This window comes from Leptosomus discolor, chromosome 7, assembly GCF_034619465.1.
Source record: "Leptosomus discolor isolate bLepDis1 chromosome 7, bLepDis1.hap2, whole genome shotgun sequence".
NCBI lineage: Eukaryota > Metazoa > Chordata > Aves > Leptosomiformes > Leptosomidae > Leptosomus > Leptosomus discolor.
In genome coordinates, this window is record NC_141397.1 from 43,465,778 (window position 1) to 43,537,866 (window position 72,089).

Consider the following 72,089-nt stretch of genomic DNA (forward strand, 5'->3'; position numbering starts at 1 on the left):
GTATTTTTCACCTGTTTAGCACATGGGAATGCTTATGTTTTCATGGATAATATTTTCTGTGTACTTTCAGATGTAAAGTAAAAACCACGACTTTACAAAATTGAATTAGATATCCATTAGAGTACATCTGGTGTTATGCTCACATTATATATAGTATAGTTGAAATACCATTGTTCAAAAAGTTTTATCATTCCTGCTGTACTAATTTTAGAGTTTACAATGACTGTTTCTGAACCTCCATTTTTTCATATTAGGTCAGGCTGCTAGCTTTTTGAAACAGGCTTAATAATAGTGCATATTTTAAAACTGTCTCTGGTTAGCAGAGAATGGCAGCATTTGTTCCCATTTACATGTCTAAAATTTCTCTTGGTCTCAGCATTGGGTTCCCAAAGAAGGCAAAAGCAATGCTAAGCACAGGAGTTGCAGCAGAGTAGGGAAAGGTATGTTCCCACTTTTAGAACACCTCAGACTCTGCCATAGCAACTTCCTCACTGATTAAGTCCCTGAGAATTGCTAATAACATTTGTTACAGCAGATGCTTGTAATACTGTGTCATGTGCTGAAGGCCTGATCCAACCAGGCACCCTGCATCCCTGTGTCTTTTTGAACTTAATGTGAAGTGGTGGTGCTAATTGTATATCCGGTGTGTTGACAGATTAAGAATATGACAGTTTGGTTTGCATAGTACTATTACCATAACTAGTGATTAAATTAGCATTGAAAACTGCTAGGCCAATTCCTTGTTCTGCACTCAGTCTGCATGAGAACATGAGGACTACGATGGGTCATAAAAAATTCTGCAAATGACATTGTACAAAGCAATGCTAGTAATACCTTTTCTGTGGTATGTGTACAAGTATATACAGTTTCTAGCCATGATCTTATTATGAGTTTCTCCAGAATAAGAAAAAAAGAAAAGAAAGGATCTGCCCTTTGCTAAAGAGTTTAGAAAAGAATTGCCCCTTGGCCATACTTCTGTAAGAACTGTTTTTCCAGACTATTGATCCATACCTTTACTTATTTTGAGAAAACAGATTTTTATTTTTGGTGGAATACTTTCAGCAAAGTACTGCTGCATTGGAGCTGATGGTAAAATTCTCACTGGTTTCAGCGAAATCAGGATTTAAGTGTAAGCCATATACTACAGCTCTCCTTCACTTCCCTACAACTGCAATTCAACATCTGAAAACAAGACTACATGAAGGCTCCTTGCTAAGGCTATGGAAGAGTGATTTCCTTTGTAAGTAAAAAAATAGCTTACAAGGTCATAAACTCCAGTGTCTTGTTTTATACCAAACAGTCCTATTTTGATGTAGTCAAGAATTATGGTACACACACATTTATAGTGTTTAATATCTTTAATTGGCATTTCTTTGCAGTTATTTCTTTAAAATGATTTGTTAAAAATATTTTATTCTAATTATACAGTTCTAATGTGATCTTCATTTTTGTGTTTGCTCTTGTCACTGATGATGTTCATTACTAGCACTTGGAGATTTGGTGGTAAATCTGTAAATTCTACTGTTCTTCACTTCTGTATCAGCAGTAGGCTCACTGTACCTTCTTAAAGACCTGCTTACACTTGACTCCACACACTCTTATTTCCTAGGAAGAGAAAATAATTAAAAATCACAACTTTTACATAGGATGCATGCATTATACATTCATGTGTATGTCCAGCTTAATTTGAATCCAAAATTTTCTATCCAATTACATTGGGTAGCTTGTACATATTTTAGCCTATTTTTAATCCTTAAAGAAACCAGCTGGTTTGAGTTTGTTTTCTGGTGAAAGATGAAGTAAGAGAAGTTACTTTGGGATCTCAGATCTTAAAGGGCCAAGTATGTTCCTGGTGCATTATTCTTGATTCACAGTGTGTGCAACTGCTTAGGTCTTTGAAATAGGCATTCTCTATTTTGGACACATAAAATAGTTATTTGGGGATGGATTTGAATAACCTGTTCTGAATCTGTATGTTGATGCCTGGTAGTTCAGACCTACAAAACCAGGAATCAGCTGAAAGCCCACTTTAGCAACAGAATGATCATGGCTAGAAAAGGACAGGTAGTTGTGTACAGAAGATTTGATCTAGGTTTATAAATCACAGCACTAAGTTTTGGTTGAACTTGACCATACTGGATGCCTACTGCTGTTTACTGTCCCTTTCTGTTCCATAAGAGCTTTTCAAAAATCCCTACTGGCTACTCATTGGATCCTTGTGAACTGTGCATAAGCAGCTGCAATGATGTTTACATCTTGTGTACTGATTTGTGAGGCCTACTGGTGTTTACGTAATCTCACTGAAGATGCAGTTTAATCTTCTACATTACTGAAACTATTTAAGTTAGACTTGAGAAGTGCACACAGTATGTGTGTGGATGTGTGGAGGTGTTGACTGGTTTTGGTGGACAACAAAAAGGGGTGGAGCTTTTTAAGGGGCATAAAGACAAAAGTTATGTATGACCTAGAAGAAAGGATGTACTTCCTATTTCAAGATAAGACTTTTAATAAAGCTGTCAGAATATTTTTAGGAAACAGCAGGCAGTATTTCCTGGGAAGTTGTGCAAATTTTCTTATGGGGGACTTTGTTAAGATGACATATTAAAAACACCTTACACTGAGTCAATAATCTTATTGGCATACATTGCTAGGCCATAGTAAGAGAAAGTGCTTCATAATGAATTGATGAAACAAGCAGACTGATACAGTGATTTTTAGTTAGGACCTGTTTTGTTCACTTCTATGTAAGTAACCTGGAAGAAGCAGTGTGCAGCAGGGGCTAAGAGATCTGCTGACAGTGACAAAACCCTACAGAACAGAAGCAATCAATACAGTAGAAAAGGGTAGTAGAACTCAAAAGGAAATGGAGAATAGTCAAATAAGTCACTCACATAAAATAGAATCTAAGGAGGAAAAAGAAATACAAAGTACAGACCATAGAATGAAATGGAGAAAATAGGAGGCGATAAACTACTAAATGATGTGGTACTACTCTCTACAGAACTGTGGAAAGAATTAAATTAACACTTGGCTCATTGTGTAAAGTTCAATAGGATAATAAAGCTATTGAAGTATCAATTTTTTAGAGGTAACTGCCCATTGTATCAAAGGACTTTCAAGAGTACAGGACCTAGTAATCTTAGCTGGTCAAAAATAGGATACTAAATGGAACACTTTATGTCTATATTTATATATATACATATATGAATGTATATAAAACACATATATATAGTTATATGTAACTCTTTCCATGAAACCTAAATGTGTTAGGTGTTAATGGAGAGAGTTACATTAACAAGGATTCAGAGAAATAAAGAGGATATCTTTTGAAGTTCATGAAATATAAAAAAGTGATAAAACTGAAATATTGGTAACTGGTCTCCAGAAAACTTGGTTACTTCCTTTGCATGAAGTAATTTGGTACTGGCTGTTGTGTATATGAGAGACAGATTGTGATAAGTTGTACAAGTGCCAATGACTGCATGGATGCCTGCATGAGCTGGCAGGTATGATACAGAACTCTTCACAACCTCCTGAAAAAGCAACCTCTGATCAGCCAGGTTACCTTGGAGTACCTAAAGTAGCACTAGACACATATGTTGGAGCAATTGAATCCAACTTCCATAATCAAGCTCCTGACAGGGGTCCAGTATTGGAAGTGGTCTGGCCTGGAGGTCCATGGCTAGGTTGTATGGCTAGAGCATGAATCAGAGTAAGGATAGCGGAAATCAAGGATAAAGAAATTGGTGTTGGTGACAGGAAACGGGAAGCGATAATGACTGCGGAGCTGGCAAGGGACAGGAACCAGGATGCCAATACAGAGAAATCCAAGAGCAACTACTGCTGTTACTTCATATGTGTGCAGATGGGTGCACATGTGTATGACTGAGTGCAGCAAGGTATAAACTGAACTTCTAGGCCACTGATTGTAGGGGTAATTGCAACCTGTTTGCCAGCAGAGAATCTGAAAGGGCTGATGCTTGGTGTCAAGGCACCGACTGTTGTGAAGCTGGGAGGTAGTGTGGAAATACTGTAGTGTGTTCCTGTATAGATAGAGGGAATATGTATATACAGGAAATTCTGGAGTCTCTTTTTTATTGCTTCCCCCTATTTTCAATGAGCCCATGACCTCAGCTATAAGGTGATCACTTACACAGTAACTTTCTCCCTACCTGCATTATATATTGTATCTAGTAGTCCAGATGGTAAGATGTCATATACACTCCTTTCCTGAACTGGTTTCTAGGACTTCAGTACTTCCTGAAAATTGTTTTTAGTAATAAGAGGTTTGAGGTACTTTTGCAAAGATTTCATAACTCTGCTACTGATTTGAATATTTAAAGAACATCCATTTAGACTGCTGAATGCTAATAGTACTGAACAGTGAACAGAAATGGGTGTTGGATTTTACTATCTCAGCAGGAAGACTGACTTTTACCCACACTGATGAGAGAGTGAGGATGCTATAGAGCTACGTGAGAAAAGAACAGGCATCTTCTTTCAGGTCCTGTTAACTTAGAAAGGTAAAAATGATGATCTGAAAGAACATGACATTTCAAAAACTTAATTGCTGTTTTAGTTCTCTAGGCTATAACACAGTCTAGCCTGTAATTATTTTAAAAGAACAATGGTGTTTTTTCCCCTTACAGCTTATTGTTGGATGCATAATTTCACGAGCTCCCATACTGCATATTTCACAGACTGGATGAAGGACATTCTGTTAAATGTCTTCCTCGGTGTAAACATTTTGAACTGGTATGTCTGGACAGACAGTTAACACAGCGAGAGTAGTGCTTTGAAATCAGGCAGTTTTTGTAAGGGACATGAAAGCATAATGGCTCTGAATGAAATCGTTGCTTTAGAAACAAGTCAAATGCCGCACCGATACGCAATTATGTCAGAGTAAGCAAGGTAACATAGCACACAGCCTGCTGCATTACATCTAACCACTTTAATACATTGGTGTTTAAAACCTGTTACATGATCTTACCAGGTGCATTTCATCTCCTTCAATCCACTGGGTCCAACCACGACCTTCTTTTTCTCCATTCTGTACACAAAGAAGCTTATCTCCATCCCAAGATACGGTGGTCTAACAAAACAGACATGTTCAGTGTTACTGTAGTATTAGTGTTATATTCTATAATATTATTAGATTCCTTAAAGCAAAACTTCTAATATAATGATTCATGTATCTCATAAGAAGAATAATTGTAACACTTGTAACAGGATAATTACAAAAGAAATTAGCTTAAATAGAAAGTTGCGCCCAACTGCCTGACAAAACTTGGCAGATGAGATAAAGCTGTTTAAATGCAAGAAAAAAAATAGAAATCATTGTATAAGAGTGCACTCCTCTCTCCCTGCTGACAAACACAGCAGCAGAAGGGATGTGCAGCACTGTATTTGCAAAAGGAGACGAAAACTTGAGATTGTTTGGATTTTTTTCCACCACAAGAAAGATACTCCAGCTGCTCTCCCTGAAAAAAATACCTACCTACTGGCAGGTTTGGATGAAAAGGCTTTTAAATCCTGAGCTGTTTTTACCCCATGTCTTAAACTGCCTTCCATCATTGAGCAGAGTGGTTTGGATATATCAGCGAATTGGTGACTTTGCCAGCATCCTGCTTTCTGTAACTGTAGCTGGAGAACTACTCGAGCCAGGACTGGCAGGATAAGAGTGTGAGTAAGGTGTTGCAGGTTTCAACATAGCACTTTTGTGAATATTGGTCCTGTCCTGAGTAGTTCAGTAGAACTCAGTTCATAAAACTACTTAAATGTATGAGGGTGCATCCTACAGCTTGTTACTCAATTACAATATGCCTTTCACATCTCCCTAAGACAAAGAGAAGTAATGCTCTGTGAAATATTTAAAGAGGGAAGGGGAAGTACAGTGACAGTTTGTGCTCCATGAGGATAGTTTAACATCAATATTAGCATATGGCTTTTAAACCAGCTTGTCTGAAGTGTATCTGAGGACTAAATATGGAATTACAGTCTACCTTGTAAAAGTCTTCAGCCACGGCCTGTATGAGTAGTCAAATATGGAGAGAAGATGAATTCTCATCTGTCATTAAAGAAAAACTTACTGCATCCATCATCTGTAGTTTCTAAGAAGTCAGTCTACATTTATCATTCTGGGAACTAAAAACAGTTCAACATTCAAGAACTACACAGCCCTATTTATTTAATTTGTGTATGTCACAAACAATTAATTCTTAAATGATAACCATGATAGCCACGATCTTTAATTGAGTACAGCCAGCAGTCTCCACCCCTGGGAAGCTTTAGACTAAACAAGCATGTAAAATGAATCACTGAAAAGAGGGCCAACATAGATAACCACAGGCAAGGCATTGTTATTGATCCCATAATAGTCTGTTTGCACCATATGGGGTCTCTGAAAGACAAACTCATGAGTCCTTGCTAAAAATCTGATTTGGGAAATGCATTCACAAAGTCTTCTGTTCACTCTTGTAAATGACGTATTTAAACCAAGTAGTAGATCACATTTTAAATAAGCCATATCCTTTTAATGTATAAAATACTAATGCAGGAAGGAACAATGCATTTGGGTAAAGCTGTAGTTAATGTGGTCATCATAATTTAAATCCTTTTCCACATCTGTTTTGAATCTGTAGACATCCAGTTGGAGATACATGACAAATAATACTAGTCAAAGTGAAAAATGTTTAATTTTATGTGAGGGATACTGTGGAATGAAGCATTTGTATATGCAACTTCGCTTAGTAATCACACTTTTATCCATTGAGTATTAGCTCAGCATACCTTAATCATTAGGCTAGCTTAATAGTTAAATTTTGTGCATTTATATGTGAATTCAAAGGCAATATACCATGATACCATGATAAAGTAAGATCCAACTTTATTAGTACTACTAATGTTCAAAGTTGGGGAAGGTGTTAGTCTTGATAATATTTACTAGCTTAGTTCACTTGGGGGCAACTGGGAAATGTTTGTAGCAGTGCAAGGAAACGTTAACTTTTTCAGCCTCCAAGGGTGATTGAAATTGCTTCATCTCAGAAAAAACATACTTTTTTCTTTGGCTTTCTTTTTCCCAGTCTAGATTAGATATTGCTTTTGGCAATTTGGTGATAACCACAAAGAGTATAATACCACAGACTGTTAACCAAGCTGTTTTATTAGCCAATATTCTCGGTTATCATTCTCTGCCTTCCCTTTGAGAAATATAAATACTGAAGGGCTATGAGTAAACCATACACTTACTGATTTTTGTATGTGGCTATTTTGCTATGAAGGTTGTAAAGGACAGAATACATTGCAGGAGAACATAATGTCCTCTTCTTTTTTAGCAGGAACAACCACTTACGACAGTAAGATTAATCAGTTGCATTTTTATCTTTTCTTTCTTTATGTCAAACTGTAATGTCTCATATAATAAAAGACACAACTAATAGAGAAGATAGAACCTTCTCCTTTAACTCAGATTGAAATGAGTTCTTCCATTCCAAATGTCTCTATTGAGACACACGCTGAGTATTAGTTGAGGCTGGAGTTGCTACGGCTGTTATATACGCACTGGCCGCTGCTAATAGTCCACCCTTCACTAACAGCTAAGATACAGCAATGCTTGCCTTCAAACATTTCCAAATATTGGAGTCAGAACATAATAATAATAATATTCCAAAAATACCACTGTAGGGCAAATGTTGGTAAATATAATCTCTTGTGTTGTATTTAAGAGCAAAGATTTGTTTGTAAAGATTGAATCAGGGTATCGCCATTGTGTCTTAGGAGCCATACTTTCCACTCCTGGTACACGCTTACTAGCAAGATAAAGAAATGCTTTACCTTTTATGTAAAGCAACTTTTCTTAGAAATGTAGGCTTTTGTATTTAACCTTGTTTGCCACCATTTTGATAACAGCATTACCTAAGGTTTGCCTGATTACAGAGACTGAGCTACTGTCTCCTATCTGGAATTACTGAAAATCTTTGCCAGGATTTGGTGAGCACAGCATCCCCAGACAGACAGTTCCTATTCTCCATCTTCCTCTGCAGGCAAAAGGAGGAGAAATAGAGAAACTCGGAGGAAACTGGAAAACTGCAGTTTACTGATGGTAGCAGAACCGACGAGATAAATATGTAGTATTTCTCTAAAACTGAAGGCTCCTGCCTTTTTGAGCATCTTGTACTACTTGTGGGATAAATGGAAGACTTCATTTATTCCTTTCAACTAGGTAGTACATTATCTAGTTCATCATAAGCAAGGTTAAGTTTTGTTTCCTTACTACGTGATTGTACTTAAACCTAAGAAGAATACTTCTTAGGTCAAATGCATATAATTCTCTAGGAAATTTCATTAGAAAATAGTGATTGTGATTAGTCAATAGTGTGATTAAAAATACTGAAGGAGCACAAGAAAAGTTAATAGAGTGAAATAAATACAAGTGAGTCTCGCTTCAATTTAACTTTTCTCAGAAATTCTAACGACCAATATTGCACATCTTTTGGATTATATACTCTTTGTTCTCGAGGTGTAATAATAGAGAATGGAGCTCCTCTGGGAGGTGAAGAAGCCTTTGAAGCCTGACAACACAAAAAATGTTAAAATTTTCTTTAGTTTTATGATATTATTTCTGTAGTGTTACACTTTTTTTTTGTGTACTTATTTTCCTTTTATTACTTGGCGATTCACATACTTTTGTCAGTGATTTAATCTCTTTGTGTTATGAAGATTTAAATACATGTGCATAGCAAAATCATCTTCCTGAATATTAAAGCCAGATGAAACAATAATTAAAATATTCTCATTACTGCCTCCAGTTATGAGACAAGGTAGATTTATTAAATGAAACATCTAGTAAAAACAAATCTATTGACTATATATTTGCATTTTCTGTAGTAGCAGTAACAGTAGCGAAGTCTTGCAGAATCACAGTAGATATTACTTTCAGCTTCAAGGGGCAAGTCATACTGACCCACAGCCAGAGACACTGACCTTTGTAATTTACTGAAATAGTCATCAAACTATTTTGTCAGAGAACTTTGCCTTTCCTGGTGAGGTCTAAGTGCAAAAACATTCGATGCTGGTTCTACACAATGTTTCTCATTCCCATGTTGGCTATTCCTAGTGTGCTTGCTTGTGTCATGTGCTCTGCAGTTGAAGATACATAATGTATTTCACAGGTGAATGAAAGAAAATAACTTTTTTTTTTTTAAAGTAGTCCATGAATATTTTTTGTTAATGCTACACAAATTTTCAACACATTGCATTTACAAATATGAATTACAGCAACCACCTTTCATCAAAAACATGTTACTGATTTCCCATCTGTAGGAGAAACATAGTAGTACCAATTCTGTTTTTCTTCTCTTCAGTGTCATCTCTACATTATGGTGCAGCAAATGACTGCAATGCTCTAAAACTGCACGACACGCTCCATGCTCCATCTCAGTCCAGTAATTCTCTGCTTATGAGAATGATCAGTCATTTTACAACTGTAATTATGATTTAAGAAGAATTAAACAATTAAAAGGGATTGTTTAGGTCAGGACACAGGAAAATCCAATTTGGGCTGTATTGTGTTTACAAATAACATCAAAGAAAATATCCTAGAACTTCTTGTCAAATATGGCAATATATCCAACAAGATATTTAATAGCTTCTCAAGATAAAGCATTTTCATTTGTACTCAGTATCAGTGATCTAAAAACCATCCGGTACACAGTCTGCAGGGGAAGTTTTCATCAAATGCTGATCGAATAAACTAATGTTGATATCACAGACAAAATCTAATGTAACTATAATGTTGTAGTCACTACCTATGACCTTCTGTGTAGGAGGCATGCTGCACAACTGCTAACAGGAGGGCTACAACCACATTCAGGGTTTGTCATCTCTCTAACTTTCTGTATCATCAAATGTACATCTAGCAGGTTGGTGACAGAAAAACTACTGAGAAAACAACAAACCCAACAGAAAAATTAGTGGTAGGATTCCTGGATATTATCTCAAGCCACTATTGCTGGACAAAGACTATACCTATTTAGCCATCCTGTAGCTAGGTCGAGTGATAAAGTCTATACTAACTTTTCCTTTTCTTACTAACTTCAGGTCAATCCTGTAGAAGCACTTATAAATCTAACCTCCCATGTAATCATTCCTGTTTTTAGCCATGCACCAACAGAACTCCCAAAGTTAACTCATAGGAAATGGTTGGTAGTACAATACAACTCATTTCTCAGCTGCTTGTGGGGCTGGCAGATGTTTTGTCTCATAGTTAGTATCTATAGCGACAGGACTGAAATGTGTTCATGCCATTAGAAACTTGCTCAGATTGTTAGTGAAAGGACAAGCTGGTTATAATGCGGGCATTCTGTACCTGACTGATAATCTTACTGAAGTTCACTGTGTTCAAAAGATGAGACACTTGTAGAAGCAGTATTTTGTTTCTATGATTGTCAGCATCTCTATTGCTAGCAAAGGGACTTCAGATTGGATTGACAAATTTTAGATCAAAGGGTAAGCTGCTGTCAGATACGATCAGATCTTAAATGTTCAAATGCCTTATTTTGAATCCTTGCTCGTAAGAGCAATGAAGGAAAGCAGTGACTAGAGGTGTGTTCCATGGAGTAGGAAAGTGAATGTGCCAGAGCTCCAGGCTATGCAGGTGACAATATGTGGGAGCAGCAGTAGAATCGATATTTTGGGCAGTGCATAATGTTTTATTTCTTAGGAATGGTGGATTTTTTTTTTTTTCTTACTGAAATAAAATTGTATACAAAGAATACAAAAATAAGAAGACTTGTGTATATCCTATGCCAGAAAAAAAAAAGTACAAAACAGCACATCCAGTTCACTTTCTGCAAGTACCAGAATTGATTCTAAGACACTTACTGTTTAAATTAATGTGTATAATTGATTTATCCTCTGTGTAATTTTAGCAAGATGCAATTGTACATACCACTAATGGTTTCTTATTCAAAATTAGATTTGGTAAGTCTGGTTCTCAGGTTTTCAGCTTTCTGATGCACTTTCTGCATTCAAAACTCTCGGAGCTTTTCAGGATTCACAAAAAGCTGAAATGCTAAGCCCATCCAAACCCACCTCCAATACAAAGCTTCAGTATATTAGCAGTGGTTTTGTGAATAACTATCTCAAAGCTTCTGATCAGTCTTGGGTTTTAGATATGAATCCAGCACTGCAAAATTTGAAGTTAATGACATCTTAAATTATATGGCAAAAGATTCTAGAGATCTTATTTGATATCACTGTGCAAATGTGCTGAGCATATCACTTACTGGTAATAAGCAGTAATGCCAAAAAGCATGCAGTGTGAAACAAGGAAGAAAAAAGGAAACAGCTTCTCTTTACTGAGGCACAGAGATGGAATGAACCAGAGTTTTAGAGAGCCTGAGGCAGATCCAAGAGTAAGCCTCTGTTCCCTGGAGACTCAGAGGGGTTTACTGAAGGACTGTTCTTCCTCACTTGTGGACAGCAGTTTGTAAAAGGTCAGAAGTATCAACAGAAAAGTACAGGAATCACAGAATCACAGAATGGCAGACGTTGGAAGAGACCACTACCTCCTTTAAATTAACCCCCCTGAAAAGTCAGAGACTATTCCAGTGAAGAGCTGGGGAATTCACAGTACTGCAGAGAGAAAAGGCAATAGATTTGAGAAAAGACTAGTATATACACACAGGTAACGACATAAAAACACCTCCCAGCCACAGTCATTCTAGAACAATGCTTGTTCCAATGAAGTATATGAGAAAATACTTACAAGCCAAAAAGAAAAGGACAGCATATGAAGAGGTAAAGAAACAAAATAGTTGAATCAGAGGGCTCAAATAAAGGCATATTGCTGATCTCTAATCTTACTAGACATGCAATTTCTCTGGGGCCTCCAACATAATAAGGACACGGACCTGCTTGAGTGGGTCCAGAGGAGGCCATGAAGATGATGAGGGGGCTGGAGCACCTCCCCTATGAGGATAGGGTGAGAGAGCTGGAGTTGTTCAGCCTGGAGAGGAGAAGGGTCCGGGGAGACCTTATAGTGGCCTTCCAGTACTTAAAGGGGGCCTGTGGGAAAGGTGGGGAGGGACTCTTGATCAGGGAGGGCAGTGATAGGGTACAAGGGGTAACGGTTTCAAACTGGAAGAGGGCAGATGGAGATTAGATATTAAGAAGAAATTCTTTACTGTGAGGGTGGTGAGACACTGGATCAGGATGCCCAGGGAAGCTGTGGGTGCCCCCTCCCTGGCAGTGTTCAAGGTCAGGTTGGATTTGGGCTTTGAGCAACCTGGTCTAGCGGAAGGTGTCCCTGCCCATGGCAGGAGGGTTGGAACTGGATGAGCTTTAAGGTCCCTTCCAACCCAAACCATTCTATGATTCTACCATTTTGAGTCTTCTCACCCTGTGGGGGATCCGTACTGAAATTCCAAGTATTGGAATGTTGTTTGTTGGTTGTTGTTTTTCTGGCAGCAAAGTCTTCATTCCAATACCTGCTCTAAACTAGATTAACAGTTGTGAATGCCATTTGTGGAACAGAGGAACCCTACCTAAATACTTAAATAAGCTTCATGAGCCATGGGATTTTATAACACGGCTTTATTCTGAGCTTGCAGTAATATAAATCAAATTATGTCCAGGACAACTAAACTGTATTGCATTTTTCCTGAATACAAACTAGAGAGGAATCTGTTTCACATTAGGCATGTTTGTTATTGAAAAGAGAGCCATGAATAGTTTCAAACAATTTAGCTCCTTTCACTAGGATATGGCACATGTAACTAGCACTGGTATGTGTGACAGAAGGATTGGTCAGGTGCCTATGAACCCTCCTTATGTGGCTGTCTTAAACATGACATGACTATATATTTTCAGGAAGATACTTCATGTGGTAAGATGTATGATAGATCTGATGACTGAATTCTACAACTCCCAAACCGGCCTCACCCTACCCCACCCCAGCAAGTCTTAACTATGACTGAAAGTTTTATCAGTTCCAGTAATGGAAACCTAAACATCCATTTGGAACTTACCCATGGTTATATTCTGCTTGTATTCTGTTTTGGTTAACTAAATGGTTAATATGTACAATTTCCCACCTTCAGTTTCAAATTCTTGCTGTTTTATCTCTTTACCAGTCCCCAGTCATTGTCATTTCCTTTCCTGCTTCAATGTTAGAAGAAAATTACTATGCCAAAGAACACAAGGCTCTGAATTACTGAAGCATCCTTCACTTGCTTAGCCAAATACTCAATTCTAATGCAACTAATGCTGTTTTCAGTTATCCAAGAAATTCTGCTGTTCCATATTTAGAAATGGAATCTTCCTTGATTTTTTAAACAGATCACTTGCCCTTAGTCTCTCTCAAAAGAGAGATTCCTTCTGGATTGTGTAAGCTAAAGCAACTCAGTCCATTCAAATGCTTGAACAGCAGAGAAAAATTATAAAGCAAAAACTTTCACTGAATTTAGCAGCAAAATTATTAGAAAAGTACAAATTTCAGGGAAGTATTTTTTTTGCATCTGAGCTATCCCATTCTCAATCTTAATTGATTCATTGGGTGCAAAGACTTGGAACATGAAATTTCAGCCTTTGTTTTGGCCTTTATGTTTTTTCAGTTAACTTTTTTATAAACTTTTGACTGATGTACTAAGCAAATACACTGTGAAGATACACAAGGCTAACTTTTCTGCTTAGTGTCATATCCTGCCCTGTTCTTATGTTTACTGGTACATATTTCATATAGCAGATGTTTCCTCAGCTTCACTGTTTACTGCTGTTGGGGAAAAAGGGAGGCAAAATTACCAGGTGATGAATGAGAGATGCTTTTGGAGATGGTTTTCAATTAACTATTGTTTCAATAAGGTCTTGCCTGTTTTGAGCACAGTAAATTTTTTCCACAGCAAAACCACAAAATAAGGTTTTATACTTAGGGCAATACCTGAACGCTCACTAAAATTAATCACAACTACAGATTATAGAATTTATTTTTAAAAATGAGGAATTTTCATGATGAGACTGGAGCTTCACTGAGAATGAAGATAGCAGGATCAAATACTCAGTTTAGGAAATCCAAAGCCATAGTTATCCATTTAACCTTAAATTTCTGTCTTTATACACTATACATCTGACATATGTTACCAATTAAAACCATGAACAAGCTTTTCAGAGTAGTAGAAACTTTATCACATGGTCTGATTCAAACTTCACATCACTTGAGAAATAACATAATACAGTATTAATGCTCTAAACTTCTTTCTACACCATCTAATGTGCACCTTGTAACATTTGCAAAAAATAAAAAATACTCCTGAACACGTAAACTTTCATTTTACCTTTGTAGTTCAAACTGCCAAGCTTTTAAAAACCCTAAATATTAAGTATGATTAAACTTGCAGAAGCACATCTTTCCTGGAATTGCCAAATATATGAACTCTTACTTAACTTTTATCTAGGAGATAAAATCTCTGGGGAAAAGCTCCAGGAGAAGCACGACAGCATTATGGAGCCAAGTGAATGGAGATGTCTTGTCTGCATTTCTTAAGAGACCAGGTTGTGCTGCAGCTTGTTCCTTACACAGTTTCAGTAATGCTTAGAATGCATCGAGTATCAACTGTCTTGGAATTACCCTGCCTGGTGATTAGTGATCTCTCCTGTGTCCACACATCTGTGTGGTCAACCATCCTAATCTTCAGTTTTACAGAACAAAGAAATTGCATCTTTACCTAAACTAGCAGGGCTTTTGAGTTTCTCAAGATTCCCAAGTAGCAAATTTTCACTTCCCAACAGAATCAAAATATTAAAGCAACTGATGTCACCAACTGCTGTTACCTATATCCCTTAAGAAAACAGAATCACCTAAAAACATGTTGCCTACAAGAAAGCGACAGTTAAAGGCCCAAAAAAAGACAAACGAAAACTGGTAAGGTTTATCCAGCTCAATTAACTCACTGTTCCAGAAGGTTCTGACAGGCTTCCAGGAGTGACCAATTATAAAAATGAAAAAAATCCCAACTGAAATTAAGAAGGAAGCCTATACTATCATAGGAGTATCCATTCCTACAGTCAAACCTTTGACTTACTTCTAAAATAAGTATCAACAGAACTTGTTAGCCTGTACTCATCACAGACAGCATTGATTTGGAATTGTACTTACACTCAACCCTGACTGACTCAAAGACATGTTTTACAACTGAAAGGTGAACACAATTTCAGTGAATTATACGCAAGATCAAACCTGTTCACTGTGCTAATATTATTTTTACTGATATGTTAACTCTAGTTAATTATCTATTCTTTATTAAAAGAAAAAATTATATATACCTATTTGATGAATTACTGCTAAGGTTATTTTTGCTAGTCTCCTGATGATTGCTCTGCTATATACATTAATGTTTAATGTGCAATTTGTCTCACCCATGTTACTTGTACTTCTCACACATTGAACTATTTGAATAAAACTTGCCCAGTGGTCTGCTTAGTCCACAATACAAATAACAATAATTGATTCACAATATCTCCCATTACACATGTTGACTATTAATGATATAGCAGTTTCACAAGCTATAGATGAGAAAACAAAACACCGATAATGACGTTCAACCTTTGCTTTTATGGTGGTTTTCTTCAAAACACCACTCGGGGCGTGGTCCAGTATCTCTTAGAGCACCTCCATAACCATTCTCTCACAAGGCTTTCTGGACCATTGGGAGTTATTTTGTTGCTTAACAACTGCAAGTTTTGCCTGACATTATTGTTATCAGATTTGGGCTGAAGTGGCTTCAGAAAGACAGCTTCTTGTACTGTTTTGCCTTTGAGAAAACTGAGGTCTCATGTAGAAATCTTTACTAAGAAAAGTGAACCATAAAGTATGACATATTGCTACAAGGGAAATAGAGAACCAGTGATCAGTGACCTTAACTGTACAGCTGCAGTTGGAACCTGTTGTTGAAGGCTATAAAGGGACATGGAGGATTTCTGAAAGCTTTTATGGAGTTATGTGCCTGAGTCATTCTTAACAAAACAGTCAGGGTTAGTGCCTACCCCTTGGGTTTTTTTTGAAAACTCAAGAAGGTGCTGGTACCTTCTGCTTCCAAGGCTGAGTAAGCATTTTGCACTAAATAGCCAATAGATAAAATGTTTAAGCCACCTCTAGAAGCAGGGTGAACTAGGTTCCACTCCAAATCAAACAGCTGTTGTAGTGACTAGACTAACCTTTCTCTGCTTCCTTCTTTCTGGTTCAATATTTTGAATTCTTCACCATCACTCAATTTAGCAAAATAGGGTAGAGAATTTTGGCCCATTACAAATAATGAAATATTGAGGGTATTTGTCAGGAAATTAAGAGTTGTGTGCTAAATCCATCCAGCATTTCCAAAGCAGGACTAGGCAAGGGGCACATTTCCAAGTCTTCTGAATCTGATTTTTCAGTGCAGTGGTTGTCTGATATACATTTTGTAAGAACTCATTGCAGGTACAAGCTAGACAGACTCAGAGTACACTTACTTCTTCACACCATATAGAGGATGTTTTAGTCCTCCTTCAGATGGAGTTTAATGGTATTTAAGTACAGATAACGCTTAGATGGAGACAGTTCTATACACACACAACCAGTACTTCACTGACTCAGACACTGAGGACTTCAGACATTTTTACTGCTTGAGCAGATGTTTTGAATATTGCTATCTTTGATAGTAATTTAGCCACCTAAGTCTAAAGTCTTTTTTTGGGCTCACAGAATCACCGAATGTTAGGGGTTGGAAGGGACCTCAAAAGATCAGAAAGTCCAACCCCCCTGCCAGAGCAGGACCACCTAGAGTAGGTCACACAGGACAGCATCCAGGCGGGTTTTGAATGTCTCCAGAGATGGAGACTCCACAATCTCTCTGGGCTTATAACTGTTCAGTGGATCTGGACGTCATTATTCTGATGAAGAGCCTTACAGCAGTCAAAAACGCATTATGATACTGGGGCACTGTCCTATACACAAATACATATTGCTTCTCCCTTCTGTGAATTTTGTATTCTGCACTATATCATGCTTCTACCCTCTGTAACAAGGAGCACAGAAGGATTAGTTGAGTACATGATCCTTCCATTTCCTACCATCACCAGAGCAAAAGCAAATTTGCGTATCCTAGTGTTAAAGAATAGTATTGTTTTTAAATGGCACTATCTTTCTAAGAATGGGAACTTATTAATTCTCTTTTTATGTGATTTCTCCTCTAGAGTCCCTCCTTTTCTTTTGCTTATCAACTTCTTCACCATACAATATTGCAGGTGTCATACTTTCAATCTAACAGGAAAGAACTTGGTATTCTAAAGTTTTTCCCCGGTTAATTGGTATTTATCAGTCATAAATTAGAAAATATTGTCTCTATGGCAAGCAAAAAGAGCTCATAAGGCAGAGTCCTCAGTGTTTGCTTATTGATTGCAGTAAGATTTGTTCCAGTAGGCTAATTAATGCATCTGCTCTAATAAATACACCCAGGAAGGAAGCAGCAATGGAACAAGAACAAGAAAGAAAAGCTGCAATTTCTAAGCACTTGGCCATTCTTACACATGGGGAATAGTGCCTGACCCTGCAATTAGTGCACTTCCTTTACTGTAAAACATTACACAGTAAAGAGATTCTGAAAGTCTGAACCTAAATGTCTTTTTGACTAACAAATGTCCCAGTAAATTGAGTAACGTTTCATTGAATTTACTACTAATTCATTGATAAAACGGTTTTGTGCTCCTGATTAAAATTAGCATTCCTTTAAAGTAAAGGCATGCTAAAAACTGTGTGCACATCTTGGAAAACTGATAAGTACACAAATAATTTTAGGAATAGCCACACAAAATGGTTAACAGATGTGGCCTGTGAAAGGCCTCAGATTATCAATATTTTTTTTTGTCCGTTGTTACAGTTCTAATTCTTACCATGCATTTGCGATCATCCACCCCAGCTAAATCCTCCTCAAACTCCTTTCCTACATCAAATTCCATGATGTAGTTTCTAAAAGTGCTTAGCGTTTTAATGATCATATGATCCCCATTCTGAAAGATTTCTTTGTCAGGTTTTAGCAAGTTTGCTATTTTTCTTACAGCAACATTTACATCTGAAAAAGAAAAAGAATTATTTTAATCCAGAAAAGTCTACCACAAAAAGAAGCTTGCAGCTCTTGGGAGAACTAAAATGAACAAATATAAATTTCCAGATCTTTCAGGCCAGCTTTCTCATCACGAAAAAGTCCATAACCTAATTCTTTTTACTTAAAGAAGTTTATGTTTTGGTTTTCTGATTATGTGGAATTCTGAAAAATACCATTTGTATTTAACAGTTAATAAGGCCTTCAATATTTCTACAGAAATAGCACTTTACATCAAATCCCAACACACAAAATTGTATTAAGTACATTATTGTCTCTTTATTGCACATAATGTCCTCTTTTTCAAATTATGGTTGTTTTTTTAAGTTTGAAATCTGCCACTTACCTCTTCAAGCTATGTAGTTTAATCTCTTTTAATGTAAGCTTCAAGATGGTAAAAAGTAGAGGCTGCTTAAGACAAAACAATTTTGCATAAGGCAATTCTTAAAATGCATTCCTGAAAAAAATATTTCTCACAAAAATGATTTATGACTGTACAAGAAAAAATAGATCCATGTAAAGACTATGGCAGGTTACATTTATTGATTATTTATTAAAGAAACATGAAGGGAACCTTACCCAATGCTTTCAGATACTCCTCAAAATTGTCATTGCTGACCATTTTCCAGTAACCATTGAAATCTGCAGGCATCCCTACTTCAGGTAATTGTCAAAATCAAAGTCTCAGACCAGTGTGCTGATTCTGCACCACACAGCTCACTGCCTTTCTTTACAGGGAGTTTGAACTCTGGTTTCTTTTATCTCTTTTTTAGACCATGTAGCTATGCAAGTCCTTCTAATCCGATTATTGTTGAAGTGTTGCCTTTAAATCCTTCCACAAGGCTGAACCTCAGGTTTCTAATGACAGCAGGATGGCTTGATTTAAACAGAATGAAACATTCACCTTCCATATAACTTCTGTAAGGGTGCTGATTATCTGGACATCCATTTTAACCATATTACTCTTAATTTTTCATGCCTCTCAGCAAAAAAACCTTTTAAATGGCTTTAGTTTAGGATATTTGCCAAAGCTATACAAGTGCTTATCTGTGTGGTTTTTGAGGCGAATCCTTCTTCCTTGAATATGTTCTAGCTACTTTATGCCACCTTCTTTTCAGAAAATGATCATATAGACTCTTTCAGTGAAAGCAATTTGTATCTGGCATTTAACTTGTTCCACAAGCTCCTTAATTCTAGAGAACTACCAGTGGAAGCTGTTTGGCCAACAGAGGGCTCAAAAAGGGCCAGTTAGGTGGAAATTTGTATTAAGAAGCAGTGATTATGACTATATATTAATAAATGCTACATCACTACTGAATGCATGATTTCAGTTAATTTAAGCAACACTGAAACACAGAAGTAGCACTTTATAGAGATTCCATATTCTTTGAAGGTGTCTTCTGTCAAAAATGAGTACACTGAATCAGCAGAATATGCAACCAACATATAAGAGAATGGATTTCTCTGCCTAACGTTAGGGCTCAAACACTGAGACAGCTTCTTAGCTATTTTCATTTATTTTCCACTGTGTAATTTTGAATGGACTATCTGTCATTTGTGAATCTGGAGGCTTAAAAGTGACATGAATGGCACATGCATTTTTAAGTTCTTGCATGAAAGAAAGATTTATTTCCATCTCTCATCCAAACTGCCAAAACACAAAAAGTTATTCAGGGTCCTAAAAAGTAAAAGTTTAGCAGTAATATATATATATATATAGAAAAGTTATGGTTCATTTTATTTTGCTGCTTCAGAACAATAAGGCATCTTCATGCTAAAATTGTTTTTAGGATTACAGAATTACAATTCAGGAAAGTACTATGTTTGACCCTTTAGTATTAATGGAGATAAATATTTATTGTTAAGATCTTATTTCTTTTATTTTCACAAGGAAGCTGTTCTTTATATATTTTAAGCTATGCAGCTGAGCATCCCAATTTGCTTCAGCGCTACCACAAACAAAACCATGAATTTGGAACACCACATGAATTCAAGAAATTTTGGACTGAGGTACTTTCCCCTCATTAACTTTCTTAAGAAATTTACATGAAAAAACACCAGGTCTGCCACACACCACAGACATCAGTCATTTAGTGGGTTTACTGTTGTGTTATGCAATTTAAGAGGCTGAAGCAAGTCACCTTCATTCTTCCGCTCACTCTCTTCAGTGTAGATATTATGGTGTGCAATGTAGGATATAACAGAATCTGGTATGAGATACTTTACACTTAACCCTCTGCACAAGGCATAGCGTATCTGTGTTGCACTGATTTCATTCTGAATCCATTCTTTCACCAGAAAGATATTGTGCTGAAATTTAGTTAAAAGGTCTGATTCATTGACATAGTGAGCAGGATCAGAGCCAGCACGGCTAATACAGACCAAACCAAACTTTTCCACTATTTCTTTGATGTGTTCTTCCTTCCAGAGATTGGGTGTCTTAAATGTCTGTAGAAAATCAGCCCCACAGAGCAACTTTAATTCCGGTAGAACTGGAAAGACAAAAGGAAATGAGAGATTTCTATACTTGCTCGGTTTTCTAGGAAGCTTATACTTAAAATTGGCTTTAACTCATCACTTTTCTTTTTTATTCATTTACCTTTACTGCAGTTTTCTCTGGAGATATTCAAAACCTGTCTGGACGCGTTCCTGTGTGACCTGCTCTAGGCTAACCTGCTTTGGCGGGGGAGTTGGACTAGATGATCTCCAGAGGTCCCTTCGAACTCCTACCATTCTGTGATTCTGTCGTGGCAAGAAAAATTCAGCTTGGATTTTATGTGTCTGGTCACAATTACTTTATCACCTACTTCATCATCACTCACAGCATATCAAATATTATCTGTACAATGTTAAAGAAGAATTATTCCTCCACTCAAAACAAGCCAAAAAGGGGAAGAAGAAAATAAAGAAGATAATTATTTTTGCACAAAGACTAGACTTGGTTGAACTTGGCTACTGCACCCTAGCCTGCCCTGATTGCTTTGCTCAGGTACCGTGGGACCAACCCCAGCTAGTGAGGCCCTTGCCTGGCACTGTCTTACCACATACGGCTCCCCGTCCCTTAGGGAGCTGCTGCCCTACTGCGCTCTCGCACAGACAAATGTTTGCATACTGTCACATTAGCCAGAGAAAAACTTAGAATTTCACCTGGGTTTGTACACCTATATCATCTAAAACATGATGGACTGTATCTAATCTAACTACCCTTACTGTTACAATAAGCTAGTTAGCTGACCTACTAGAGAAATTTATTGTTGAGCAATTTGAACCAGCAGAATATTAACCAGATAATCTTTTGTGTCATGTGGCCATGGCATTTTTGTTCTAGTAAAAAGAAATGTAAAGCCAAATTTGCTGTACCTTGAGTAATGACCAAGAATGATACTTCACTAGTACCACTTTTTTTTTGTTTTCTCTCCATTTCTTATTTGCTGCCCACTGCCTAAGCCCCAGTACAAAACTCTTTCCTCAAAGTCTGTTCTACAGCACTCACCATTATACCAAGTATCTTACGAACATTGACTAGGTATTTTCACAGCCTTGCATTCACATGAAATGAAGGGCAAGGATGGAGGTGTTGTCTCCATTTTACATTTACTTGTGGTTGTAAATGGTTAGCACATCTGCAAGTCTTACACAAACACCTTAAATCAACGATTTGAAAAACAAGAAACATACCAGTAATGATGCATGAAAAGCATACATCGTGCCTTAAGATACACTCAGTTTTGCAGAGGTTTAGTATATACCATGGAGTTAACTATTTCTTCTCTTCTTACACCCCTCACTACATACCTTCTGACCCCTACAACAAAAGACTGGGGTAATGCACTGCACCTTCCTGTGCTCTGAATGCAGCGTTACTATACAAGGGGGACTGTATGGGACTATCTTGAAACATTAATGCCTGACAGAATCACCATAGACTGTCCACATACTTAAAAATATAATTCTGGTTTTTTTTTTTTTTTTTAGAGTTTATGATTAGTGTATTTGGTAGGAATGTGAAATTTTAGTAACAAACCCCTCCCTCATAAACCACTCAGTAAATTTTATTTTGATACCCATATCTGCAAGACTGGAACCTTTAGATTCAATGCTCTCTGACATGTGAGCTAGTGCAGAAGTACCTCCAACAGTTGTCTGTGATCCCTGTGTGGACCAGGGCTACAGGAGAATGAAACTCTGAAAGAATGTCCCAGATACTTCTGACAGCTGATGCATGATTAGACATTCACACAACCCTGGAAGCTCTATCATGATAAAACTGATCTTTTCTGCTTCATCCTTTCCAAGCTGTCCTCTGCTTATCTGTTTCCTCATGCCAGTTCCAATCTTCATCTTTCCACTCACAGATTCTACTCTTCCTTTCCAGTTCCCTGTCCTCAGTTCCACATTTAGACTGTTTTCAGTTCCCGGCTTTCCAGAGCCTTACCGGAGTTTTATATCACAGCTTGCTTTTTACTTAACAGCAACCTCCCCAATAAAACAGCACTCTGTCCCAAGCTGTATTAGAGCTAATATTACACCAGAGATTTATAGTGTTGATGGCTTTTCTCTGAATGTACATGTGTTGCACTTCTAGGTTACTAGAAGCTAAATTAACAGATTGTAGGCTTTACAAAAGGGCTGTCAATTTTACAAATACATCTCCACATATCCCTGCATCTTCTGTGCTTATGAGAAAAATTGTATTTGGCCTTTCAAGGGCACTTTGCTAAATGATGATCTGCAGCTTCCACTATAGATAATGCTATAAAAACTCAAATGGCTTCTGCAATGCTCCATTTTTTTTTGATACATAAACAGCCTTTATTTCAGGCCATGGTATGTCTGGATCAGGGAAATTTTTGCTTGTTTTTGATTGGCGTAGCTTAGTCAATGATGGTGGACAGAAATGAATTGCAATTCTTTGAAGTGTTATTCAGGGAAAAAGCAGAGGGTAAGCTAAAGGAGAAATAACTATTAACACAAAGGAAGCAGCTGGATTTAAGGTCTAATTAAGGGAGGCTGCTGTTGGAATATGCCAGGGAAAAGCATTCAAGAGGTGACAACAAAGTTGTTCATGTAAGGCAACTGAGAGACTTGAAGTACAGGGGATTCAATTAAAAATGAAGTGGAGGTAATCAACCGTCTCTTGTAAGTAGGAGAAGAAATATGGCATGTGAAGCTACGTTTGGTGAATCAAGGAGGGATTCCAAATGCCTGGACACTGAAAAACAGAGGAAAAGAACTCTGGAGTCTTGTCGTTTTCATCTTCGTCCTGAATGACTAGCACCAGTAAGCTATTCTAAGTTTATTAAAACTGCAATCACTTGTCTATACCTGTCTTCAGTGAACTTTTATATTTTCAGTATATATTAAAGTAACATTATTTTATGTGGAACAAAATCATGAAGTTCAGCACCATGCAAAGCAGTCTTACAGTTTAGTAGGCATACATTTAGTAGAAAACCAGTATATTATGGAATTTTGGCACTGCTAAATTCAGCCATCAAGCTGATCTTTGTGAAAGATTCCATTAGGTAACAGCCATTCTACAAACTTCACAGAAAACCCCAATTCAACAGATTTCATTGTTGGGAGGTGTTTATTTTTTGTTGGGTGGGGTGGGGAGGGAAGAGGAATTGGCTAATGGTTGCCTGTCATTAGAAAGTTTGTGCCAACCAACATTTGCTTATGAGAAAGAGGAGGAACTCTATTCTGCTCCTGATCATTCCCCATGCTCCATGCCATACCATGCTACTGACCAAAGGAAGTGGGAAGAAACCATTCTGTTCCTTCTTGGTGGGCAACATGTTTAATACAGCCAAATCCATAACACTGCCCGGTCAGTCAAAGCACTGAAGGCAGAGAAAGTATCAACAGGATGCTAGGCTTTCCCTGTTCAAAGTAATGGATTATTCTTTGCAGACAGCTGCCAGATAGAATTAAAAATAAAATAAAATAATAAACCAGCCACTATGTACTAGACAGAGAAATCTATTTCTTGCCTGTCCTCCTTCTCACCTAGTTTTTGCTATGCCTTTTGCTTTTGAGTGTAGAGGAATCCTGTGATGATGACTGATGAATTCCAAACTGAGAATCTTTATTGGGAAAGAAAGACTAGTTTTAACATTTGTTTTCTTGACCATTTTTACATAAAATGCTATAGAGCTTGAAATAACTACAGAAAATAATAGCCAAAAGCTTTTTTTTTGTAATGGAAAACTATTTTTTACTACTTTCACAGTAATTTTCCATAGTGTGGCAATGTGGAATAGTCTGACTTGGCACTTGCCAAGAATCATTAACCCCATCAGACACAAGATTCCACTGCAGTCCAAATGCCTTGAGGCTTTTTTCCCTCTACACAACAACTCATTTTTTGGAAACTTTTGTGTAACTGTGAACAACTGAAATGTATTATTCCTGTTCAAGCAGCGCTGCAATACTACAGCAAAAATGTACTGTATGAAAAATCTAGAAGCATCCTAGCAAGTTGCAGGGCTAGGGAATATGATAAAACAGGAATACCCAAACTGACAGTGTTTCCAGAACCTGTCATACTTCTAATGTCAACAGAAGCTTTTCTGTCCAGAAATGCTGTAAACACCAATGCATCAGCGCTGTGGTATTCACATACTTCGTCCATTGTCTAACACTAGAATTACCATTCTAAGTAATCCCTATATTTTAAAATATTTTTTATTCATATATTCTATGCTTTGCAAAACCAGCAGGGCCACAATATGCATCTCTGACACAGCTAAAGAGATGCTTGTAAAACTAAGAATTAATATGACTCCAAAATAAGTCTCTTGTCTATGTGGCAGTTACTACAAAATAACTGCACCAGCAGTCGCGCTGGCATTTGGCATGGCTTGTTTTTGGCAGGTAGCTCCAACCCTAAAAACTTATCAGCTACTACGTTCAACTTTTTCATCAATTAGTCTAGTCTGGTAAAGCTGTATTGTTTTTAATGCTGAAGAGAGTCGTGTTTACAGTTATGAACCAACCTGGGTACTGGTAAGAAAGGGAATCCTCTGTAGATATTTCTATGGGCTGTTTGTTTTTCATGAATTCCTTCTTGGACTGGAGCAATCTGAGTGATTCATTGTAATGGTGCCTGCATTTAAAATAAAGGCTTCTGTGTGAAGTAATCCTCTCAGAGATTCACAAAGCGATTACCTGGCACTTTCAGATTTAAGAACACAGTCTGCTTTTTTGCACTTTGGATTTGAATACAATTTGTTAAGAATTTAGCATATTCATTCTACCATGAGATTAGTATCAATGTAATTAACATTTTGCAGAATTCACAAGCAATCTCTGTCATGGCATTCTGGTTTTCAATTAATTTTTGAAATTCTACCATTATGGCAATTTTGGTAGCAATATGACATTTAAAACATTGTGGAGGTTTTTGCTTGAACCAGGATTAAATCACACTTAAATCACTAGATTTAATTTCTTGATTAAATACAGCCCCTCTTGATGTTGTTTCTATAATTTGTGCTCAGTTTTCAGGAGGAGACGTTCTTTTTCATCCCCTTCTCCACAAAAACATATTCCCTCAGTTTTCACCTTGTGTTTTTCCCTTTAATTTTAATTAAAAGATTCACAATCCTGAGAAACTCAAAGTATACAATTCCTATAAGATTTTTGACATCTGCTATGCTTCTAATTTTACTGAGTTCGGATCCATGAAGGCAGGCAAGGATCCTCTTGTCAGTTTTTCCAGGTTTATATTACTTCATTCTTTTGCTGTTCCTGATCACTGGTGCCCCACTGCAATACTGGTACTATTACCTCATGGTAGTGGCCCCTTCTTTGATCATGGGAGCAAGTGCCAATCTTAGATCCAAACACCCAAACTCCCTTCCTTCCAAATCAGCATGGCCTTGCCTGTTTAGAACAGTCCTTGACTTGCACCATGCTGAGCCATGCTTAGGCATTGCTCATATTGGCATGAGCCAAAATTGTTTCAGGAAACAAGCTCACAGTTAAACAGGGCAGGTAAGACACAGACTCACACCAGCATCCCATGTCTGTCCAGTACATATATACCCCAAGTGACCACCAGGTCTCACATAACTGTTTCAAAGCAAAGATTAAGAGTTACAAGGTACAGTCTGAATTCAGTACATGTACAAAGCCACAGACAATCCTTTGAATGTCTGGCCTAAGGATTTAATTTATAGTTTAGTGATTTAAATGTACACTCTTCAAATCATGCAAATACTTTTAGTTACAGCATAAGCTGTGCAGGTACCAAGAACATATACGTAGGCAGGCTGCGTAACGATCTCCAGTAATTTTTAATGCTCAGCCATTGGCTAAAGAAGCTACATAGACAAAAGTTGAGGGACATATGGTGGTAAAGAATAGGTAGCAGTAGCTTGGCCTGTGCCTTCCTACATTTCTATTTTTAATCCTGCCTTGTAAACAGGCTGATGCTATGTATAGTCATGTACACTAACTTTGTATCATGGACGGACATTCTTGGGCCACGACTCAAAAATAAGAACTCTTGGCAAAGAGCTCACTGCAGGACTAACATGACAAGTACTTTGAAATCTTAACTGCCAAAGGTCTGTTCAGCAGGCGTTTCAAGTGCTGGGGCAGAGAGGGTTATGTTATTTTAAAGATACACCAAAAAGGACAAACCAATCTGTCAGTTTCTCAAGCATTTTCTGAACTGTGCATGAAGCTTTGAATAACTACATAATTAAATCACAGCACAATTCAACGGAAGTTGAGTAAGATAGATCTTTGGCAATTCTAACTTATTGCATAGTATATCTGCACCACAATCAAATCTACATTACAAAAGGAATGAATGTAGTTTTTGCTTACTGACAATACTGTTTTCTTGTCTAGAAAGAATATTCAGGAATAGCAGCTAAGCAGGAAATAGCTTTATTATGTTCCCTCCTCCTCTCTAAAAAAAGCCTTGAGATAGTCACCAAAATTTCCATACTCTCTTAATGTAACAGGCGCTTAACTAATAGCACCACCACAAGTGGGATATGAGCTTTGCTGCTTAAAATTCTTTTATGTCATAACTACTTGGGAGCCTCTGCAAAATCCACAGATTTTGATGAAGTATGGCAATTTCATTACACTCAGGTATAACAAGTACTGTAGGAAAAGGCCATTCATGTGTCTCAGGACACAATGTTCTACTGCAGTTAAGTGTAGAATTCAAAATACTGATAAGAAGAGACATTTAGGTACAATAATACTTTTTGCCTTTGCCTTGCAATAGCAAAATCTCTTTCTATTGGTACTGAAGTTTCCTACCTTAGGGAGCTTATTAGTGAAGGCAGCAATTGGTTCTTGGTTCTTTGGCAAGGGACAAATCTACAGATGAACCTTCAACACTTGTGAAGGGGCACAACTCCACAATAAACCACTGCCTATTTATACTTGATAAGGATCTAGCCCTAAAGCCACCTCTTTTTCTTAATATTCATGTGTGATAGTTAAAATACAATATAAAGCCAAAATGTGCTATTTCATCAGGATGCTGCTTCCCCATTCAAGGGACAGTGTTCAGCGTTTGATTATGGCACTGGTTCAGCACATTAATGTTAGTCATCATTTGGGAAAAATTGTTTAAGCTCATTTCTCTCCTTAACAAGCATCCATTTTAACATTTTGTGAATTTATTTATAAAACTAGAAGTTAGCTTTCTAGAGCAGCAGGAAGTTGGGCTGTTCATACCACACTGATGCTACTTTCCCTGAGTAGAAAATTATACATACAGGTTTTATCTATTGTACCTCTTATACTAAAGGACTCTGAAGTGGATTTACAATTTACAAACCCAGTCTTGCAAGAAGTACCCACTTCAGCTGGAGCTGTGCAAGATCAAAGCCTCACCTGATCTGCAAGATTTGTGGCTGCTTCTCTGGAGGAAAATAGTTTTACAAAACTGAAGTTTAGGAGAAAAATCCCATACCAAACCAATACTGCAGGACAGACCTTTTGGTGATTTCTCATACTGGAATATAGAAGTGTGACTAGAGAAAACAACAGAGAAGTTTTCTGCAAAGACAAGGTAGCACTGCCTAGTCTTCCTCCTGCCCTGATCCTATTCTGCTGGCTGGAAGAAAGGGGCAAAAGAAGCAACTGGATGTCTAAATTCACTCAGTGAAGCAAATAAAAGCAGAACTAAAAGGCTCTACTAGGTTGGTGGGTTTTGGTTTTTTTTGTAAGTATGTAGGGTATTCCTATGTATGCTTTTGTAACAGGTCTAGTTTTTAATTGCTTTCACATATAGCCATAAGAGCTTTCTGGGCAGTTGTTCTGGAAGGCAGATTTTAGAGCATTAAGCTATACAAACAACTGTTTCCAGTTAGAAAGTAACCTAGAAAATGTGGATAGAAATGAAGAATCACTGATAGTTCTTACAGCACACTTGCTTCCTTGAAAGACATCCATGAAGCCTTTCTCTTTAACAGTATCTGTTGACTTCTGTAGCATCTACGTTTCCAAACAGTGACCAGCACAAGAAGTTTGTGTCTTCATACCTTGCCCCGTAATGCATTCAACACCAGGACCAATCATATGGGAAAAAGGCACGTTTCAAGGTCCTTACATCAAGTTAACAGGTTTTTGACAAATTGTTTAATTTTTCCTTCAAGCACAAAACAAACTCGGTGTTTTTGAAGAAAACAGCAGCAGTTATGGGCTTGGGTTTAATTTGCCATTAGAGTTAATGAGAAAACTTTTCAAGGGTGTGGGAATAGATAAACCTGCAGGCATAATAATGCCAACATAGCTAATCTGGAATAGGGATACTCCTGAAGAATAGATTGAAGGCATAAATAGAATAAATAGAATAGACTGAAGAGTTTATAAACTCTCTTACTTTCTGATAAAAACCTCTGTATTACCTGCTTAGGGACTTAGAAACAAAAGAAATAACATGGGAGCTAAGAACTTTGCTGCAGTACTCTTTCAGTGACTATAATTTTGCAAGACCCTTTCTTGGCAGGGTCTTTCCACATGCATGTAACTACTCAAATGGCACAAGTGCAGTACTGGGGTGTATTGCATAGGTCTGGGGAAAGGAAAGACTCCAGATAAAGTCCCTTTAACTTTATGATGCCATAAACAGACATGTTCTGCTTTGCTTGGCTGTTTTACATGAGTGAGTTCTGTGCATTCACCTGATAGCCTGACAGATTTTTGTCAATCAGTAACTTCATAGAGAAAGGAAAAAAAAAAAAAAAGTAATTACCTTAATACTTTTACTGTCGCTGTCCATGTCTCCTGTTCACTCTCCCATGGATCAACTCGAATCCAGTCAGATGTCTCCAGTGCTAGTTTAGCCATTGCTATCCGGTGCCTTGCTGAAACCAAGCCTTTCTTTCCATAGTCATCATTAACAGGAGACATTATGCCTTCAATCACCCGATACCTTCCTTTTGAAAAAAAGAAAAGGAAAAAAAAAGAAAAATAAGTCATCTTCACAGAATCTTGAAAATTTAGGGTGGACAGGACCTTGAGACCTCATCTAGTCAAACCTCTTCAAAGCATGGTTAACTTCAAAGTTGTAAGAGGCTATGGACAACCTGATCTAGATATTATTTTTTAATACAAAACAGCAATTAAAAAAATTAAAAAGCAGAGTTCTTGAACGGCTCACAATTACTATCAATATGTTTATCCTATGAGATGATGCCAAAACGAAAGCTGGATGAACATACAATTTTCAAGTAAGTAGAGATGTTTATGATGGAAACCATCAAAACCTCTAGATGTAATTGAGTTTTATATTCCAGTAAGTACAGCTTTTCTATAGCCAGAGCAATAAATGACTTAACTGACCACTGCTTTGTTTTTAAGCATCTGATGCTTGTTATTTATCAAAATCATTGTGCCTTTTCATTGTGTTAAAGCAAGAATTATAGCATATTACTTCAGCTGTGATTAATGTGATTCAGACAAATCAGAAGATTCAAGAACAAAGATAGGGCTAATGGAATCTAAAAAGAGACTTACAGCACTATGGTCAAACATCAGCTTAGCAGCCATTATAGACACTTTCTATCTGGCTGATCATGCTAATTAAATTTGAAAATATGCCCATATTTTTCTACTCCTGTAGCATAATGTAATCATTAATACCACATGCTCTTTTTGTTAAGACTTTGCAGTTCTGGCCTCAAATCAGAAAACAAAAATGTAGCTCTTATTTTAATAAGTCAACAGGGATATAAAATACTGATATGAGCTGCATCCCTCAAGAAAAAGAGAGGAGATAAAGGGTGTTTCAAATAAACAGAAATGAAACAAAATGATTTCTAATGTAACACATGCATTTTAAATAACTATAACTATGATACTGAAGGGGGAAAAAATAATCTTCCTTTTTTTTTCCTCTAATTCAATTGTTTCAACAAAGAAACTTAAGAATGCAGGAAGTTCCCTCTGTTGCTTTGTAATGAAACTGATACCCCGGACTCATAATTTCTGATACTGACATATGACATTTTAATATTCCAAAATGACAATTTAGTAACTTCACATTTATTTGGATGCAATTGGGTAAAATTTTCAAAAGAAAGTTGGACTTAAAAACAGCATTAAAATTCAATGAGATTTACAGGCCTGTCTCCTCTTAAAATGTCAGTCCAAACTAGCCTCTGATTTTAAAACATCCTCACTATAGGCAAGATGATCAACAGAGCAAGATAAAATTTTCCAGAAACATGCAAAGGTGTGTGTAAATTAAGTCCATCTCTTGAACTGAAATTGGAAATATTTTCACTTGACATATGAACAACAGTTATTCTCTGATACTTTGATAATATATAATGCTATGAAAAATTCTCATTTAAAGGGAAAAAATTACAGTTTGAATTCATTAATATTAGCCTTATTAAAAGGTTTTTCTTACACAATAATTTTCTTTCCCACATTTCACTTCCTTTCTTTTCAGTTTCTACAGATATAAATTGATCCCTTATATTTTAAATTAATATATTAAATGTAAAAATTAAAATAGTGTGAGATCATGCTAGCCAAGAATGATTGTACCTCTACCATATCCTTTTGAGCTGTAAAGATTTCAGTCTCTAGTCTGGCCTAGAACTGCACAAATTGCATGAGATAAGTGCTTCTGATGCCGTATCAGCTTGTTCAAAGCAGAAATGAAATGAAATGGAAGAGAAAAATCAAGGCTGCTAATACTTAAGGTACCAAAAGTCAAATACAATAACTGAGATGATTCACAACTGAGTGAATCAGCACTACGCAAACATGATGCACATGAGAACCTTGCATGTAAAAATACAAGCTTTACCACTCAAAATATAGGAGAATATTCTATTACTGGCTCTAAATAACTTGTGTCCTCTTTAGTAATTTCAAAGTTCACCTATTCAAATATGTTCCTCAGTTGTGGCAGGTGTGCAAAGAGGAAATACTTAAATTCTGCCACCTTAGGTTCTTTTAATTTCCATTGCAATTTCCTTCTCTGTCCCATAAATTATTAAAAATAGTTTCAAACCTTCCTTGGTCCAGAATTATCCTCAAATTCTATTTCTTTAGAAGCAATTTGTTTTCATCATGAAGTATGTTACTATTGCTTGTCCTAAGTACGTGTAAACATCCTCCAGGCCCTTAAGTGGCTTTGTTTTTCAAAACATACCTATGAAAAGCAGCAAAAAAATTCCTCTAGCTATGAACTTATATTCTCTTATATAACTTTTAAGAACTACATAGGATAATCTGTTAAAAACTAAATATAACAAAAGTAATGAAACAAAAAATGTCCCTCAAACATGTTAAAGTAGTATTATTAATAAAAACAGGTATTTAGTGTTCTGTTATAAAGGTCACTGTAAATTGTCACAAACACTAACATAAATTGTAATGCCGAACGGAGTTTATTAATACTAAATCAAATTTATCAAATGCCAATTTCATATAAAATTGTATGTGTACTTTGGTGGGGATTTTAAAGACATACTTTTGTCTAGTAGTGAAGTCTGTGATTTACTATTAGAAATTGTACAAAAAGTAAATAATAAAAGAAATAAACACTATAGAAAAATAAGATAAAAAACCCAAACAACAAACAAATAAAAGAAATACTTCCACACATTTAACTCTCGCCCACTAGTCAGCTGCCTCTCAGTGTCATAGAAAATCCACAACAGCCTGGGAAGCTCTGCAGCTTTACGGTGTTATCCTACCCAGCAAGCAGCAAATGACCCCTCTGCTGTTCTTCCTTCTGTCATCTCCAGATCACGTTGCAATAGGACTTCGTGCCTGAGTGCTGCTTTATTTCACTTCTTTTCCAATATGCTGGTAAATAGGTATATGAAATAGTACTCTTTTACCATAGACAAAGTTTCTAGAAGCTTTACTTCCTGCTGAATGCGCTCTACAAAGCATATGCCTCTTTTGCATTTCTATGACAACTGAGAATTAGGCACATCCATTTATCCAGCCCAATTCTTTATATCAAAGTAACTACCCCAAGTAATATCTTCTAGATAACAGGTTAGATTTACAGCACGTCACTATAAACAGGCAGTACCAATGTACATTAGTCATAAGCAACAACAGTATCAAAAGAAGCACTTTTCATGCTAAATTTACTATGTGGAAGATTTTATAGTTTTGTATGACTGAAAACAGCAGATGAGCCCACACACTATTTTAATGTAGTTTGGTACCCTCCTGTTGAAACTCCAAAGCTTTAAAAGTCTTACTGATGCAGGCTTACATAAAAATGTTACAGATGAACACCAAACTCATCTCTAGGTTACAATGAAACTCCTTATCATTCAGTATTCAGCTCTCCTAACTTATACTTTCTAACAGAAAAAAAACCCACAGAGTTAGACTTGCTGGTAGCTTCTATGACATCAAACTAAATATGACACCAACTAAATATGCAAGTTTCCCTTCCTGCAGATATGGACATAAGTTTAAAGACCATATAAGCTCTCATCCACAGGGGAAAAAAACCATCCCAACACCCCCTCCCAAAACCAAACCAAATCACCAAAAAAGCCCCCCAAAACCACCACACCAAAATACTCCAAACACCAAAATCACCAAACCCCGAATCACCCCAAAGCCCAAACACCAAAAAACCCCAAAATGCCCCCAACCCCCCCAAAACCCCACAAACCCAAACACCCAACCCACCCACTGAAAACCAAGCACCAAAATCCTCCCCACAAACCTTAATGAAGTTGTTGGTTTTTAACTCATTGCCTGTCTAAGGTTTCTGTCCTATGTACCAAAGTCTTTAACCATGAGCCCAAGAAAATTCCCTGGGCTTTATGTTTTTTCTTGGAGACTGCTCCAATTTTCTTTTCAGACAAGAAACTAACTACTATATATTAGTGCATCAATGTGAGCAATTGCAGGAGACAGTATTACTGATTTTTTTGATTACAAAAATTTTGATTGCCGAGGAGTCAGCCCTCCTTCGTGAATAAAGCGGCAGCTATTTCAAAATGTAAAATGATGTAAAACTTGCTATCAGAAGTGAACAATGTTGGAAAATCGTTACAAAACAATCTCATGTTTTAAGCATACAAGATGCAATGAGAGCTTACATTAATATAAGTTCTCATTTCTTCACTGAAACAACACTTATTTTGATGAATATTGTCAGTTAATGGGATTATTTAATTTCTTTTATCAGCCTTCTATGTGTGACTACACATACATTACAATCACATGATAAAATTGTGTATTGAAGTAATAGTATTGGTATCCCTTGGACCCACAAGAAATCAACAGTTGCCCTCCCAGAACTCTCAGCTTGCTAATGCTGAGAAAACAAATACAAGGATTTTGTATTACTTCATTTAAACCAAAATGTTAATTTTATTTATAGGCTGTAATTAACTGGGGTGGAGGGAGAGGGATGTCTAACATCTTTGCTCAGATGCCGTGTAGGGGAGAAAATGAAAACAAACTCACCGTGTAATGCCTAGATACAAGTAGCCCAAATAGATGAGTTGTTCAAAATGACTTACAGACTAAGTATCGAAAAGATACCATCCTATGCTTACTTTTGCATGACAGGTATGTAGATTGCCAAGCATGAAAAAGGAAAAGAAGATAGGCAAGACTTTTTCTACTGCATGTTCAGTCACCTTCTGTGAGGGGAATTCCACAGAAGGAAAATCAAAGGGGTAAACAATTCAGTGACCATTGCACTGAAAGTCCACATAACAAATACATCAGAGCAGTAATGGACAAACTTTTAGGATAGCTCTCTATAGGATGGATGACTTTACCTTCACCACTTCAGAGTGCTTGAAAAATGCATTCACTGAATTAGATGAGGTGTGCAAAAATTGTAGTGTCAGATGCCACGAGTACCTAGACAAACATAAATCATATCCACCTGGTTGAGTGAACTACAGGGCCTGAAGATGGAGATTTACCTCTGTAGTCAGACAGTCACTCAAACACATTGCAACTTCAGGCACTCTCCTCCAACAGCTGAGTCCTGAGCATGCACAATGAGCAATCCTCAAACAAATGCTGAATGATTTCCACATCTATAATAAATATTTCGTATCAGACCTCAAAATACAACTTACTTTTATAGAGTTCACTGGATTTGGACAAAAAGAAGGAAAGGCAGTTTCCTGACAACTATGAAAATGAGTATTTCCTCCAGAAAGGAAGGCTAAACCCACCATCTTGAGAGTAACAATGTGAATAATAAAGTATTGTAGCTCTACTCACAGGACACCTTATTCTATAATGCTCTCATCCAACCTGACTTTTGCCATGTAACATGACTGGGAAGCAATGGTTCTCTTCTGAGATGCTACAAAACAGATGACTAAGCTTCCAAAGCCAAATACAGGGCATAACCCAAATACCACTGCAAGCAGGGATGTTCACCCCTTATTCCACTGGGTTTTAGAATAAGACAACAAAACCCGTGGAACAGAAAGACACCTACACTTCCTCCACTTAGAAAAGCATTTCTTAAATTCAGAAAAAGTTTAGGACCTAAACTGTATGCTTTCATAACAGTATTCAAAAAACTGAGTTTTATGTAACAGAAGCATTTTCCTTAGGGATGTGATGTCTTAAGATTTACGCTTTTGCTGCTTTGATTTGCACCTCTGTGAAGCGCACTCTATATCTTTAATTCTTTCTGAATGCTAAGCCATATATGCATCCCTCTTCATGCGTCTTTCAAGGGTAGAGCCTAATACAATTAACCAAGTACCACTATTTAAGCAAGCACTGCTGTAAATCTTATAATTAAAAAAAAAAAATCAAATATTTGTTTCCTTTTATTTTTTTTAAGTTCAGTTAATTTTAACTAAAGTCTGTCAATATTTCTTGTATATATGGTGAGTAACTACTGCTGATCTGATCCTATTACAATCATATATCTGTATCCAATCATATACACACTACCAAAACGGTAAGATCTAACCAGGGTTATTTTGCATTTTTTTCAAACTCTGGTTATCAGAATTGTTGCAAGAAAACAAACCAAGGTCTGTGCATTTATGCTGACTTACTGCTGTTACAATCTGTTTCTACCCCGTTCTTGAAATATCAGTCCATTTCAATCAGATGCAGCCCTTGAACAACATAAATGTCTAAACTCCCAAGGCTGCTTAGTGACTAATTACTCCTTGGACATCTCAGCTCTACTGCCTGGTGCTGCATCTGACACAACCCGTTGATTGTGTCACATTTTTCCTGAGGTTTCATAAGATAGTAACTCATTTTCCTTCACCTTGCTCTTACATCTATCTTGTCACAGACAGAAACATCTTGCCTTTCATACCCACCTCTCTCTGTCCCTTTTGGTCTTGTCTGAAAACTGGGTGATGTAAGTGTCCTCCCCTGGCAATACTTGGGAAACAAGGTTTTAAACATCTTACATAGGTTGATTCTAGTACTATTTCTTTGGACTTTATGGTCAAATGAGAAATATAGTCAAAGAGAAATAAAAGCACCTGGCATTAGGTACTAACAGACTGGAAAGGCATTTGCCACAGTCAGTGCAAGTTTCATGAAAAAATTTTAAAACAAGGCATTGAATCTGAGAAGATTCCAGCTATGTGTGAGGATGTGTAAAGAGTCCAAGTCACATGAGTGAGATGAAAGACAGATAAAGAGAATCATTATTCAGTCACATGTAGCTACATCTGTTGTATTTAAAAAGTGGCATGACAAGATTTGTCGACTGATATTAACAGAAAAAGGATGAATTACTTGACATGTGGCAATGAAACTTCAGATACTGCTTAAAGTATCAGAAACTTAATAATATTCCCTACACAAAATAGGGATGTATGAAAAATAAGATTAGACAGCATTTGAAACTGAAGTGATGTGCAAAAAGCTGGCAGACAGAATTACTGGAGATGTCAGTCAGGATGCACATCAGGGATATTCATGTCATTCATAACAGTAAAACCTGACTGTGAAGTTAACTCCAGCCAAGCTACTGAACAACTCATCGTTTCTGCCCGATTTGTGATTAAGCAGAAATACTGAAGTGTTTCTTCTTACCAGCAGTAAGTCATTCTCACAGCCTAGGAAACATTGCTCCTCATGCTAGTTAAATCTTCACTCATGCTAGCCAATTTTTCAGGCATTCAGTCTGTATGTTATCTCAGAAGTGCATCATTCTCACTGGGAATGGAATCAGTGTGAATATGGCAGACCACTACCTCACTTTGAACAAGCTTTAGTCATGTATAACCACTGTCCTCCAGCCCCACCATCAGCTCCCAGTCTGTGACTAGTGCTTCTTCTCAGCCAATAACCTCCAATTTCTCCTCTCCTTCCCTTGGTAACCACAGAAGTGGAAACAGGACTAAAAACAGGAGAGAATGACCAATTAATTTCCTGGGTGAGAATGGGTCTGCCATAAACCAGATCATTTTTATAGCATGTTGCCAACCCCTTCTGTTTGAGAAACTTTCACCACAGCAAGAAAGATCATATACCAGATTTGTATGTAAAACCACATATATCTGCATTTATAGTTACTTCAAATAAAGCTACCTCTGCTTGGGATGGGTCAAGCTTCCCCAAGCTAACTGAGGATTCTTGGTTTGTAGACATCTTGGGTTAAGCATTCAGAAAGCGCAATAACAACTCTGTAGGCAAGCCAGACAGAAATGAATTCCCCTTCTTTAACGCATGAAGTACTTACACTAGTAAGACTTCACACATTAAACTAAGAAGTCAAAAGGTCACTCACATCCTATCTAGAACTAAGCGCTGATGTTAGAGAGGTGCAATGTAAGCACAACTTTCTTTCAGCCTTTCAAAATTTCATTTTTTTTATGACCTTCTCTAGACTTGTTTAAGTAAACTGCTCTGAGTAAGGGGTGCTGTCTTGTTACACAGACCCTGGAGCAGAGCAGACAATGAATTGTGATTCAGACAGAATCATAATTCATTTCCCAGTTCAATCCTTCTTTCAAGGTAAAGAAATAAGTTACTAGACTATAACTTACTTAAACAGAAGTACCAATTGGTCTCACATTGCCTTTCTACTCCTTACACACCTGGGCACCAGAAGCAGTTATAAAATTACAGTAAGAAAAGCCAAATTCAAATTCCTTTTTAACCCTTTATTTCTAGTCCTGCAGGAGCAATAAAATAATTTTACACTTACAACAGAGGCAGCCCTCAGAGCTGGTTGTGTAATTCTTCCTCATGAAAGTCAAAGTACATGGTGAGTAGGTAGTTGCTGCTTTTACTGCACAATGGTGTCAGTGGGTTACCTGCCTCCCCACAATTTGACAGCCAAATTCCTTTTACTATTATTTTCTGTTCAGGTTCTTACTGAACCACCTCCTTAGGAACTTCTCTGTCAGGTTCCAATAAACTATGATTCCCTTCCAACCTTTTCCAGAAACATATGTGTATATTTCAGCTGCCAGGTGGAAAAAAAATAAAATCCTCAGGAACTAAGTAGTTGATCAAGCTTAGAGTTCAATGCTTCTCAGTACTTTTCTGATCCTTGCTTAAGTTCCTGATGTTATCCACCTTTCTCCTTTGTTGCTGAAACTTTCTCGCCTGCTGACATCTAGCTTTTCTGATCTCCTTTATGAGGAAATTATTTTGCTAGGGGGGATAACTTGTACCTCTTAGTGAAATGGATAATGAATAATTAGTGTTTCATCTTTTCTCCAGTTTCACCTGGCTGTCAAAACTGCTAACTGTAATACTTCATATCAAAACAATGTATCACAAAAGCACGAAATTTAAACTTAAATGTTTCTCCTCGGTTTCAAAATTGATAAGCACACTCCTTCGCAAGGCTCACCCTGTTCCATGCACATGATCCTAAAACTGCTGATAAAACTTTCAGTTTATTTGCATGAATGCTCATTATGGTGCTTGTTTATGTACTGAGTCAATGGAAAAGGTAATGCTAGACTTTCTATATTGAATAGACCATGAAAACCTCATATTGAATGTTCAAGAAACAATATTAAAATTAAGCCAGCTATAAAGTGACAGTTCATCTATAGTGAGTGTTAAAAATCTTTCTTCCTTTTCACAGTAAAACACCATGTGTGTGCTCCTAACCACACCTCACTGACCTGTTTGGTGCAGGTGATCTCTAGCCAGCTCAAATAAACGCATGTGCATGTTTGTGATGGGGTTAAAGGAGCCACAAGCTAGAAGAATGAGAGGTATCCTGCTCTTCATTCTGACATCAAAACATTAAAACTCCACCCTAAAAAAAAAAAAAAATTCTTAAAATAAGACAAACTTGACAAAGAGCAGTCTGCCCACTGTTCCCCAAACTGAAAGCAGCACTGTTTTCAGAACTGTGTATTCCTGGAACACTAGTAAAGTATCAGAAGATCAGTCCTCTGTATCATCACAGCATACAGGAAGTATTAGTTCTGAAACACATGCCTTCTTTGATATTAAGGAGGAAATCATCAACAAGTTCTGTTTCCCCACATACAGAGACGGCTAGAAAGTATTCTAGAAATTAATATTGTTGCTATTATTAAAAACTCACAGATTTTTTTTTTTTTTTTTCCACACATTTTCTATTTTTATCCTGCTTTTGTCAGAAAACAAGGTTTCATTCTGTCAATCCTCTATTAATAACTTTGGAACCTGCAGGCCTGCTACTAAAGCAGATTTCTTTTTTTTTTTTTTTTTTTAAAGTAAGTTCTTACAATGGACATCTGCAACATACGACAAAACCCCACATGCAACATCCAAACCTACAGGTCTTCCTGTAGAGGTGGGCAGGCAGCAGCTGCTGGCCAGCCAGCCAGCTGGCAAATACTTCTAGCCAGATCATCAGCAGTTGCCTGTACAGTTTCTTTGTTGGATGGCAGAGCAAGCGATGGTGGGTCAACAACAGGGAACAGCAGGGAGGAGACACTATAGCCGTTCCAGGAAAACTCCAGGGACATTAAAATGCTATAAACAGGGTGAATGGGTGGGGAGCAATGCTGTTAGGAGCCATGCAGGTGCATTTACAAACAACGCTTGTATAATTTTGTTAAAATGTCATCTCAATAAAAATGCAGCAGAATCAGTATAAGTTAGTCATTGTGCTTAGAGCTACTTATTTGCATAGCTTTTTTACAACTGATCCAGAATGTATCTGGCATGATAAAGAGTTGCGTCCCACATACGTACCTGTGAATCTGATTTTTAGATGGGGCTCTCTTCTTTTCCTAGGATTTGAAATCTCTACAGTGCTCACACCCATATATCACACATACACCATTTTCTTCCCTTGCCCTGACTCCAGCCCTCTGCACCAAGTGTAACAGTCTTCCTGCAGAAGGCACTTGCATCCCAAACTTCAGAAGTCAGTCTTAGGTGAACAGACTGAATCTAGTATGGATTCTGTGCTCTGTTTAGCCAAATCTTATTCTCCACCTGAAGTGTACCAAAGCACTGTAGCTCAGAGCCTACCTCTCATTTTCCCAGTCCTTATATTCCTTTTTTTTTTTCCCTTCCCTTTTCTTACTTGGAGAAATTTAACAATAATGGTTATATCAATGTCAAGTTGATGTTTTATAGCTGCTAACTCTATCAGTTCATTTACAGAGGATTTATAACCATGAAGACTAGGACTGCACCATTTAACAGCATTCAGTGCACCTAGCAACAAGTTTTAATATTTTCACTTGTGACACATTGGCAGTTTGCAAAATTTTTATAGAGAAAATTCTTTGAAGCATACATGCTATTTGTACCTTAACCGTCTAGTACTGAATATACCCATAAAGATTCTTTTATGTGAATATACACATAAAGATTTTTCATATCTTCCATCATACTAAGTGAGATATAGTGGGGGAGAAAAGACTAGCTGGCTGTAAAGCCATTGAAAGTTAGCAACAATTTTATAGTCTACAACTGTAGCAGCTGTAGGAAGCACGTTTCACAGTACTCACTCTCCTCTGATTTACTATGCCTGTACAGATACTAACAAACTCATACATGAAAACTGTATGCAAACTTTATAGGTTCTTTATTCAGAAAAATCAAACCCAAAGTATTCCTTTGTTCAACATCAGCAATTCTGTGAATGTATCTTCATTGCATGAGGAAAGGTCTTTTTGCCTTGAAATAGGTAGCAAAACATTTGTATTTGTGATTAACTGAAAACAAAATCATTGCTAGAATACCCAAGTGTTCTCCTATAGTCCCAACTTTCTGCTAGATGGATTCTGTTGCCACAGATTAGTCAATGCTGAACTCTCAATGATAATTAATTCCAGGCTAAGAATCTTCTAGAAGCAAAAACTTTTTACAGTCGTAACTACAAAGATGTCGCTCAGCACCCAGCCCTGCAAACAGGCTGACGCAATCTTACATGGCAACCTAAAACCAATGGCACAGGAATATAACTTTTGTCTTCATGGGAAACACACATACCCATTCTTCCCTATCACACGTATCAATGGCAGCTCTAGCTCTTACATCTGCTAGCTGATGGCTCTGATATGTTCTCTTTCGTTCTGATGAAAAGTAGTTTACATTTCTTTTGCTGTTCTTTTCTTTGACATCTTGGAAGTTATGAACTGAATGATTTGGTTTTTCTTTTTTGGTTTTTTAAAGCAGCTTTCAATTCTATAGACTTCTCTATTTCTCACCTGAAACAGATGTGTTGGATGGTTTGATTGCAGCGCTCCCTCGGAGACTATAGGGAAAGACTTCAACCTGTAATTCTTAATGATAACCAGACAGTACTGCTAATGGAAACTGAAAAACCAAACGAAAACAAACCACCACCAATAAAAAAGACAAAAAGAAGAAAAAATTCAAACCAAGAACGTACTAATAGTAAACGCTTAGAAAAGAGGCATTTCAAAAGATGTTTTTATACATATATACAGCCCCATATAAAAAAAATTAATCTATATATGTAAATAAAAATCAAACCAGCAGTATTTTTATTCCTACTAACCCAAATACAGTGTATCCTAAACTTATTCAGCAGGTATAGTACAAGTTTTAAGATTTCAAACAAAACTTTCTGATTCAGCCACTATCTCAGCTGGTATTAACTAACTAAGGGGTTTAAATCATTAGAACACCACCCAAAACAACAGGAAAAAAAAAAGAAAGTTAACTGATTTATCATCTAAGTTCTCTTGGGAAATCAAACAGAAGAGGAAACTTTAAACACAGAACTTTAAAATGAGGAGAAAGCCTCTTCATCTTATGTGATGCAGTGGCAGTCACACTTCCTTTAAGTGCTATAGCATCCAAGTGTTCCTACAATTACAGGTTTGTTTGTAGAAACAGTCAGTTCAAAGTCATATGCATTTTACCCACAGACATGAGGCAGACTGTCCTTAACTATTTTTACCAACTGAATACAAGCTACCAACAAGTAGGTGACCATGCTGTTATCAAGCATTTACTGAGTGTGCACATTGTGCCAGGGGAATACATTTCTACTTCATGTCTTCCATAAAAAATAGCCATTAAGCCAGTCCTGAATACTTCAGTAAGTTGTGTCTCTTGCCAAATGGCCTACAGACCAAGACAGTAGTTTCTGCATCAATTTAAATGTGCTAATACAAATTTGCACCTATTAGTTGCTATACGTTTGCAAAACGTCACCCAAGTGTAACACCAATAATGTACGTTGTTAAATAAGTTATCTGTGATTAATTTGTTCCCTAGCAATTGTCTCTACACAATGCATATTCCATTAATGGTGCCCCATAAAACATAGAAGTGTTCCCTCCTATTGCTGCTCCTGAGTCTAGCTAAAATATGAAGTACTTTTGAAGATGTTGTGCATGGATAATTCAACAGTTAATCCAGACCTGTTGCACGGCTGTAAAAAGAAATTCCAATTAAGTCAAACATGTATCGATCTCCAACAGAAAAAGAGAATTAAAAAGGCACAATGTATGTAGATTGGGAGGGGAAGAAAGGACCGAGCGTGACATCTAAAAGAGGGCTGCAACGAAGAAAGCAAACTTTGTCTCTGGGATTTCCTTGGTACCCAGCTTTTAGGAGTGCTGCAATGTAATGATGTTACCTATCAGCAGAAATGGCAATTATTCAGCACTTCTAGAATTCAGGTCCTTATCTCTGTGCTTCCATTTCCACAACTGTGAAATCAGAACTAATGTTCAACTACTTCAGAGACTGGACCTGGTTTCACACATATCTTAACTGAAGTGACGATACCTGTACATACCTTCTTCGTATCTTCTCCCTAATACTCCCCGTTACATTTGTGACAAACTACTGCTTTTATGTATAAGCTACATACATGCAAGTGCTCCATAATCATTAAATGATCATCTCAAGAATCCTCTGAGGGTGATCAGTTCTATAAAGTAATCACTTTTGTACTTACAATCACTCTTGCATCAAAATATTCCACCTACCCAGGAATTGAAAGGAGGAGAAAAATCTAGGTATCAACAAGCAGTATTTGTTTTTAAAAAAATCCAATACTGGTATCACCCCCATTTTAATAATTATACTATATGCATTACAAGGAAACAATGAATTGTTATGCACATGCAATTTTAGGACCTTTTCTGCCCTACTCAACAGCACTGTGTACCTTCCCAGTATATTTAGACATTGATTAAGCATAGGCTCCAGAGAAGGAATGCAACCAAAATGTCCAAGAACAGGCACTTGTTTCACATCAATTTGCCAGCATTCCCTTATTGAAATTATAACATGGTATTGTTAAAAATCAAATTTGTTATAGGAAAAAACCCAACCTTTTTCTTTTACAGTCTCTCTCTTGTTAGGTGTTGGTGCTAAAAGAGACAAACCCCCACAGTTCTGCATTTACTGCAACTACCAAACTCTTATTCAAGAAGCAGAATAGTAATACTCTATTTACAGTACTTAGAGAAATAGTAAATTGTATGGTACAATTTTATATTGATGAGTTATTCACTATCTGGCAAACCAGTTTCAAATCCTCATCTTGAAAGAAGGGGAAGAAAATCATTGAAAAGTTGTATTTGTACTAAGGCCACCCCTCCATAACTATTGTACCTAAGAACTATCTTCACATGATTGAAGTGATTTGCTGCTTCCTTGCTTAAAACCAGCAAGATTTTAGCAGAGTGTGCTCTGCTATTCAAGTGTTTGCTGCACCAATGCCATGTCTATGTGTGCATCTCAAAGGACCAAATCAAGTTCAAAGCACCTGAAATCACACTAGAAAAAAACCCACCAACTGTATTTCAGAACTTGAAAGGAAATACTTATAGTGTGTAGTGGAAAAAAGTTTGTTAAAACAAGAGACATAGATGCCAGATTGAGCTATGAAAATGTTTTTAATTGATGAGATTAATATTAATAATTGCCTATGATATTTCTACATAGAAGACTACACCTTCTACTTTCAACTAGGTTAAAAGCATTTGACAGAAAACTTGGGAATAAGTCAGCTAACACCACTATTATTAGATTTGTATGTTTATTTTAAGAATATAATAATCTTAGTTTTTAAAAATATAATTCTGGTTTTAAACAAAAAAAAAGAAACACGTTTGATTTTTGCACAAAGAAATCAGTAACCTCTGTTAATATATCTCCTGTTAGTTCAGCTTTCCTCCTGACATGACAGACACTGCCTTTTGTTGCACTTCTAATCAGTAAAAGATAACACATCTTTCATCATCTTTGCTGTTTGACTTCAATATTCATAAATAATGCAAGCAAGAGAAAGCACAGCTCTGACTAGAGACTGTGAAGGTTTGCTGCTTTGGAACATTATAGGTACCATTTTAATGATGAAAGAGATGACTTAAGGTTTCAAGAAGACAGGTTCCAGTGTGTTCCCATTTCATGCAATAACTATGTATGGCTCCTTCTGGTGAGTGCTTCCGAGTCCGTGTGCTCTGCCCTGGGCACGTGAACCAACAGCCTTGGCCAAGCAGGTGTCTTCCTGTGAATGCCAGTTAGCCTACACGTGTGTGTCTGCAGTTCAGAAAACTTTCAAGAATATGATACATCATGTGGTTATACACAAAAGGGTCTTCAAAGGAGGAGGTCACACTTAAGCTATACAAAAAAGGTTTTTATGATGGAAAAAATCATTGTAATTTTCATTACAAATTTCCTGCAAGTTCCTTTTCTGTTGCCTATATTCTTACAATACGTCAATAATAGATGACATTACAGATGACCACTGTTACATTCTGCTGAAAGCCATTAATTAGAGACATACCTGATTAATTATCAGAAGCACAACAGAGTGCTGAGCAGTGCAGTCTGACTCATGAGCTGTTAAACCAGTAACATGAAGGACAAGACACTGATATGCACATGCTAAGAGGCAGGCTCAGCCTTGAGGTAAAATTTCTGCAAAGAGCAGAAATAAACTGAACCCTAGCACAGGATAAAAGCGCTGTCACTCCTGTGAGGGTGAATCTAGACTAATTTAGATGAAATTTAGATTTGAACAAATTCAAACCCACCCACATTCATTCTTTTACTGGGCCACATCATCACCTCCTATAAATTCATTTAGCTGCATCGAGCCCAGCTGAGTTACCCCAGGTGATGTTAAAGATGTTATGGTTGCAAGACACATTTTCAGTCTGAAAATAAAAAGTACATTTTAGTAGCTGACCCAAATCATGGTGAACCACAGAACACAAATATCCCTTAAAAATATGACCGGATATCAGATTTTCTCATGCTGTTATTAATGAGAGTCACTCCCATAACAGAAGTTTCTTCAGTCAGTAAGTTCCCAGCATGTGCTGTCACTGAAATCAATCCTCCACAACACTGAAAAATATTTACCATGAATCCCCACCTTCCACTTTAATAATGAACACAACATAAATACCTAAGTGAGAGAAAAAATGAAAAATGTATAATCTAGGGTAGTATTTTATTTGCTCATCAGAAAGTTACTCACCCCAGCCAAGAAGAATTTTACAAGGTGCACATAAATATTACACATAGCCTAATATGACACTCTAATCCCCTAAAATAGCTTTTTCAGGGCCACATGATGGATCATATTATTGTTAAATTCCAGTGACTCAGGTGCACTTCATTTCTTTGACTTTCACTGGAAAGCCATTAACAAAGTGTATGATAGGATACATGACTTTCTATCAGATTCAGCATTTCAGAAGTATGAAGTTGTCCCTTCCAATCCCCACACCAGACTTTCAGTCGGCAAATGCAAGTCCCATCACAGTTTTTAAATCAGCTTCAAAGAACCCCCACACCTAATCACCTCCAAGCTCACTGAAGTCTTCACTAGAGCAGCAGCTTATACAACCTTATAAAAATCATCCGGGTTTTTTCACATATCTCTGTGAAAATGGCCCAAAGCAGAACAAATACTGTCTTTAGTAATGGATAGGGTTCTTCTGCTTAAGACAAAAGGTCAGCTTCATTTTGGGGTACTTGCCATTTTTTCTTCAGGTTTGTCCAGGCAGCAATTTTCTCAGCAAACGGTAGTGAACAAAAAGCTATCCACAGAGAAGTTACCTCACAGAAAACTGCAATATGTCTGTGGCCCAGATTCCAAGTGCCTTGGCAGCTAACAGAGAAAGCGGCCTCAGCAGAATTGTCTCTTCCTCTCCTCAGACTAGAGTCCTTCAAATAACACTATGATACTTCACTCTTGCAATTTCTTTATCCCAGGCTATATCAGTGGGGAATTTCCCTTTCACAGATGAGCAACAAGACCTCTTCATCAGTTAAATCTCTGAAATCAACTTAAACACGATTTACACTTGTTTTGTCCTTTTAATGATTTTTTTCCTTCCAAATAAAAACTAGTACTCTGGTTTTAATTTCCATTCCCAACCAATTCTGTTCCATTGCTAAAAAGGCACTAAACAAGAAAACTCACCATAAAAAGTTCACATTGTCAAAGCATAAAAAATATAGATAAAATGACCACAGGACTCATACAGTCTGAAATACATGCTAAAATTGCATCTCCAGTTAATAATGAACATGCTATTACCTTAAATGATCTTCAAGTGCAAAAAATTTGAGCAGAATAATTCCTTAGCACAACCTTAAAAAAAGAGGTATTCTCAACACACACAAAACAGCGCCAGTGAATTCAAGTCAAGTACAACACATGTTTTTAAGCCTGTGAGTTGGTGCAGGTTTATAACTACAGTTACACAGCGCAATACAAAAGTGCCTGGTCCCCAGAGTCTAGCTGATAAGATGTCCACAGAGACACTCCCATGATTGTATTCTGTAGGATATATTTTTCTTAGTATTCTTAATCTGGACCCTCATCCTGCAAAATAGTCATGCTTACAGGCTGCCAATTGCCTGAACAGCAATATGGAATTCAACAACTCAGCGACATGGAATTCAAACCTCACCATTCATGCCCATCAGCAGTAAACTCCTGTATTGTCAACATGCACATGTATGTGCGTTCACTGAATATTTTGAGGTTGTCAGATTACCTGTTGTCTTTAAACAGTAAAAATATAAAGACAAACCATAGCATAACACTCTTACGTTCTTTCTCTGTATTCTCTGGGAAAATCATGGAATAAACCCCATTTTGTAAAAAAGGCATTTCATTCAAACTGTCCATAAAACATTCCACAATGCTTAGGCATGGAGCTCTGTAGCATTTTCATCTGGTTACAAAGCCAATGATACTACACTAACCCAGAACTATGCAGAAAATAAGTAAAAAAACCCCACCACCTTGGCAAACGACACACATCCACTGTTCACTGGGTAATGCAATATCTCAGCATGCATGCACAACAGCAGTCCCTGCACCTTTTTGTAGCAGTTCAACAAGGTCAAGAGAATCAATTCAGCTCCTGGCATCTCCTTGTATTCACTGCAGTGTGATCTTTATAATTACTTATCCAATAATCCTTAGTGATCTCTCAACATCTAACACTCAGCTCCCTTCCTATTCCTTGTGTCCTTAATCACACTAATGAATAAGCTTTTTCTTCTTCTACAGTTGTATAAACTATTCTAATTAACCAATAGTCATCCTCCTATTTGCACGTATGAGTCAGTCATCCACAAAGAACAGTAAGTTCTTATAATAATTAAAATAATCATTAATAACCATACCATCTTCTAAACTTACTGTTCTTTGTGACTGCACCTCCTCTGTTTTTTGGTGGCAGCCAAAAAGCCAACAAAATGCTGGGCATCATGAAGAAAACCACTGAGCCCTCACACAGGGTGTTGTTTTAGCACTGCAGAAAACCTAGACAGCCAATGTTTTGACTACTCTGAGCAGTTCTGGTCTAAGCTCAGGAAGGGCAGTTCAAATGGTCAAGTGAATGGAGGTACCACTATTGAAGAAGAGAGGCAAAAAAATGTCTGGGCCTGTTTGGTTTGGAGAGGAGGAGCTTGGAGGAAGCTACAGCCGAGTTTCACAAAATGATGAAGGCACAGGATCACCTGAATGCAATACTAGGTCTAGGGGGCAGGCAGTGAAAGTGACAAAAAATTTTACAACAGGCAAAACTGCACACTGGGAGGATACATGCATGTACGGTGTCCCTAGTAAAGCAGCTGTGGCTGGTGGCAGGGAACACAAGGGGAAGCAAGTGGCCAGGTTAGTTTTCCTAAATTGCCTGTCCTCTCTCCATTGCCCAAGACAGATCACTGGGCTGGATGGGCTGTTAGTCTGTACAGCATTTCTTACGTTTCTGAAGATCACTACGCTATATGGCTAATTTCTTGGTTTCCTCTTCTTATTTTTAAGAAAAACACACGATGCTTGGTGGGCAGAGGGGCTTTACAGCATTTTTTGAGTAGTGCATTGCACTAAACCAACAATATAGGGGAAAATCTATAGATGTGAACTTGGCTCTTGAGATTCATGCAGCCCTCCTTCAGGACAATAGCACCCTGCTATGGTCAGGGCAGACAGCTGGGGGTTAACAGCTTCACCCACCCAATTTAATCTGCTACATTAGACTCAGCAGTAGCTACTTAAACATTTTATGAATTAAGACCTTAGAAATCATCACTGCAATGAAATCCATTTTGTCTCATTAAATTATTTTAAAAGGCAGGACCTGAAATAGCTCAAATTCCCCTTTGACATTCACCTATTGTGTCCTCAGTGCCCCCCTTTAGACATCCCTGGGCTTCTCAATGGTCTTTTAGATCATCTGAACACTAATTAGCTGATCATAGCTATGCTAAATTATAAAATTTGCATTTCTGAAGTTAAAGGCATGATTATTATTTACTAATTTACTGCTAGAATCATACAACATAACTAGACCTAAGTGGCAAATAATAATGCCTGAAAAATGAACTACTGGCACACGCTGTATTGCTACAAAGCTTAAAGAAAACAAACGCCAGGGATCATTTATAAAACCAAACAGCAGCTGTTGCACAAGGGCGGAAACAACCTCTTAAAGTGACGACGTAGAGAAAGATGAGCAAATTACAGAGTTAAAGCCAGATAGATTAAAACAAACCAAAACAAACCATATATCCTCTTGCCTTCTTTAGCTCTCACTGGCACCTGAGTAGGTGTTCGGGGGAAAAAAAAAAAGGCAAAAAAAGTTTTAGCTTGCTATTTTAAATATATAGATCTTCCGTCTCCTGGATATGTTTGTTTATGGTGCATTTGAGGTGGAGAGCCTGACAAAGCCCGCTCCCTGAATTCCGCGGCGCCCCAAGGGCACACCGGGGCTGCTGTGGGCCCGGTACGAATCGCCCCAGACCCGCAGCTCCCTCGGGCCCGCGGGGTGACACGGGCGCAGCCGGTAACCCCCGTCCCTCCGCCAGGCGCCCAGCTCCGCGCCCGGGCGGCACCCCGGCGGCGATTTCTGCTCCCCCTCCTCCGGGCCCGGCCTCCGCTGTGCGGGCCGCCGCCAGGCTCAGCCCCGTGCAGGCAGGGCCGCCGCTAGCCTCAGCTGCCTGCGGAGGGCCGAAGCCCGAGGGCAAGCGGCTCGCCGGCTGCCAGCGAGCCTCACCCGGCCCCGCCGCAAGGATGGGCGGCCCCGCGGGCACGGCGCTGCCCCAGCTCCGCGGCTGGGCACCGAGGGATGGGCCGAGGCGCGGGCAGGCGCGGGGCGCCGCTCGGGCAAACCGCCGCCCCGCCGGCCGCTTCCCGCCGCAACCTGCTCCGCGCCTTCCCTCCTTCCTTACCGCAGCTGGCGGAGCGCCGGGGCTGGCCCGGCTCAGCCTCTGATGGGCCCGCTGCGGCCGCGCAGGACGAGCGGGGGCAGCGCTCCCGTTGCGGCTGCCGCCCGCCCCCCGTCTTTCCCCCCCTGCAGTGCTGGTCGCTCTCGGGGCTGGCCCCGCGCTGCCACTGGCCCCTGCCAGCGCTGCGTCCAGGACTCGCCATTCGTCCTTTACCCAGCACTGTAAACGTCCTCCCCTTGCTGGAGGGCAGGGAAGGCAATGTTTTAACGCCTGTACTCACCTGAAGGTGACGTTCCCCGCTTTCGGCTGCCCGCTGATACTCTGTTTTTGAGGATGGGCTCTGCGGCTCCAGGGTTGTGCTTTCAGGGCGGCGAGGTCGACTGGCAACTGAAAAGAGTTTGTGAGTTCTTGTTGCTTTCTCGGAGGCTTGGCATAACGAAGCTCACCTTTCTCGGATGAATAACCTCATAGAGTCGTCTGCTCGTCAGCTATTGAGTGTTTTGCAAAAGACACGAATGTCAAAAATGTGTGTTGAATAAACTCTAGCAAAAAGTGAAGTCCAGAATGTTTCAAGACATTTGCTTATTCTCTTTATTCTTAGGCATGTCAAAGCCAGTTTATTGAGATGTCAGAATGTCACCGGTTAGTTTTAGAATCTACCTAAACCCTCCTATTTTTTATAAAGTTAAAGGGAAGCACAACTATTCCACTTGTCTAACATTGTGATAAAAAATAGATAGCATCGTGCATGGTGCTTTTAAGCCTTACTGTGTGAAATGCACATGCAAATGATAAAACTTCACTGCTGCATGGAAGCCATGAGCTTTACTTCAGACATTTGGTTGGCTTTACTGAAGGCTGGCCAAGGGATGGTTTCAGCATTTGGGTCCTTGGCTTGTGACTGGGAGTAGACTTATCTCTTTAGGCATAACTTTAGAAAGTCTGAAATCATAAATTAGACTCCCAAGACAAGGCACAAGCTTAAAAAAAAGTGATCCAAATATATATACAAAGTATCATGTCTTCAGCTTTTAAACATATGTAAATGTGGGTTTGGGTCTTTCTCCCTAATGCAAAATTTCTCACATAAGCAGATGATCCCTGGAGCTGATACTTTGGGATGATAGAAGTGGCAGTGTGGGCAGTGCTGAAATTAGTTGTTTGCCTATGTGTGGCTATGTATTTCTCCATGACGTTTCCTTGATTTTCTCTGGTCCTACCCTTGTCCCCATGAAGTTTTATTTTAGAATACAAATGATAATTTAAAATGTTAGGGAAATACTATAGTTAGTGGTAGAGTGATTTTTTTCATTGCTTAATACAGGAAAAATTCTGGACAAAAAGACTACCAATTTCTTGCCTATAAGCAGCCTGGACTATAGATACTCAGGCTTTAAAATCCTATGGGATTATATAATGATGAAAAGCCAGATAGGCAGTTTTGAAATTAACTAATGCATAAATAAGGTTTCTTATCAAGAAATCTATATATATTGTTTCTATAGTAGTGTAGAAACAATAATTCCCCCAACTCACTTTGAGAGAGAAAAGTCCATTTTAAAAAACATTATGAAGCTGACATCCTAGTGCATAATGGGTCATTTTTTTTCTCGCTGACCAGGCTTACTAAACAAAAAGCTTTTCTGAAAAGGAGTAGCTAGAATTAAAACCTCCTCTTTGTAGATTTTGAATTACTGTTATCTGCTTTGGGAATAAATAAGATTCCCTATAAAAGGAAACATTGTGCTTCATTTACAAAAAAGAAAACCAATCCAAAGATTAAATCTTATGCATCAAGCTTGAAAACTAGGGATGGGCACCTAAGCTGACACAAATTAATGTGGCTCCACTGATCTCAATGGGAACTGTTCCATGCTAGCAGAGGTTCTGTCCTTCATTTTTGTTGTAAACTGAATCATACTTCTAGTAATAAGCATTCTTGCTTGTTGCCTTTAAGCATAAGCTTTCCATTTCAAATTAGAGTTTTTAAGAAACTGTTTAATAAATAAAATGCTTTTTGAATTCAGATGTATCTAGAATAATTTGCTAATGGTAAACAAATGGAGCATTAGGTCTAATTCCAAACTATGTTCTCCATTGAGCCTGCTCGAAGTGGATGAAATTGCAAATTGTGCCTGAAGTGCAGTGATGTAAAGATGATATGGGAAGATATAAGTATCAGACTAGAAAATGTGCAAGAGCTGAAGCACTGAGATGCCACACTGCAAGGGAAGAACAAATGACCACAGAAAGTTCCAAGATGATTATGAAAGATGCACTCATTAAAACCCGTCTTCCAGCAATTAAATTATGGCAAAGTTACCACTACAAAAATCATGTAACATTCTGACAATTACCTACAGATAATGGGAATCACTGGACCAGTTTCTGCTCTTTGTCACAGTAGTCTTATTTTCATGGATTTCAATTCTCGACTGGTTCCAATGGGAGTTTGGAGCAACAATACTGATCTGTTACTTTTCTGTTATTATTAAGTAAAACATAAGTTAGAATACACATGTCAAGGTGTAAAGCTATGAGTATGGAATTCCCAGCCAAAGTTGTTCCAGATGCTATGAATCGGTATCTGTTTGAAAATTTGGCATTCTCTGCAGTTCTTGAGACACAAAGCTCCCAGGACCTTACATAAGTTATGCACATCAAGCCTGTAGAATTAGGCCTTGTAATTGTAAAATCTGCCAAAACAGCAGCATGGCAAGTCAGAATAGTCTTTTAGTTCTTGGCATCTGGCCTTTACTGATGCATAGTTCAGATCTGAAAAAAATTCTGATGGGAGGAGATGAAGAAGAGAAACACGAGGGAAGCGTTCATTAACCTTTACCCTCCATAACAGAATTGGAAAGCATTAGCTTGAAGTCTTGGCTTGGACAATGAGGTGATCATTCACTCAGCTTAATCTATAAAGTAAATACACAAGCTTTTATTTTTAAATTACTTAAATGCTGCAGTTACGGTTAATTTGAACATTAAATCAAATATTACAAGTATGGGTGGACAAGAAAATGTTAACTTCCTGCAAATGAAAATCATGCAGTTGCTTGATTGCTATTAGGATGAAAGGCAAACACTAGCAAATCCATTGTTACTGAGTCGAGCAGTAGAAATCAAAAGACTAAAATGCAGTACAGAAACAAAGCAAAGCAGGCTCCAGTGTGCTATATTCTTCTGGAGCTGCAGAAGATAAATGAGCAGAGGTAGAGACAGGGCAGAATACAAAGCTCTATTTGAAAGCTAAGAAAAAAAAATTCCAACTTAAAAGGGCTCAAATAACAATCACAAAACTTTTAAACTTGGCTGCAAGGAGGACCTATCTAGAAGATAAACACGGAAAGGCAGATAAATAAAAATTTCTTGCTTGTTCTGGGCTCCATGATGATTAAAGCAGTTTTTTGTCACAGGTGAACAGAATGGAATGTTTAGTTTATTCATTTCTGTCTTTCTCTCTTTTATTAGAGAGCCTGTCACACATACATTTTGAATGGTTTTGTTTTTTTTTCTCTCTCCTTAATCCTCCACTGTTTGTAAAATTCTGTCAATATATGTCAATCGTATCTTGTTGGCATTGTCTTCCATTGGTTTTGTCTTTCCTATTTGACTATTGGTTTTACTTGCTTGTATTCTGAATTTTCGTGAAGTTAAAATAGCTCGTTTTCTTTGCATAATCTTTCAGATAACATTCCATATTATGTTTCCAGCATAGTAAGTGGTATTATTGGTTGATCAAATCTCAGCATCAGGGTTATGTTTGGTAATTTAATGACTTAAAAAAAGTGTGCAGGCTCTCTTTGGGATATCTGTTGATGGATGTTAGTGCACTACGGTATTCTTCCTCTGTAATCTGCAAATTTTACCTGCAGGTGTTTTTAATAATGTAGTGGAAACCACAGCATCATTTTTGTCAAATGTCAGCTTTCCTGTACCTGAAGCCTCTGCATCATTGGAATTTTGTGACTTAATAGTTCCGCTGAGCTGAAAGTGGGAGTAATACTGTTATCAAAAGGAAAGCATTCCTGTTTTCCTGGTATGGCTCTGTTCTGATTCAGAATGGACTGAGACAAAAGATACCGGTACTGTAATATGTTTCTGTACAGCGACGTTACTGTACAGGAAAGGTGCTGTAATGTCCCCACTGTGGTACATGGGTAAACCAGAAGAGTTAAAACTTCTCTCAGTGACGTGATCCGATATTGGCACTTGCTGGATCTCTGCATGCTGATTGAAATGTATCATGGTGGCATATTTGTTCTGACAGTTCTGTTTGCATAATACTTGCTGATTTCTTGCACAGATAGGGCAGAGAGAAAAGAAAACTACTGCTGGAAAGCACATGGGTTTTCATAAAGTTGGATATCTGACACAATTCCATTCTACAAAGTTACCATGAAGATTTTGCGTTCTTTCAATGCAGAACAAAGGTTTATTCCAAAACCTTGAAGGTTTGTTGTGAAACAGAGCTGTCATCTTTTGGGGAGCTCTGTAATTTTTAGAAGAGTTTATTCCTAACACAGAGTTCTGTAATGTAGAAAAATAGGTATAATATGTGGATTTCATTATTTCTTATCTGGGAGGAATTGCTGTAAAGGCTCGTCATTTCCCCACTGTAAGTAAGAGAGGTAACCCAGGCCATAGCCACACAGGTTTGCTGAAATGCTCAAGTTTGTTGCTATTTTCTGAGGGTAAACTATAGTTACAGGGCTTTTTCCCCACGTGACGTCTTTTTCTTCTCCTTTCCTACTGATGTCAGAAGGAAATTGAGGGAGTTTTTGCCTTCTCATAACCAATCTTATGGCTAGTACGCCAGGATTTTTGTGGACAAAGTAGTTAGTAGTGTAGTTTTTGTGTTTGGAGGAGGCATTGCAGTGTCACTCTTCCCACAAGAGAATTTTCCCTGTGCACACGTGGTGATGATACGCGTGCTGTCAGAAAGCCATACAATTTCACCAGGCTGTGGAAAGCATTACAGGCGATGGTCAGCAGCAGCGCCTTGTCAGTCAGATGCTTGCCTTTCCTGTGTAGCTAATATTGCCATCCTCCTCAAGGACTATTGATGCACAACATGGTTTTAATTAAAACAAAATAAATCGATTTTTGTTTGTATTTGTACGCTTTTTAAAAGCATGCAATATTGTACTTTAAAGCATAAAAATTAAATGTGAAGTAAATACCACATTTTACCCATTTTTAAGCATAATTCTCTTTCTTGGTTTCTGTTATCTTTGTCAGCTAGGGGATTTCTCTCTCAGCCCTCACCAGTCTAGTTTTTAATGACTTGGCTAGAAGATTATTTAATCTGTTATATATAAACTTTAAAATGATATGATGAGGCATAAATATAATGCTTGAAATCTTGATTTCAGTATAATTTAATACAAAGAATCTTTTACAGAGCAGTATTGTGCCACGCGAAGCATCAAGGTTTTCATCCATCTTTATTGTTTCTCATTTAGGCCCAGATCCACACTTGCATGCCAGATGGCAACTGCAGAGGAGTTTCAAGTTATAGCTGCAATAGATGGGAAGAGAAGTGCCTCTTGAGAAAGGGAAAGCCAGATTGCATATTCCTCTCAATTGCACCTGATGACTTACTGCTAGTCACTAATTGGCTTGTCCATACACAGGCAATTCAGAATCTGACAGCAGTGCCTAACTTTATCTGTAGCTCTGTTCTTCCTGTGGAGATCGCTGGTGAAATAAACCCTTGCAGAGAAGGATATTTTATATGAAGCTCTGTGAAAAGCAGACCTAAGAGTTTTTTTTTTTTTCCTTTTCATTACTGCTGTGTTAAGATTTTTTCCTTCAGGGGAGCCATAAAATCTTGTGTAACTGTCATTGTTAGTTATTATTGCAAAATAGACTATCTGACTATGATGTGCTAGCAATTGACAATATATGCATATTAAAACAGAGACAGAAAACTATGATAAGTAGGGCTTGGTCTATTTTTCATTAAAGATATGGATGTTTTGATAGCGATCTTCCTTTCCCACATATTTTTAAGTGCATTTTCATTTTAGTCCTGGGTGGGGCATTTGACAACTTATTTAGACTGCATACAGAGAACTAAGAGAGCTAACTATGAAGAGCATAAAGTAACGCCTGAATGAGAAACTGCTGGTTTATCTTCACTACTTAGAAGCCATCAGCAGCTGAAATGTCTCTAGAGATTTAGAACAGTGTTGCTGCTTGCCATTGTTGTTGATGAAAGACAAAATCTGTGTGTAATGGTACAGCATATAGCCAAGCTTGTAATAAGCCCTTTAAAAGGTGAAGTATACACTTAGAAAACAGCATCCCTCGTGCAATGAAATGTCAGTAATTTTCCAGCTAATGCAAAATCTGCATTATGTCCCAAAGTCTTCAATTGAAAGCATTTCCCCTTTTATCATTTTCCCTAGATACATTTTGCTAAATGCAATGACAACAGGGTTATGTGCAAACAGGAAAAAAACCCCTGCTTTCTGTGTTATAAATGAATATTAGTTGTCCTGAAGAAAAATCAAGGAAAAACAGATAATGTAATTAAGATCTTAATGTTTAGTATCATTGTTGCCCATGCACCTCTAATCACAGTCCCAACAAAAACAATATAGGTGTCAAAGTGCAACATATCAGGGCTGTAATGCCATATAAATAGGCAAAGAGCATACCTTGTTATATAATCTTAAAGTAAAATAAATCACTGGAAATCAGCAGTACTTCTCAAAGGTTTTCTCAACAAAGAAAGTTGTGAAAGAATAGAAATTTTCTTAAGTGCAACAAGACCACATTAAACATCTAGAAAAATCATTAGGGAGATTCCCAACACTCTAACTGTGCTCTGAATTGAGTTCACATCTTGTAAGTTATTACTTCAGAAAATTGCTAAATTGGCTTTTCCTGTTGAGGACTCCACCTGTAACAGATGAGATACAATCACGGACAAGCACACAACGAAGAATGAAGCTGTTTAACACTTGGAGAGCTGTGTGGTCAAACCAGCAGTCGTCAGGGAAATGAAACTTTGACATTGCAAGTGTATTAGAAGTCAATCAATGTAGATTTCTAAAAATCCAGGGTCAGCTCTTTTCAGTGTTTTTTTTTTTTTTTTCTTTTTCTCTACATGGATCCAGACCTAAAAAATAATGTGGTACTTACAGTGGCCCCACAGCTACAGCTGGGCCAATAGCTTGCAGCTGACAAGACTTTAAATCCTTTCCATATATGTGAAGGAATTACTTTGCTCACCAGCACCCACAAGTGGGTGACAAACAGTACTTATTTAACAAAACCAGGAGCTCTGTTTTGTTGGTTTGATAATAGGGGTGAGAGGTTGTTTATTTAACTAAACAGATGGGATATGTGTAGCTAGCCCTAAAATGGGTTTTAACAAGTGTATCAGGTTGGGTATAGCTTGAACTTGTGAGGTATACTTGTGAGTTAGTGCTGTGATAGTACACATACTTGAATGGGGCTTTTGAAACAGTGTGCTTACACAGGAACTTCGGAGAGTAATCATTGCAGTGGTTTCTATCGTAGCTTTGGCAAAACCATGATCCAGTTTAATGAGATGCTTCTCAAGGTACTGTTGCATATTGGTTGATAAAAATCTTTGCGATACCCTTTGTTGCCTTGCAAAATAAGGGGTACTTTGTTGTCTGAAGCATTTATTAAACTCTCTGAGGGAAAATAAATAGTGGTGAAGTAAGGGAAGAAAGTATGTTATGATTTGAAGTGAACAAATTAAGAGGTTAAAAACAAAGAATTGGAATGGATGGCTGGGAAGATAGCAAGAATTAAGGTAAGATTACCAAGAGATGTTTGAAATGGTAGTTTGCTCTGCAGTTATCTGAGAATAAATACTTGCTAATAATAATAATAAAGTAATAGCACATTCTGTAACTGAAATATCTTTAAATGCTAAATTGAATATTACAATTTGTTTACTGTATATTATAACATGATTTATGTCAGCCTGTGTATAAGATAGTGTAACAGATAAAAATATTAAATAGAAGAAAGCTTTCACCAGATTTGAGTCAAAACTATGAAGAGCTCATTAATTACTTCTTCATCTTTCTCTGCCCCAGTGACCAGAAGCAATCCAAGGTGAAAGGAAAGGCAAGAAAATTTGAAATAAATTAAATCAGTAGGACTTGCTAGAGTCCCTAATCATCCATAGGATATCACTGACCCATTGCTGTGTTTGGAGGGAGTGTCTTATAAGAACTGGATAACTGGCTAGTAAATGTAATGTTTGTGATTTTTACAAATGAGAGTAAAAGTAACTGATACCTTACTTCAGGGCGTTGCTGTCTTACTTCTGAAGCATTAGGTATTGGTTATAGTTGGAGGAAATTCAAAGTCATCATTGTGTTGCTAGTGTAGATATGGCAAAGTGACATGAATGGTTTTTATATGAATATATTGCTCTTAAAGGTGCTGGCTTGACTGACATACTATAGACCAACTTCACCTTTAGACATTCCAAAGATAAAAAAAGTAATTTGGTTATTGTACAACTAAAAGAAAATTTTTCCCAATGGAGAAAAACTACAGCTGTTTCTCATTGAGATTAAATGTCAGTTGTTGAAAAATTTAGAGATTGTTTTCTTCAGTCTTATTTTCCATTCTCAGCTAATACTGACTGAATTCAGTGGGGTTGTGTGGCTGAAATTAGTAAGGCTGATTGACCTTGAATGGGTTTGTTCGTCAAGGACAGAGGTGATGGAGATGCTTACTTTTGGTGAGATGGAACATTCTGTATTTGTGAATAAACACTTTGTTACAAACTTTTTTTTTCTGAGTCGGTGATGATGGGCAATAGGTCTGTACGGAACAGTGGGGACTTCCTTAGGCTTGCTTTTCTGCCACAGATATTCAATAGCAATCGTCTCAGTGGCTTTTTTTTTTTTAACTTGGTGTTTTAAATACTTTAACCCCTGTTTTTGTCTGTTAATACTCCATGTTGCACACATCTCTGCAAACGCATCAATGAGTAATTTCATTTTTGAGGTCAGACCTGTTACAGAAGGTGCTGTTTTCCAGATAAAGGTTCAAGGTGCTTTTCAGTGAATCATTGTTCTAATAAATCATTTTGTATATATACTAACATATACAAGTTAGGATATTAATTTCCAAGCAGTGCCTGTCATAAATATGTAGTTTAAAAAAACTTGAGATTAATAAAGCATATGGCCTTTACATTTCAAGACCATATCTGTAATTCACTGTACATTCACACTGATACATGGACAAAGGTGAATTAGTTCCAGACAAAAATATATCAATGCTCTATTGAATAGTCAATTATTATACACATAATGGAATCTGTGGTTATCAAGGCATGCTCAGAATGTGCATAGGGTGCGTAGTTTACACCAGAGTGGAACAGAATCAGCTGATTTTTAAAAAAAACTAGGTGAAATAATATTTACATGAATTATATTAAAATGAGTTATTGCTTGTGCTGTACAGTGAATGGGCATACTTTACTTCATTTACCCTCCCAAGGAGCTAATTTCAGAGTATTATTACATGTACAAACCTAGAAAAATAGCAGCAAACAACATTATTTTCATTATCAAGAAATAATCTATCCAATTTTCAATGTTCCATTTCGTGGAGAAATAATTTTTTTGAGAACCACATGTGAAGGTAAATGATAGAATGTAAAAGTCCTGGCAACTGTTCTTGTAACAATTTTGTTAAATAAAATGAAGAAAAAAAGTGAATAAATTGTTGCTGAACAATGAGAAAAATCTCTCGTGAGTGTTACCTGCATAAGGTTTTAAATATTGTTCGTTTCCCTAAATCTGTAGTAAAGATTGTTATTCTGGGAAAAAAAAGTGTTTGACAGTTGACTGTTGACAGTTGACATTGTCAACAAACCATAAATATTATTCAGGCTGTGGCTGTTTGTTATTTTACTGCAATTATATACCGTGATTAATGCATAGGATGATTGGTCTAGTGCATATTTTTGGTTAACATGAGGCAAGGTGCAGATTTATTTCAGTGTGTTTAAAGGCACCATTTAAATGAACAAAGAAGCGTGTCAGGCTGGCTGTAGCACTTCAAGTGGGTTTTAGAACTTTATTCTCAGTTGCATTGAATATAATTACAGGTATATTTAATTGAGATATTACTATATATCTCTTCATGGTTTATAAAAAAAATATATTTCCTGATCTGTGACTTTCAAAAATAGTTTTTACTAACATTTTTTGCAGTGTAAGTAATTATAGTTATTTGCATACTCCTATAGAAATTGCAAAATCTCTCCTTAGCAAGATTCAGTGGGTTGTTATTAGTTTATTTTCCAAAAAGACCTGGGCAGTATGTGAGATGATGTTCAGTAATAACTGAACATTTTCTGTATATCAGGCAGGAAATAGGTGTGATGGAGGGCTTTATATGTATAAATTGGTATATCCAACAAAAAGAAAAGAAGGTGGAAATTGTGTAAGATATTGCAAGAATTTCTTGGCTCACGAGGTTACAAGTGCAAGTTAGTTAATTTATCTGTGTGAAAGTAGAGGAATTCAGAGGTAGAAGTTCAGAAGTGGGGACCGTCCATACGTTGCTTTCTGAGATAGCTTTTCTTCTAGAAACTTTTGCTGGAATTTCAATGCAAAAATTAGTTCTTCATTCTGCAATCTGTAATTAGGGTATTCTCCTAAACACACTGCCCCTCTCTGCATGATTGTTGTTCTGTGAAAGACACTTAAGACTAAAACGGTTTGTCTAGTTATGTGCAAAAAATTCTTAGCCAAGTTCCTTGATGTGTAAGAACAGGAGGGAAGTTTGCAGAAGAGGTGGGATAACATTTCTCAATTTTTGCATGAGAAGTTTAAATGCAGGTGGGAGCTTTTGCTGCAGTAAAACACACAAAGAGAACATGCCATGATTGTGTCAAAGCTGGTGCATCATGTTTCTCTTCACGGTATGAAAAACTTAAGTCATGCTTAGCTGTTTAAAACAGCTATCTGAAATAGCATGATATCTTGTGATAACTTCTTGAAGTTAACTCAAATGGAGTAGACTTTAACAAAAACTTAGCAAGTGAGTGTACTTAAAATTGCCCATCCAAAGCCTCAACATATAACGCACCATTGAATCCTAACCCCCAAAGCATCAATGTTCTAACAAAGTTCTGAGGAGAAATATCTTTGTCACTAACCATTTGTTCCACTGGGGATTCTGTAACTGAAGGCCTCCAAGTGGGAACCTGCCATTGATAGTAACTAACTTCATGCACCTGTAGTCAAGGCATTTGCTATAGCAGTCAGTCACCTAGGCTTTTGCTGATGAGCTCATTTGTCCTTCTGCTCCACTCATTGATCAAACAACTTCTGATGCCATTTTTTGAGTACCTTGTTGATGCCACAGCAGATGTAATTGCCTGCTGTTATGATTCATGCTGTTACTTCTTTTGACCTTTCAGTATTGCTTTGCTCTTCCCAAAGAAGAGGATATTTTGTTAGCTATGGGGCCTTTATGATTAATGATGTGATCAGAGTATGGCGAGAACTGTCTGGAATATGAAACTATCTTGGTATGAAGGAGGGACTCCTTTATGTCAGTGAGATTTTTTTTTTTTTGCTCATATTTTTGTAGCTGCAGGTATAACCCTCAGAATAAGTCTGTGTCTGCCTAGTTGTACTTCAGGCAATGATTGTCTCATATTAAAAACCATTCAGGAGGGAGATAATGTTCCAAAAGCTTTCTCATGAGTATTCTATCACGTCCTCTGAAAGAAAAGATACATTTCCACTCAGAAATTCTTGAAGTCCTGGAGGAAGTCCTGAGGTATCTCAGGTGTTTGGGAACAACGTTTTCTCATGTTAGTCCTAGCTTTGGTACATCTGTTTAGAGAAGACAGAAAGATGTAACTAGCTACTACTCTCTACCTTAACATGTAGTCGGTATGTTTTTTATTATCTGTTCGGGCCTTGGGGAAAGTGATTATTTGAGTTCTGCCTCTGAACAAAACTTTGTTTCCAGGAGACTAAGAGAGTCAGAAAAGATATTGCAGTATCTCCTGTTTAAACAGTGCAATGTTCTAATGTAGTGGCTCCAGTGACTAAGGACTACTGTTCTTCTTTGCTCAACTCTCATTTTGTCTTTTCACTTAGTTTTATGTTTGCCTATCTGTGTTACCTGGATTGTTCTTTTCAAGTTCACTTTCCTGCTGCTCTGCTGAGCAATTTTATTGTTTCCTCTAATGACTGCTTATGCTAATCTAGGAAATGTGTATAATGAAAAAACTCCTCCAAACATGCTATCATAATGACGTGTGCAGTTTTTTAATGTGGCAAGACAGACACAAAAATCAGGATTTGCATACTTAGTTTGTAAAATTTCTGATCTAAGGCTTGTGTAAACTAGTAGCTGTTTCAGCAGCAGAAGGAAATTCAGCCCATTTTAAAAGAGATTTCTGAAGTCCTGCTTGGATTAGAAAAGGAGAGGAGGGAAAAGGAAACAACAGTTCTGCTGAAAATACTCATAACTTGCAGAGCAGACCAGTTAGCTTGCTTCTTTCTCCCTCTTAGACATCGGTGATAGAAATAAACAATCAAAAAAACAAACCAGCAGTTCGATTTGTCCTGGCATCTCCTGAGCTTTTCCAGGCTGCAGTATCTTTACCTTAGCAGAACTTCAATCCTGTTGCTGGTTCTACATGACTAGCCCTTTCACGTGAGAGCCACATCTGCCTCTCTGGATCCTGGTGCCTGCATGGTCAAGGATTCCATAATGCAGAGTGATATAATGTTACGGTAGTGTCATTTCTTCAGGCTGCTACATTGTAAAAAGAGAAGAAAAGAATGTATTAAAACAGCTCTTCATCTCTTTCTCCTGTCCTATCCAGACTTTTCTGCAAATTTTGTTTAAGACTCAGGAATATAACAAATAGATTTTGATTTTTTTTTTTTTTAAAAGCTACAATAAGTCTGCACCCGTTATGTACTGGCATTTGGCATTTCATTTCTTCCTGTTTTCAGTTTCCCTGCATTCCTCCTGGTATTAGTGTTTGTTGGTAGCAGGGTATGATGTCAACGCAGAGCTCTTAGTTGCATAAGTGAACAACTTCAGTGCCAGCTGCAGGACTACTAGTCTTTTGGAATCTAATACTGTAAACCTCAGTGGAAACAATGACAAATTTATTTGTAAAATTGCAGTTGTGCACGAGAAGCAGTGTCTCTTTGGAAGAAATATTACTTGCATATGTGAAAGATTTTTTTGTGTCTTTAACATCTAATTTTTGTTTATGTGTACAATACAGTCAAACAACTTCAGAAAGGGCCAGACTCTTTCAGAAAGGAAAGAAAATCAGAGAGTAAAACGGTAGTAAAGAAGAGGGAAAAGAAACCCCAAAAACGTTAATGTATGTTGACATTGAAATGCACTGAGTGAGTTCAATAGTGCAATATTTAGAATTACTCCATTTCTATGCAATTTGCAAGAAATGACATAGCGAGGTAAATAGGATTGAAGAATAAAAAGTATGCCTGATGGTCTTACAAAGATAATGGCCTTTCCTTAAGAGAACTCTTAAAAAAAACTCCAACAAAATACCCAGAAAATAAAGACTGAATAGTTAGGGAATATAATACCTGATTTAAATCTTTTCACATCTAAAATAAATCTTCTTAACCCAAGAACAATTCAGCCATCTATGGATATGATATTCCTAGAAACAGATATATTAAAGGAAGGGTAGGTTAAAGGAAACATAATTAACATTTAATGTATTGTCCTCTGGAGTTTCCTGAGCCCATACATAGTAATGCTGAATTGTGAGCTAGGCAATAAAGGGCTCCTCTTGTAAAGTTTTCTGCCGTGAGGATGCAGGTGCTCGTTATCTCTGAAATTACTTTATGGAACTGAATTCACATTTCCTACTAATTTGGCTTTCTTTAACCATGAATAATGTGAATCAAAGCAATAGTAGGAAAGGTGGAGGATTTTGCCAAGGCTTGCAACTCAGTGAGGTTAATGGCGGTGGTACTGCTTTACTTAAGAAATGAATTTGCCCTGAAGTTAGAATAAGAATTCTTCAAAAGGGATGCTTCAAAAAACCTACGTAACTTTTCCTCCTATCAATCGTTGGCACTTGTTACAGAGGAACTGATGATCTTTGATGATCTTTGAAATGTTTATTGGCTTACCATCTGTATTGGGTAAGGATATACTGTCTACATTTTAGAGAGGAAAAAATGGATACAGTTTCTTAAAACTGTTCAGGTAGATAACCCCAAAATAATCTTTTGGATAACTTTTGAAGGCCTGGGTTTGTGTGATTTGGCAAAGATAAATAGGAAATTTGAGAAATAATAAAAATCCGAATTTGAGTCTGAGGCCAACTCTCTGGACAATGGACTATCTGTACCTTGCAGAACTCCTACAGCTAGCAAGTAACAGACTTCTCTCTGTGAAGATGACATTCTGATGCCACCAGTGTCAGTACAAAGTATTTTTTTTTTTCAGAAATTCCTCTGAAATATTAATTTAGTAAACAATATAAATATTTTTGAAAAACATAACTGGAATTTCTTACAGTAGTTGTGAAGAATTTCTTTACTTCCATCTGTAAAAGAGGCTATGTCAGCATGGGCTTAGAGCAAGAAGGAATCCAAGAAAATATGATGCAATTATTTTAAAAGATGGCTGACCCTGTCTTGCCAAAGGAAGTGTTAAAATACTTTTTGACTAGCAGATACAGAAGCAAAGTACGTAACACAATAAAGAATAACCAAATCATGTCATTCTTTTTAGCAGTAATAACAGGCAATGAAATCTTGGTCTATATCGTTCAATAGTCATACCTAAGCTGTGCAGTGTGCGATACCTAAAATTAATACTGAAAAAGGAGATAAGCTGTGACCAGTTAAAGCAAGTGGTATCAAAATTAGTAGGAAATTGTACCAAGTGTTTGTAGGATGAAGTAGCTACTTCATACGCGTGTATCCATCTGCAACTTTATGCACTGCCTTCCAGAGTGAATTGACTAGAAAATATAATTTGGTTCACGTATCTGCAAGTGAGAATGAAATAAAACCTATCAAAAAAAATTAAATAGTATGAATGCCTCTTTGTAGAGTCTGTAATGGAATATATGTCTAACTTTGTTAAAGTTATACATCAGTAAAATCCTTGTTAGCATTGGAATTGTGCCAGTAGTGCAATTTATACAGAAGGTCCAGTGAGTGATCATTTGCTTCTCAGACACACTTACTGGATTAGCATGGAAAGTACTGCATAGTTTGATTTTCATACATTCAGAATAGAATTCTCTAGCAAGATTTTAAATGAAACATTGGCACCACTAATAAGAAATCCATACAATTGTTACAAAAACCCATGACTAAAGAAAATATGAAGAGGGGAAAAGCTAGATTTCACGCACTGGAGAACAGAACAATAATAAGCTGCTTCAGAGAGAAGACTGAGTTAATGAGAAATGCAGGTCTGAAAAAATGCATTTCCTTTCTAAGGAGGTGATGGTTGTCTATGGCATTTAGCCTCCAGTTCAACCTGAAATAGAAAAGCACACAGCTAACCTTCTCATGTGGGTTGCTGCGATAGCTTCTGTGGGGCTTTGCCTGTTATGGATGCACTTTGGTACTCTGAAGTGGGTCCTATATCGGTCGTTTATGTGCTGTTCTCTGACTCAATTCTAGTGTTTGCATGTGGAAGGGTGTGATACTAAAAGTTAGGTAAAATTACTGTTGCCCAAATGAGCAGGACAAACATAATGATCCCTTTTTTTTTTTTTTCATAGATTTGCATTTCATGTACTTGTGCGGCAAAATGTTAAGTGCCAGAGCTGGTCTTAATGTATATGCAATGGTAACAGTATGGAAAAGGGTGGTAAAGTGAGAGGATAAGTTTAATCTGTACTGAAAGTAGCGAAAGGTCGTAAGATACCACCAAGTTTATAAAAGAACTTATTTGATATGTGGTCTTTCACCATTTCTCCCCAAATCTGCTGTCACCAGCAGTTTTCTTGCACAATGGTTACAAATGTACTTCTCTCCATATCAAAAATTTCAACAGGCAAATAATGTGTTTTGCTTCTAATAAATGTGTGTGAACGTTCTGTTAACCTCATACACAGTTGACACTGAAATGTTCCTGTTCCCATACCAGAGTTACCATAAGCAACACAGTCCTGCCATAAAGGGTGCAAATATATTTGTCTCTTCCCTTTTGAGCTGATTAATATAATTTTCATCTTTCAGTCTGGAAAGCTGGAGTATGCTCATTTTCTGCTTTATTCATCCAGATTCTCTCTGACAATCACAAATACAAAACAATATCTAAAGCAGTTTAACAAGCTGCATCTCTTAGGGAAATTGTTTCCACCTCTTTCCTATGCATCCAGTTTCATTGGATATAACCAGTTTTTTACCATTTGTGTTTTACTGTTGCATTTTGCTGAATGTTTGACTGTTACAAAAATGACATGAAAAGGACTGCTCAACAGGCTGGGATCAGCTGCTAAATTAAGGAAAATGCACACAGCAGAATTCCCAGTGCTGTACTGGTATTTTGTCTGATCTTAGATTCAACTGAAGATCTTGTGCTTTAGTCTTAAAGGTATTTCAAAGGTAGGTATTTCAAAGGCCATCCCTCAGCAATCTGCTGTAACAGTTGTGATAAACACAGCTAAGGACCTTTGTAGAACAACTGCTATGAGAGATGAAGAGGCAAAGTCTAATTATGCTTAGAGTCTATTGCTGGATTTTTAAGTCAGAATTTCTTCACAACATAATGTTTTGTTCAAGTTGTTTCTCACTGAAAACATTTGGGTTATCCTAAGTTAGAAATGACTCGAAATATAGGGAAGGATGTCATATGCTGACCTGTGCTTTTTAATCATTTATGTGAAATTAAGGTACTAGGAATATTTAAAGATATTAGATTCCTACAAAGATAGATGTAAAAATTACTTATTTTAATTCTAAGAAAATTTCCATGTTTAGTTGCATTTCTCCATTCTAAATTTTGGAGGTTTTGTTAGTACCAGTTCTTTCTCAAAAGTCGAAAGTAATACTCTTCTGTCTATTCTGATCCATGGGAACTAATAATACTGCTCATTGCACATAAGGAGGGAGGAATTCACATCTCTAAATATTTTCCTCTGTGCATAAGAGTTTAAAATGCAGCTTGGCTTTTGGATTTTGGGACCTTTGTTAAAATATTTGCCATGCTCATATTTTGAAAATATATATATTTCTTAATTTCCTTCATGCATCAGTATGCCTACCCTGTCTCCCTGAGACTTGTGCTCTGAGACTAAATTCCTTCTGATACAGACGAGATGAAGAAGAAAACAAAACAGTCACACAAATTGGTAATGAGATGGCCTACAAAAGTTAACAGCCCACATTGGAAAATAAAAGAAAAGTTCCAGCTATGTTCCCAAAAGTGAAACACACAAAAATGTCACATTTGCTGCATATTGTTTTCAGTTCCACAATACAGTTGAAGTTCATGCTATCTCAGTGGCACCAGTATGTTGTCGCTGCTTTGCTCCTCTTTGGCATGGAAGAGCCAGAGTCCTTGCTGCTCACTGAGCTAATTCGGGTTCATGGCTGATTTGCGTTGCCACAGTGGCTCAGACCATTAGAATGTCAGCAAATCTGGTCTTTCATGTCTCTGATGTCAGAATGGATCCCACATAATCTCACCTATATGAAGTTGTCCAGGTACAACTGAAATCAGCAGCTGTTATTTGTTTGGTTATTGATTGGTTTTTCATTAGTATTGACTGTACAGAGCTATCTGTACAGCTTCTGCTTTTTTAGGGGAATAATAAACAAGAACACTAAGCTGTATAGTTTAACGTAGTGTTACAGATACTAAAATTCTGGTAAATCAAAAAGTACAGCATTTAGATTTTAAGAGGTTAAATGAATTCCAGTCAAACAGGTTATGTGTTCAGAAGTGAAATTCTCTTCTGGATTAGAGACTGGGTGCTGTTTACAGCCTGAAGCTGCTGCAGCACACCCTGCTGCTCCCACTTGCTCTGTGGCCCTGTTCTTGCCTGTTCTTCCATCCCACCTTGTCATTCTGTTGTGTGCACGTCAGGGGCACGGGTCACCAGGCCACAACTGCTGTGACTTCCACCCTTGCTGTGTAGAAGCACCAATTTAATTTGCACTTTGTATGTGGTACCTGTGCTACACCAGGAAGAATTTTTCTCCCTAAGCAGCTGGTGACAGAGAACAGACTTCCAGTTAACGTGAGACCAGGCATTTGTTTGCTGCTTTTTGCTATGTTGTGTCAAAATACTTTGAATGAAAACAAGTCCCCAGGAATAAGATAATTCCTCAGGCTTTCTGATTATCTTGCTTAGACAAATACTAGAGGAAGATGGGTAGGCTACAAGCAGAAATATGAGCTGTACAAGGTCTGGCAGGTGGAATGGAAGAACATTTGCTATGAGGGATGACTGGTGTCTCAGATTCATATCTGCTTTTAGGTTATGTTGGGAATTATCTTTGCATCCCTTGTTTCACCTAGTGAAATCCTACATGGCTTTCTCTCTTTCCTTTGAATTATTATGCATGCTGGTCTTTCTCTTGCTAGTATGATTTTCTTTAATTATAACATTAAATCTTTATTTTTATATGATGTTATTCATTATTTAATGCTTTTACATAAAAATGAGGTAAGAAACTTATTACCAGAGAGACTGGAATGCTGAGTTCTAACAGCTACTCATGTAATAAATGTAGAGCTAGGTACAATGGTGGAATACTTGAGAGCTTAAATTGCACAGTCTAAAAAGGCTAAAGTCATCTCTAAGGGTCCTAGTCCTCAGCAGATCTGAGGGACTGCATTGGAACTGACTATGAAATTCTCATTCCTTAAGGCAGGGCAGTGGATCCCTGTTGCTAATCCTACCAGAGCCCAAACAATAGAAGTTTCATTTCTTTGAGAACTGGGCCAGAAAAATTCTGAAACTCTGAGTTAGAGTACTCAAGTTAGAAATGGAAATGAAGGCCTTTAGACATGAAATAGTCTTTGGAGCTATAACAAACCCAGAGATAGATACCTTTATTTTTATATCACTAAGTAACTCATGCTTCGTGTTTGAGAATTGTCGAGGTTTTCTGTAACTCCTTATTCCTCTGACAGAAAAAAGTTGGAGACCAGATGGGACTGATGGATGCCACCCTCCAAATCACACAGTGTAATTCAGAAACAGGAGCTAAATAGTGATAGCCCATTCATAGATATTTTGCATTAACTGGAAAACAGTGATTTCACAATACCTATCTTTGCTGAATAACACTTAAAAATTAATCCATTTTCACTCTAGATTTTTTGTGGTGTTTTTTCATATGAAAGTGGAGGAAGGTAATACGAAAAGCTGACAGGACAGATCACTGAATTTCATATAGCTGCATTTAATAAGGATGAGTAAGAGAGACTTTGAATCGCTGTTCTGATTACTGTTGTCATCTCTATTCCTTGAGTGTGGGATACAGCAGGATGAGTCTGGCTCCAAATCATGGTGGCTCTAAGGATCCTAAGGGGACTCTTCCACTGTCCATCAGTATATATTTCAACTTCTTGTGCTGGCCTGACTTGGAATTCTCCCCCAAATATACAGGATTTCATCATCTTTTCACCACACTGGCCTTTCCCCTCACCTCAAAAAAATCCCCACTTGAAGAAATTAAAAAAAAAAAAAAAAGACACAAATGAAGCGCAACTAGACAGAATAGTTTGGTCTGGAAGGGACCTTTAAAGGTCACTTAGTCCAACCCCACTGCAGTGAGCAGGGACATCTTTAGCTGGAGCAGGTTGCTCAGAGCCCTGTCCAACCTGACTTTGAATGTTTCCAGGGACAGGGCTTCTACTACCTCTCTGGGCAGCCTGTGCCAGTGCCTTGTCACCCTCACTGTAAAAAAAAATTTCTTCCTTATGTAGTCTAAATCTGCCCTTTTTTAGACAACAGGCCCTGCTAAAAATATTGCCCCCATCTTTCTTGTAGACCCCCTTTAAGTACTGGAAGGCCACTGTAAGGTCTCCTCAGAGCCTTCTTATCTCCCGGCTGAACAACCCCAGCTCTCTCAGCCTGTCCTCACAGGGGAGGTACTCCAGCCCCCTGAGCATCTTCATGGCCAACTCTGGACTCGCTCCAACAGGTCCATGTCTCTCTTGTGTTGACAGCTCCAAAGCTGGATGCAGTACTCCATCCATGACAATAAAAATGTCTAGAAGAAAGCGTTCTGCAAACACTGCTTTTTGGGTATTAATTAGAAAAATTATTTTAAAAATAAGAAAATTTATTTAATGACTAATTGCTTATATTTATCTATTTTTTTTGTATAAAGAAATTTCAGAATAAAGGAATTTATATTTCATGTGAAGGTGTGAGTGAAAGAATATCATAAATGTGGCTTGAAGTTCAGGTCAAGCAAACCTTTCATTACTGAAATGTTTAAACTACCTTGTATACACCAGGAGAGGGAGCCCAACAAGTAGAGCCAAAGTTAACCTGTCTCTCAGCATCACGCAGAGGACAACAGAATTAAAAATTCTATTTCCTTTTGTGTACTTTTACAGCATGAAATAGGTAGCAAAATATTTATTTTTGATATTCAGTTTGTTAGTGAGCTGATCAGGAAGGATAATTTTCCTATTTCAGATGTTGACTTTCCATAGAGATCTGAGACAGCGGTTAATAAAAAGGCAATCTGTTTTAATGCTGCAGACGCTTCAGAAGAGTGTGCTCTGTGGATTTGTAGGCCTTCCTCTGGCACAATCATATTTCATTGTTTTGATCAAGTTGCCACTTTACAGGGTACACATATGGCATGATTTTCTAACTGGAAATACGTCAGGCAGGACTAAAGGATCCGTGACTGGTGTGTTCATAGAGGTCAAATTGTCCTCATTAGAGAGGAGAAAACTGTTCAAAACTCCTCATTATTTTATGGGGAAGGTTTGTTTGTTTCAGGTGCTTCTGGAGCAGTCCTTCTTGCAACTAATGGGGGTATAAGTATGCTTCTTGGTAAGAATACTAACTTTTCCCCTGCCCTACCACCCCAATCTGAAGTGCAATCAATTAAGTATTAATTTGGAGGTGGTCTCAGATTTCAAATTTTGCTGTGTATGTTTGCCAAGTCAGTACTAGAGCAACTTATCCAAACCAATATGGAAAATGCTAGATATGCAGGTAAAAAAATTTAAAGCTTTTTAATATTTCTGTTTATTTAATTTAATAAAATTTGGGGGATTTATATGAAACAGCAGCATGACAGGTCTTATGCTCATAATGTACACTCTCAAATTACTAATAGACTTATGTTATGACTTAGAAATAAAAGTGGCCAGAAACTGCACCACAAATTAAGTCTCTCAAACCCTTGCTTTAAAGTTTCTTGCTTTTAAGCCTATGGGATGTGTAGCTTCTGTTGCATTCAGATACAGCCATAGGGGAAGCCTTTTGTCATAATATCAACAGCCTGAATGCATTATTTTATAGATCAAGTCTTGTTATTTAGGCTCATGAAAAATGAGTGGAAGTGATGGTGGAAATAAGTGCTGTGAAATCCTTCAAATGAAGCAGCATATTTAGCTTTCATTCCTTTAGGAAATAAACTGTTTACGCTTTGTGTAGATGTTTATATAAAAAGAACTATTATCCTTGTGCCTTATAGCTGTCTTTGTGTTGTGGAGCTGTGTTTTATGTTGTCTCGTACTATATGTGTGAAGGGGAGAGAAAAGTGTTACACAAATGTTTGTGTAAGACTAGGTAGTTTGTTAAATCTATCAGCATCTAGGTAAGTTATTGTATGCAGAGAACAACAGAATAACTGCAAATTAGATAAATCTATTTTTTTAGCTTCCTTTTAGACAACAAAGGGATGTAGTTTCTTTGGAGACAGAACAAAAGCATTGGATGTTAATACAGGGAATTGAAAGTGAGAAGGTGTGAAGGTCACTATGTACGGTTTCATGTTACGCTTAAAACAGCTATTGAAAGGGTTTTGCTCTGTTCCCCTCTGGGTCTAGTGATTGTGTGGTCACCTGGTTGCTCCTAAGGAAAAGTAATGCATGGGGGGTCAGGGGGAATGAAGTTATTTCCATCAGATCAATGAAATGGTGTGATCCACTGAATCCCAACTGCCCATTTGAGACCTGTGCAAGGAAGGATATGGGAAGCCGCAGACGGCAGTAAGCGCATGGAAGGACGTGGGGGTGGAAATGGACAGCTGTTTTGGCAATTGGCTCACAATGTGAAACTATGCCTTCAGTGGAGGGAGTCTTGAAGGAAGTGAAGCTGTAAGATTTTGGGTTCTTTCACTCTGAATTCAAATAAAGTAGAAAAAAATGGTTGGAGGAGAGAGATGG

The 72,089-nt window shown here is 37.5% G+C and overlaps 2 protein-coding genes across 2 annotated transcripts; both read right to left on the minus strand.

The window, feature by feature from the left end:
• Positions 1-1,551: 1,551 nt before the first annotated feature.
• RBP1 (retinol binding protein 1) lies at positions 1,552-18,780 on the minus strand. Its single transcript, XM_009952964.2, has 4 exons — positions 18,708-18,780; positions 17,920-18,098; positions 4,991-5,092; positions 1,552-1,605 (listed from the first exon to the last, which is right to left on the minus strand). The coding sequence occupies exons 1-4, from the start codon at positions 18,778-18,780 to the stop codon at positions 1,552-1,554; spliced, it is 408 nt and encodes a 135-aa protein (XP_009951266.1).
• Positions 18,781-20,210: 1,430 nt separating this feature from the next.
• Positions 20,211-38,807, minus strand: NMNAT3 (nicotinamide nucleotide adenylyltransferase 3). The gene is made up of 4 exons (XM_009952963.1): positions 38,699-38,807; positions 29,359-29,542; positions 25,127-25,236; positions 20,211-20,620 (listed from the first exon to the last, which is right to left on the minus strand). The coding sequence occupies exons 1-4, from the start codon at positions 38,805-38,807 to the stop codon at positions 20,211-20,213; spliced, it is 813 nt and encodes a 270-aa protein (XP_009951265.1).
• Positions 38,808-72,089: the final 33,282 nt, after the last annotated feature.

Excerpts from the sequence above, each read along its gene's own strand:
- RBP1 (XM_009952964.2), bottom strand. The coding sequence starts at position 18,780 with ATGCCTGCAGATTTCAATGGTTACTGGAAAATGGTCAGCAATGACAAT. Across the intron at positions 18,099-18,707 it reads GGAGTATCTGAAAGCATTGG|ATGTAAATGTTGCTGTAAGA; the intron begins GTAAGGTTCCCT and ends TTTCTTTTTCAG. Across the intron at positions 5,093-17,919 it reads TGGATGATCGCAAATGCATG|ACCACCGTATCTTGGGATGG; the intron begins GTAAGAATTAGA and ends CTGTTTTGTTAG.
- NMNAT3 (XM_009952963.1), bottom strand. The coding sequence starts at position 38,807 with ATGAAGAGCAGGATACCTCTCATTCTTCTAGCTTGTGGCTCCTTTAAC. Across the intron at positions 25,237-29,358 it reads GCGACAGTAAAAGTATTAAG|GCACCATTACAATGAATCAC; the intron begins GTAATTACTTTT and ends TTTTAAATGCAG. Across the intron at positions 20,621-25,126 it reads CCTTTCTTACCAGTACCCAG|TTCTACCGGAATTAAAGTTG; the intron begins GTTGGTTCATAA and ends TTGTCTTTCCAG.